Source organism: Alligator mississippiensis, chromosome 3 (genome assembly GCF_030867095.1).
Source record: "Alligator mississippiensis isolate rAllMis1 chromosome 3, rAllMis1, whole genome shotgun sequence".
NCBI classification, from domain to species: domain Eukaryota; kingdom Metazoa; phylum Chordata; order Crocodylia; family Alligatoridae; genus Alligator; species Alligator mississippiensis.
The window spans coordinates 166,650,640-166,722,728 of NC_081826.1; the positions used below are offsets into that span (position 1 = coordinate 166,650,640).

Consider the following 72,089-nt stretch of genomic DNA (forward strand, 5'->3'; position numbering starts at 1 on the left):
GCTGAGCTTTTCCTTGCCTGCATGCATGATCCCAAAATCATTGCCTGTAGCTGGATCAAATATTATCATTAGATCTAATCATCTCACCATATAAAAAATTGGAAGACCCAACTCACAAGTACAAAAGCACACATGTGAAATATATGGAAAGTTAGAAGAAAACTAAAATGGTAATCGTACAATGTGCTGTCTCCGGTTCCTAAAGTTTTCCTAATGTATCTCAAGACAATGGAATCTTCTGCAAATCTATCAGAACTTCTTTGGTCTTTAAACCACCTTCACAATGTTAGAGCCACCATGAAAAACCAAAGGCTGGAGCATTTCAGTGGGTTTTGGAGAAGACACTTAGATAGTAAAAATACAAGGAACGACACAGTAGTGACACTGTCTAATAATCAAATGAGTAAAGATTAACTGTCTGATGCAGCAGGGAGTAGGTTGAGTTGTCTGTCCCCTATGCAGGTAACTTGTTGGGGTAGAGAATGTCAGGGATTATTTTTGCACCCATGTGGTGTGTGAAAGCACACACACCAGGAGCACAGAGAAGTGTGTTATCCTTTCTCCCCTCCTTCATATATATCTATAAGCAACACACAAGCTGACTAAGTATGTTTGGGGCTTTGGTCTTTTTTTCTGTCCAAGTTAAGAGTTTGTCTTAAAGTATAGCAAAAAGTTTCCACTGTGAAAAATCTGTAAATAGAGGAGGATTTGCCCATGTTTGCTTTACAGAGGACAGCGACTGATTTGTGTTGTTCAATGGTGCCTAAGGCATAACCAGCACTAGTACATGTAAACAGACAGGAGAAGTAAACAATGGAATTTACAAAATTGTGTAAATATTTGCAAATAAGTCATTAGGAGGTCCATTTGCTAGAGACTGCAAATGATATGAGGATGTGTGTCATGACAGTGGACATCAACATCGGTTTAAAACCATTTGCGTGATGGGACACCACAACATCTAGCTTTTTCATGTAATGCAAGCATCCAAGAAATAAACACCACATCTCATATAAATAATAGTAGGCCAGATGAATGGAGTAAATATGACCTTTTGAATGTAAAAAAGGTGCAAGTTCTAATTCTCTACAGCAACCTCATGTTTAATTTAATCTTAAATTGTGCTGCCTGAACTGAGATGGCAGAAGACATCAGCTGTGAGATTTCCATTGGTCTCTCATTTTAAACAGTTAGGTCCTGCTTTCCAGCCTATTCTTTTGTCTGAAAGAGACATTGGCACTGGGGGGAAAGTATCCCCTCCTCAGCCCTCCTTTGGGTTCTAATAATATGGTGTGGGTTCCAAGTGCAGCTAGGATTAGTCTGAAATCTTGATCAGGATTTTAAGCCTTTTATGATTCTGGGAGGATTCAGATACAATGTTGTTTGCTTCGTAAAGAGTAGGGCCTGTTAAGTTCAGTTCAGGGTCTGAACTTGCCCAAGATATATTACTGTTTTGATAAGGAGTTTCAGTTCTAATGGTAGGGAATGTGCTGCATTTGCTCTCTTCAAACTAGGCATGCCAACTAAAGCTTCCCACATAACCAGCTAGCATATACAAAACAGCATAGAACAAAATATTCTTGCCAAAAAATCACTACCTGTCTGCTCCTTCACTCTCCCGGTCCACTGCTCCACTACCACCGCTGAACTTGCATCAATATCTAGCCGTTTAAAAGGCTGCAGCAATTTAGTAGTAGGCATCTGTCTCACAAGACAATAGAATTAAGCCAAGTGAGATATCAGATAGTTGAACATAATCCTCGCTTGAAAGATAAACTGCAGTGACCTGTCCAGGGTGCAAAAGCCTTGGCAGTGTATATAGAGACACTGAACTGCCCACACACCAGTGTCCCCTCTCTGCCTTACTGGTTTAATCCAAAAGAAAGGCAGGTGCCAGTATGTTTGGAACTGGCTTGGCTGTAGGAGCTAGTGATCCAGCAATTTAGCATGTGGCAAAGTCATGTGCTTCAGACCCAACTACCTGTGCTTATCCACAGGTGATATGAGTTTGCTACATCTCTACCACACTAGAATCTCTTTCATTCTGTAATCTTTTCTTCTTGTGCCATATGTCCCATAAGTGATGAAGCGCTGCCCTGGTGATCAGTGCATCAAAATCTTTGTGGCTAATTGTTCCAGTCATTTGGGTTGAAAGTAACTGTGCTTTAAAGTGTTCCTTGGTCAAATGCCAGCAACCTGGGCAAGAATGTACTTGTATTCAAGTCAATTATAATTAATTACTAGCACTTGTACAATAATAACAATAGCTTGTGTGGATTTGATTATTTTGTTGAATGAAACCCAAGTAAAACTTCCAAATGTCTATCAAGACAAGAATGCCTTGCAGCGAGCTTGTGCATTATACACTTGAATAAGTTGTTTTTTTACACAAGATATGTTTATGACTTTACTACTAATTCCCTTTCCCAAATTAGCTGAAACTCACTTTCAAGACAAACTTCAAATTAGGACATGATATACACTTGTATGGAAAAAAATAGCTGATTGACTTTTTTTCTGCAAGTAGCTGCAGGTCACATGCAAATCTTTCTCTGGAGCCCAGTTTTAAGACAATGAGCAAATTGCACTTATTTCACCAAAAAAATTAAGTCATTAATGGGACTGAATGAAAATAGTTTAATCTTGAAAAGCAAAATGTAATATTGCTATGCTGTCAGATCAGTCAGTCAAAGAAGAGTCATGTTAATTAATCAACTCGAGCTTATTCTCTATAGGGATGCACTTTCTGTTTTAGTATGTACCGTATGTTAAACCTCTTCTATCACTGTGCAAAGGTGGGATGTTATGCAATATAATGTGATATTTCATGTGCATCCTCATACATGGTTACTGAATATGTTCATCTTTGGGGAGCATTCAGGAGAACTTGGAAATTAAATGGCAAACACGCTTGGTTTGACTACAGTGCTTTTAGGAAATCTCTCACCTATTTGCAAGACCATACAAGTCTTTGTATTTAAGAGGTGTGAAGACAAGCCTGTTTGCCACCTTGGCCTCCTCCTCTGTCCCTTTTCAGTACATATGCTAAATGCAATTAGTTCTATTCTATTCAACAGCTTTTTTCATTATATAGGGGTCATTCTTTTTCCCAGGCAGACAGTGATAAGTTTGCCATTATTTCCAGGGTGGGGGAGAGCTGGCCCTAAGTTGCATTTAGACTTGTGATATTTGTTAAGGCTTATAGGAAGTGGGAGGTAATGTAAAAGTTAAGTATGTACCAAATCTAATCTTTTATAAGCTTTGATTTCACCTCATCCTGAAGAAAGGTGTGTGCGCCGAAAGCTTGCAAAGAAAGGAATTTTTTTCCTACTATTTAGTTGGTCTAATAAAAGATAAAATCGCCTCTGATCCAAGAGCTTCAATTTATGATTATTTCAATTTACTATTATTTCAGTTTCAATTTATTGTTCAGGATTCTGGCTAAAAGCTGTGCTCCTGAAGACAACATGACAGACATACAACCATAATATAAATTTAAACAAAAATAACAGAAATACAAATATAATATATAAGATGACACAAAGCTATGGGGAGAAGTGGACATGCCGGAGGGCAGGGAACAGCTGCAGGCAGACCTGGATAGGCTGGACAAGTGGGCAGAAAACAACAGGATGCAGTTCAACAAGGAGAAATGCAAAGTGCTGCACCTAGGGAGGAAAAATGTCCAGCACACCTACAGCCTAGGGAATGACCTGCTGGGTGGCACAGAGGTGGAAAGGGATCTTGGAGTCCTAGTGGACTCCAAGATGAACATGAGCCGGCAGTGTGACGAAGCCATCAGAAAAGCCAATGGCACTTTATCGTGCATCAGCAGATGCATGACGAATAGGTCCAGGGAGGTGATACTTCCCCTCTATAGGGCGTTGGTCAGACCGCAGTTGGAGTACTGCGTGCAATTCTGGGCGCCACACTTCAAGAAGGATGCGGATAACCTGGAGAGGGTACAGTGAAGGGCAACTCATATGGTCAAGGGCCTGCAGACCAAGCCCTACGAGGAGAGACTAGAGAAACTGGACCTTTTCAGCCTCCGCAAGAGAAGGTTGAGAGGCGACCTTGTAGCTGCCTATAAGTTCATCACGGGGGTACAGAAGGGAATTGGTGAGGATTTATTCACCAAGGCGCCCCCGGGGGTTACAAGAAACAACGGCCACAAGCTAGTAGAGAGCAGATTTAGACTGGACATAAGGAAGAACTTCTTCACAGTTCGAGTGGCCAAGGTCTGGAACGGGCTCCCAAGGGAGGTGGTGCTCTCCCCTACCCTGGGGGTCTTCAAAAGGAGGTTAGACGAGTATCTAGCTGGGGTCATCTAGACCCAGCACTCTTTCCTGCTTATGCAGGGGGTCGGACTTGATGATCTATTGAGGTCCCTTCCAACCCTAACATCTATGAATCTATGAATCTATGAATAATAAAATAGGGCCAACCATTATAAAAGCATTATTCCTACTCCTAGAATTAACATAATCAAGTACAAATATGATGATAATATCATGAATCTATAAAAATGTTGTGCATAGGTCCACAATTAACACAGTAAAAAACAAATATAGTAATACAATGTATCGGTCATATCAACAGTAAAGGATGTTTAGCTTTGATCCCTTCAGCCTTGTAAGCAAAAACTGCAAGATGGTTTTAAATATGGAAGTTTGCTGGAGAAGTCATATTAATTTCTCTGTATTTGAGAAGTATGTCAATCTCTGCAAGAACAGTGATAAATACTCTATAACAACATAAGGAGAAAGAAGACATTCTAAGACGTAATGAACAGTGTCTTCCAAAACTCCTAGATGGGCTGGGCAGCATCTTTTGCCCTTGGAATGGAAAGTCTGCCTCCAGCCAAAACAGCTGTGGGCATCTATTCGGTCCTGAGTCTAGTCAAAGAGGTTTGTCATTTATTGTTGAGATCCAGCTGTAAATACTTTTCTTTCCCCCAATCTAATTTCCAAAGAATATATAGAGGGGCGATGCAAGTAGCCCTGGCCACGGCAAAATCATTCTGCCTGGCAATATCTTGGAACCTCTGGAAAACCCGGACCTTTTCTGTAGGGGAGAAGAGTCTTTCATTGTCTTTGATATAATGCCCCATCCTGCAAAATGCAAAAGTGCATGAAAGAAAAGCTAGCCAGGGAGATTGAAGAGAAGGTGGATTATTGATGTCTTCTATATAGCACAATTTGAGCAAGTGAGACGGAAGAAGAGGCAGGATTTTAAACCAGAATCCCGCTATTCTAATAATAGTATTAATTAATATGGAATCTAATCCTCTCTCTAATCTCAAGAAGGATGCAGGAGTTGAAGGAGGAAGACACAGAAGAGCCCTGAGAAACTTATTCTTAGGTATGCCTGCATCATTACTAGTGGCATAATCCCATACTTCAGTGCCATACAGGATATGAGATGCAACTTTGGCTTTATATGCTAATATGGGAGCTTGGCCTGATCAGCCTGCTGTGGCCTCAAAGTTTCTTTATAGCCACTGACAATTGGACTGCCTTAGTTTTAACTGACTCAATGCGGTGTTTCCATGATTGAAAAGCTGTAAACATCACACTCAAGTACCTATAGTTTTTAACAACTTTGAGTTTGATTCCCCCCATGTTCCATGGGTATTTCATCGAACGGCTTCCCCCAAAACATTATTTTAGATTTATCCTAATTTATCTTGAAGTTATTTTGTCCACAAAGATGCTCAAAAGTTGTAATTGCTCTCTGTAATCCAATGGGGGTTTTTGACAGTATGACGGTGTCATCTGCTTATATTAAAATAGGGATCAGGGTTGCTAGTAATTTTGGGGGATAAAAAATTAGTATCCTGCATGCTTCTGATATGTCATTCATATAAAAGTTAAATAGCCAGGGGGCCAAAATACATCCTTGTATAACCCCTTTTTGCGTCTGAATTTTCTGTGTAAGCTCGCCCCTCAGGCCCCACCTAACTTGAGCTTATGTATCTTTATGATATTCTATTAGCAGATGCAAAAGAGAAGGCTCAGTGCCATAATTTAACAATTTCTCCCTAAGTTTACTTCTATCTATACTGTCAAAAGCTCTTGACAGATCAACCTACAATGCTGATTTGTGCATTTGCGTATATTTATGTCTCAAAAACTGAAGGATGAATATGTTACCAATTAGTAAATTGCCCATCATGAATGATGGGGGGTGGGGTGGGGATGGAGTGCCGCCACCCAGTACCCCACAGTGCTGCCACTCCACCTCTGGCCCCATGCACCCTCCCCACCCCCTGTGTCGTCCCCCCCACCCGCCTCCGGCCCCATGCCTCCGGCCACATGGCCCCCGCCCCCCCATGTCCAGCCGTGCTACCAGAGGCCCATCTCTGCTGCAGCTATGGGTGTCCTGGATGCTCTGGCTTCTGTTATGGCTACTGGTACTGCTGCTGGTGCTCCAGCCCTCATTGCTGCTGTTATGGGTGCTGCCAACTTTCTTCCTATCGACAGCCCCCTGCTGCTTCTGGTGGAGCCAGTGCTTTAGCTGTTCTGGCCCTCGCTGCCATTGCCCATTCTCTCCCTCTTTCCCAGAGGCTGCAGCTGCTCCAGTCCCACTGTGGAGCCCCCCCCACCCCGGGCGCTGGGTGTGGCCAGCAGGAGAGCCTGGGCACGCTGCTCCCACCTCAGGCACTGCTCCTGCTCCTCCCAGCTCTGAGCTGCCCTTCAGTGCCGGCCTCCCTGCTCCGGCTCACCTCTCTGGCACTTCCTGCTGTTCCTAGCAATCCTCTCTCTCTGGTCAGTCATGCATTCAAGGATGTATAAATCTCTGCCTCAACCCTTACCCTTGACTAGAATGGCTGCAGAGAATGCTACTTGAGCCTGAAGTCCTCTTCAGGAAAATTACCTAATCCACAAAATTCATTCACCTCCAAGGATCAGCACCTGGACATTTGTAGCATGTTGCATAGTGGAGCCCTGGTTTCAGCAGGGGTCTTTGCATACACCTCCAAGGTGTTCTGTGAGCAGCAGCTCAGCCAGGTATTGTTGTTATGGCTGCCAGCAGCAGACTGATCCAAGAGCTTTGTGTGTCTCTTTTTTCCCAGACCAACAGAGCTATAAAATTGACCCCTACCGAATCAAATAATTCTTAGAAAAACCAGCAAGGCAGCACCTGTTGGCACTTAATGTATTCTTCATTGTGCCCCATCACAATGCTGCATGTGTAGAAACAAAATGAAAGCAGTGAGCCCCCCCTGCGCGCTCCCTGGTGGACCCAGAAGTGGACTGGAAGTGCTTGTGGTCCACTTCCAGGTCTGGGGCCAAGCATGCCGGGGAGCCCCCCGCACTTCTGTGGGACATTGCATCTGCCCCAGAACCACAGTGTTCAGAGACCCTGATACCTAGAGGTATGTAGAAAATCATTTAAAGCTGTGTCTGTTTGAATCGCCAGATCTGACTGAATCTCTCCAAATTGATTAGAAGAGATTAAAGGGTCCTCTAATTTGATTTGGATTTGGAGATTCGGCCACTGAGTTGGGTTGAATCTCTGCCGAATCAAATCAGGAACCGAAGCTTTGCACAGCTCTAGTATACGGACATGGATTGCTTACAGGTAAGTTACATAAGTCCATGTTACCCACTCAGTGCTTGAAGCTACGTTCAAAGAGAAGAAATAAATATGCAGGTCTCTGATGCTATTGAATCCAGAATTTATCATCTCAAGGTCAGTAGCCGCATCCAGTAGTTTCCATGCGGGAATCCCACAGACCACTTAGAACAATGGGCTTGACACATGGCCTTGAAATAACTAAACAGGCCCCATTTTAATGGGAGTCTGACTGCATCTGATCTTTAGTTATGTCACTTGATAGCTTGAAGTAATGCAAATTGATGTGTTTAAATCAATGCCATTTCTGAATGCATTATATTATTATGACACACAGAAGGCAACCCATTATGCTGCTCCTGTTGATTTTTCATCAGGGCTGCATACTATCATAGTGGCTTGTATTAAGTGAGCTTTTCTGCCTTTGGCATGAGATCTGGTAAATGGTATACAATTTAAGGAGATCAAAAGGATTGCCTGTCAAGGGACTGTCCCAGAGGGCCATTAAGTTTCACTGGAATGCTGACACATTTCAACCTACCCCTCATAGTCCCTTGCACTGCTCACTTGAAACCTTTTCTGAATCTGACACACATTAATTCACGGGAAAAGACATTTATTTCTGTTGGAAGGCCATCTCTTCATAGCATCCAAATTTTCAGACCAGACACAGAAGGGATGATGTAGTCCAGTCACAGGAAATATCTTTTAAAATGTTCCTTCCCCCAGGACAAGATGAAAAATTGCTTCCTTTTTCTTATGCCCTTGTCAACTAGAGGCCAAGGAGAAAGTCCAATAAAATAAGAGGTTTAAACCTATTCATGTTTTACCTGTATTTACCACACTTCTCATGTTCAAGTTTGATTTGGACCACATGATAGATCTTAGTTTCGACAAAAAAAATATACATTTAAAAATTGTTTCCCTCCATCACTGAATTGTAGCTATATCTATATGTCAGTTCCCTACAACTAGAAGTGGTTGAAAATCTCCCAACAAACTCTTTTGCCAGTTGAAAACACTGTTCTGTAAAATCTGAAACTTTCTATGAGAATCGTAAAGTTGTCAGGAATCTCAATGATCATCCAGTCCGATTCCCTATTTAAGTCAGCATAAAAATGATAATAATTTAGGAAATTACAGTGTTCCCCAATGAATCAGAAGGTCCACTTATGCATGGCTCTAACCCATTATTTGTTGTTTAGTGTGCGAGAGATATTCCTGTGTCACACTGCAGCAGATAGAAGTCTGTTTCAGGCTCCACTTTTAGAACTTAGGGCACTGCTTCTCAAAGGTACTGAGGGACTTTGTGGCCTTCGACCATTGTCCTTAGCTCAAGCTGTATAGCCCTGAACTCTTTGTTCAGAAGGTTCTTATTTTTATCCCTGATTAAATATACTCTGGGAAGGCATCAGCAGCTGTCGAAAGGTATGGAAGTGTCTACATGCTCAGTAAAGGTGGATTAATTCTGGCAGTTCTGCTGCTGCAGAGGAGGTTTGGGTGTGGATGGACTCCAAGTTCTGCCTATAAACCTTTTTAGTATAGACTAGGCCTCAGACATCCCTTTAGGCTGGAAGACTCAAGCTCTTCTAAAACATGGCTGGAAGTGGTTGCAGTTTGCCTTTTATGTAGTAGTTCAGTATTAGTTTGAGAATTTGCTTAGAAAACATCTTTTTGGCCCTCTGCAGGCTGAGGGCCCTCATAAACTATGCCCTACTAGTCAGGGGAGTGTCATAGTAATCAAACTGAGCTAAGTTGGGTAGGAGTAATGTTCTCATTGAAGCTGGGCACATCTACACATGCAATTAATGGACATATCCAGACCAGTGTAGTTATGTGGTACGTAGCGCCACAAACACATTTGCAGGGCCACATACTGCACAGTTCAGTGTTCTCCATGCTGCAAGGGCATGTTGCCTGACAGTGCACTGTGCTGGGTTTTTTTCCTGTGGGTTTTTTTGACCATACCCAGGGGTCCAAAAAACAAAAAAAACCCACTGAAAAAAAATAATTGGTGCAGCACACACTTGGGTTTAAATTGCAGTTAGGACTATGGCACCAAAACCGTCCTCAATTCTATCCTGGATCTAGATATAATCAGTCTCAATTGTACAATGTGCAAAGCTCTTAGCTTCATTGCTGTTTGGGTTGCCTAACTCTTCCATTATAAGGCCCTATTTTCAGTTGCTTGTAACTTGGGTAGAAAGGAACTGGGATGAAGTTTTCCATGCACTGGTATGTTTCACACTGGACTTTTCTGAAAGCTTCAGCAAAAATGGTCTAGCCATTTATAAGAGGAGGAACAAGATAAATTACAGGCTCATGGAAGTTCATTCATTTCTGAGAAGTCCCAAAGCCATTGTGCTTTGGAACAAGGCTGTCTAACTAGCAGCCCACATGCCACATCCAGCCCACAAGGGTTTACAATGCAACCCTCCCCTCCCCTTATCATTTCTGTTGCTGCTTCCCTGCAGCAAGGATACTCAGGCTCTCCCTCCCTCTTCCGCTTCTTGCTCCCCACGCTGGATCTGGGACAGAAGTTCAATAAACCAATTTAACTTAAATCAGTAAGTCTGATAGTACATCCACCCAGGTTTATCTTAAATCAGTTTCCACCATTTTGAAAGCGGTGTATGCACACTAAACTTCTGTTCTGTTACAGGATTAAACCAGTTTGCGATCCCAGGCCCTGGAGACAGGGCAGGGTAGGGCAGCATGTGTGGCAGGGTAAGATTTAAGCTGCCTGCACAACAGGGCAGGGGCTGGTTTGCCTATGCTGCATGCATGGCCAGGAGGAAGCCTGTGGTGCTTGTGCAGTGGAGGGGAGGGGAGCTGTGGTGGGGAGAGAGCCCACACAACTGGGGGCCGGGGTTGGAATGCCAGGGGGCCCCTGCACGGTTCTGTGGTCTGGGGGCTTATGGTTTGTGGGATGTGCAACCCCCCATTGTCCAGAAGCTGAACAGACCCACTCTGGAAAAACAAGCTTGAAACTGGATAAAGGGCAGTGCCCTCATGGTAGGAAATGTGCTGTTTGCTATGTTGTGGGAGGTGCCTGTGGAGCAGGATACAAATCTCAGTTTCCACCCAGTTAGCAGAGACTTGGTAGCATGTGGCAGCTGAATTACCTAAGATGCAACTTGTACTGTGTGCGCTATGGCCCAAGGCTGTGAAGTTTTAACAGGACTTTTGCTGCAGTTACTGCTCCTAGTTGCCTTGGCACCAGTACAGGAGCTGAAAATAGGGCAACTCAGTGCTGCTTTTAGTGAGTCCCAGGCAGTGCAGAGAAGCTGTGACGGACTCAAATGCAGAGGCTTCAAACAAATGGACACAGGTCAGCAGTGTAGGAGGGATGGATTTAGATACAGGAGAAGCGAGAGAGAGTTAAGATCAGAGTAGCCCTTATGCTAAGGAGTGCTGACTTCTCTGAGAACTGACCAAATCAGGGGTCAATAACCTACAGCCCATGGGCTGGATCCAGCCCACAAAGATTTTTATCTCTATGGAGATCCACTCCTGGGCTCCAGCCTGTCTGATTGTATTGTCGCGGAAGGAGACAGAAGGTTGCCGAGCTCTGGTTCCAGCTTGTCAGGACCAACAGATGATTCTTAAAAAATTACAAGAGTCTGAGAAGCTGAGTAGGACTGTGGTAGTATCCTGCTTCCCCCCCCCCTTCCCCCCGCAAACTCCTTTTTGCCTGTCTGCACTGGCTGCTTGGCCCCATCACGGCCCCTCTCCCAACTATCTCTCTCCCCCCCTCCTCCCCCACCTTGTCTTCTGTATTCTATTTTCTCTTGCCTTATACCCTGCTTTCTGCATGTCTTCACAGCTACAGCTCAGAAAAGCTTGTGCTCTCTCTCTATTTTGGTTAGACTATAAGGTGCAAAACTCCCCTGCCTTCTTCCTGGGTATATAGCTTTGGCCAGAAGCAGCTGAGCCCCTCAGTCCTTGGCTGCTTTGAGGAAGAGGCAGAGCAGGATGATGGTTTCCCAGAGGTAATAAGGAGCACAGCTAAACTGCTCCCCACAACCAGGAATGCTCCAAGTACTTATGGTCTCAGACAACTGGGTCCTCCTATTTTGACTCAAAATGCTCCTAGAGTGAGATGGTACTTCGACTGTAGCCCTATGTGTTAGGGCTGTATGAAACAGCATCGTTTTGTTTCAACCTCTGTTTCAATGTTTCAATGGGACAGTGTTTCATTTCGAGTTTCAAAGCCCTTTGTTTCGTCAGTTTCGCTGTTTCAAGCTCAAAATGACCCAAAACAGCATTGAAACAAAACAGCCCCCGAAATTTTGCACAGCCCTACTAGCTGTGCTGCTAGTGGATTGGTAATTTTCTATCCCACGTCTGTGTCTTATTTCTATAAAGTCTTGTGTAACAGCTGTATCTGTAAGACAAGACGCTTTCCAATGTGCAGGGTGGCTGTGCATTGTTACCGGCAGAAGAATGCAAAGGGGAGATCCCCCATCTGGGATCTCTTACTTTTCACTATCCTCATCTCTAAGCCAATTGTGGCTTGCTTTGGCAACCTAGCTGCCTAAGCTTGTAAGGAGTGAAGGCATGCTTTCTTCTCAGCTTAACAAGTAGATACAGGGTTTGTAAGGATAGTACTTTAGTCAGCGTCCAATAAATAGAGCTTCTTACAGTGGGGGATAGAGAGACAGAAGATGGGTGAGGAGGATAAAACTAAAACAAGAGATGTACCTATATGGGACCAAGATGTACCCATGTCCATATTCACAGAACTCACTGTAAACAGTTCGTTTTGACTTCCCTTCCCAAGATTTTCACACCTCACTAAACTCATTACCTTGTTTCTGTGAGCAACCTTGAAAGTGACTAGACCTAGTCAGTTCATGGCCCCTTTAGAAGTCTTGGAATTGAAACCTGAGTTACTTATACCAATTCTGCAATTAAGCAGAGCAGAAGCAGCAATAGATCCTGTTTTGGCTACTGGAACAAGGGGAAGTCCACTTCACGTAGAGAGGGGTAGAATCCACGAAGAAGGTAATGAGACAAATGATAATAATGATGCTTCTTTAGACAACTGCATTGTTGTTGATTACATTCAGCCATCAGCTGACAGAACACCAGAACTTGCCAAGAAGTCCTCTGACTTTACATCCTCACTTTTGAGGAGTCAGTCACTGTGGAGGAAGAAACCACAGCCTATCCACTTTCATCACTCAACTGTATGTAAAGATAATAAACGGTATCTGTAAAAGTAGAATATCACCCTTAAATAAGAGAACAGAGACAGAAAACAGCAAGAAGGATAAGACTAAAATAAGAGATGTGTCTACCTGGGACTCATTACAAGGTTCATCTACCAGGAACTCTTTCTTTGTAGCCACAGATCAGCCAGAAAGAGGAGGTTAGGGAATTCTGAGTCATATTCACATAACATTGTCAGAGCAGAGACAGTCAGAGGCATAGACCCAAGTGGAAACATCATAACAAGGACAAACCAGGCTATCAAAGAGCAAAGACGGTAGCAGGAATAGAAACAAAAGAAACAGAAGATCAACAATTTGACACTTAAGTTTATCCAGAAAAAGCCTGACTTCATCTCTAAAAAGTTTCTCATGTATTGAATCAAGCTGATAGACGTCCTCTCTAGACAGGAAGGTTACAAGAGAAGGCTTGACCAATTCTTATGTCAGTTTTTTTTTAATAGCCATTGCTTAATAAATTAAAATAATACCACAGAAAGTAAAATGCATACCAGTAGCACTACTGCTGAAGAGATCAATAATCTTACTTTCTTGCCTTGTTTCTGGCAAGGGGCAGTTCTTCCTCTTCCCATTCTCAAGCTAGGAAAACCCTAGGGATGGCTTCCAAGGTTGGTTTTCACATCCAAACTGAGTTAGCTAAATTAGATGTCACATGATACTTGGCTCTTAATTGGATACAGACTACTACTAATCTCTACCTGCTCTTGTAAAAAGGAACAACAAACAATCTGAGGGTATAATTCAATTTTCTAGAACACCAGAGCTAGGGACTGAAGTTACACATAAACCAGTTTAAGTGATCAGAAACTGGTTTAAACCTGTAAAAGACCAGAAATTCAGTGCACATAAACTGCTTTCAAAGTGACCAAAACTGGTTTAAGATAAACTTGGTTGGATGTAGTATCAGAACTGATTTAGGTCAAACTGGTTTATGGAACTTTCGTCGCAGATCACTTCCCCGTTCAAGTGAACTCACAGTCCCCCAGTATCCCAAGATGCTTTGCAGCCCTGGACAATGATTCCTGCTCCAGTGTAGCAGGGACTGCCTCAACCCTCTGCTCCTTAGCCTGCTTCCTGCCTGCATCTATCAACCCAACGGGCAGACCCTGGCAGCCCTCTCCTCTCCCCCTTCCCAGCTGCTGATTGCTTCAGCGGCTGCCACAAGAGAGGGAGAGAGAGAGAAAAGTCCTGTAGGCTGGGTGCCTACCCATGCAGCTACATGGGTGCACCAAGAAACCCTTGCCTTGGTGGGGGCTTCTTCCCACCCCAGCCTAGGTTCCCCTAGCCCTTCCCCTCTAGAAGGGCAGAGCTGTTTGCCTCAGCCACTGCGAGTCTCAGGCAGCTTTAGGGACCAGAGGAAAATTCTCCTGCTCCTCCACAGCCAGTTTTGTCTTCGGTGCTGCAAGTCTGAGGCAAAACTAATGCAGGGGAGCAGAGGGAAGTCCCTCCCCTCCCTGAGCTATCCCTGACAGCCCAGCAGGTAAGGCAAGGGAGTGAGGTTGGGGAGAATTCCCCTCAGCTCCCTGGGGCTCCCCTGGGGTGGGGTGGGGGGAAGCACCCCAAGGCAGGGGCTCGCCAGTGCCCCCATGCTGGGCTGCACAGGCAGGCACCCACCCCAAAAGACTGCTACTCCTCCCTCCTGTGGCAGCTGCTGAACCAATCAGCAGCTGGGAAAGGGGAAGGAGGGAATTACTCTCAGCTTCCCAGGGCTGCCTGGGCTGGGAAAACCTCCTGAAGGGGAGGTTCCCTCAAGGTGGGCCAGCACCCAGCCAGGGGGCTCCTCAACCCCTTGTGGGTAGACAGTAGGGGTTTGGGGACACTTGGCTGCACTCTGGTACCCCCTGCCTACTGGCCTGGGTCAATGCAGGCTTCCCACTGCCTTTCTCAATTGAAAACTGAATGTCAGTTCATTAGAGGAAGCTGCCTAGATTGGGTCAATTCAATCTCAGGCTTTTTGACTGTCTGTGCTTAACCCATGATTGCTAGGATGTAAAGTTTAGTGTCCTGGAGTAGGTTTCAGAGAGACTACACTAGGGCACAATGGTCTTTCTCTCTTTGCATCTGATGAAGTAAGATGCTGCTTACAAAATCTTATGCATTTCTGATTTAGCTGGTTTATAAGGTGCAAATTTACTTTGCCTTGTGCCTTCCCCCACTAAGCAACTTGCAGATGTAAGGACTACAGGAGGGACTTAAAACAGTTCTATATTTCTGGAATGGTGTGTGTGGAGAAGACGAGAAGAGTATAAGAATGTCTATCCAATTGATCTTTCACTATATCTCAAGTTGAAAAAAAGAAAGCCGCATTTTTTTTTCACAGAAACTTAAGATATAACAGTTTTAAGTGTCCCAAAATAAAAAGTTCACAACAAAACAAGTTAGCCCAAACTAGCGCTAAAACTGAGTAATGTACATATATCTCAGCATGAGTAAATGTTCACAAGCAATTCAAAGTTTACTTTTTCACATCCCCTGAAAAAAACTGGATTAAGTTTTTATTTATGTTACTACTACAGGTTCTTATACATTTCTCCAGTAGTATACCTATGTAGTTTTCTGTACTGAAAACACTTGTAAGCCATGGAGTAAAATGCATTTTTTAGCTCTTAGCTTGTTTTATCTTAAAAATACCATATAGTACAACTCTCTGACAGCCTCCCCGCAACATCCTCCCACAAAAACATTAAATGCAAAGGCTATTTCATAGTTACAATTATGAATATGAATATAAAAGTACCAGTAAATACAAAATTAAGGTTCCAATAAATGCTTCTTTTTCTGATTAGGATTCTGTTGATCTATCTTCAGCTAGAAAGTGTATGATGTGCATGAACGACTGGTGCCTCAAAAGACTGGGGGGGCACCATGGTGGCGAGCAAGGACCGCCCGCAGCCACTGGCATTGGTATCAGAAGTGGTGAGTGGAAACTGACTGCAGCCGGTGTCGGCGGGTTGGGGGGGTGGCAAGCAGCGAGCAGAGACTGCCCACAGATGCTACTGGCCATGTCCGCAGCAAGGGTGGGGGGGAGGACAGGTGCAAGTAGTGGCCGTCCACAGAAGCCAGCAGCAGCTTCAGTGGCAGTCAATCTCAGGGGGGGCACATGCCCCCCTGTGTCCCCCCACGCATCATCTATGATGATGTGGCTAAGTTAATGCTGCTAGTAGTGGCCTCATATTTATATTTCATGTTTTGTTTTCCCATTCAAATTTGCTACCTTAACATTACAATAAGGCAGGTTTTTGTATGTAAGTCAGTAAATGGCATATGAACAAAATGCTATGAGGTTTCTGTTAAATAGTATTGCTTAGTTTATTTGAGTAGATCAAGCTACAAGAAAGTCTCTTCCTTTAGCAGAGGGGCCTCCTTATAGCAGGCAATGCCTGATGTGGCTTAGGCACGGGAAATGTATACAAGCCAAGAACCCTGAAGTCACTGCTGACTTCAAAGCTGTAATTGGAGCTTCCCCAGTGACTTTATAATAAATCAAACAAAGGAAGCCAGCAGAACAAGGCAAGCAGAGCAAGCAAGTGAAAAACAGACAGACAGAGATACCAACTAAGCACAGGGAGAGAGAAGGATTGATACTGAAATGGCCAAAAAGTTTAGCTTTCCCCAGGTGTCTGCTATAACTATATAGCTCCCCTCCCTTCATTTCTCCCCTAACCAGTCTAACAAGATTGACTTGTAAGACAAGAAATGGTATAGCAATGCCTTCTATGACAAGAAGAGCTACGCATCCCTGCAAGTCAATATTGGCGACCAGGGTGGATGCCTGGAAACCCTCTGGGTTAAAATCTGTGGGGAACACAGCACAGGGGACACAATGGTGGGAGTCTACTACAGACCTCCCACCCAAAGTCAAGAGCTTCACCAGGAGTTCACCAGGGAATTGGCTAAGGCCGCATGCTCCCAGTCCATGGTTGTCATGGGAGACTTCAACTACCCAGATATCTTACGGGAAGATCACTCGGCTAAATCCAAGCAGTTGCAAAGCTTCCTCTCGTGTGTGGATGACCTCTATCTGACTCAAGAAGTCTACAGGCCAATGAGAGGTAAAGTGCTGCTCGACTTGGTACTGGCAACCCGGGATGACCTAATCAGTGACCTAACGATTGATGGGAAGCTAGGCAACAGCAACCACAAGCTGATCACTTTCACCATCTGCCTTAAAGCTGGCAAGTCAGTCAGCAATACAGAAGTCCTTGACTTTAGGAAAGCTGACTTTGACAAGCTCAGGAGGCTTGTCGGTGAGGCCCTAAGGGACCACAACCCTAGGGAAAGGGGAGTTCAGGAAGAGTGATTGACCACAAGATGAACATGAGCCTTCAATGTCATGCTGCAGCTAGTAAAACGAGCAAAACACTAGCTTGCATCCATAGATGCTTCTCAAGTAAATCCCAGGACGTCATTCTCCCATTGTACTCAGCCTTGGTGAGGCTGCAGCTGGAGTACTGTGTCCAGTTTTGGGCTCCACAATTCAAAAAGGATGTGGAGAAGCTTGAGAGAGTCCAGAGAAGAGCCACACACATGATGAGAGGTCAGGAAAACAGACCTTATGACAACAGGCTGAGTGCTATGGGGCTCTTCAACCTGGAAAAGCGCAGGCTCAGGTGTGATCTGGTGGCCACCTACAAGTTTATCAGGGTTGTTCACCAGCATCTGGGGGAATGATTGTTCACCAGAGCGCCCCAAGGGATGACAGGGTCGAATGGTTATAAACTCCTGCAAGACAGTTTCAGGATGGACAGGAAGAATTTCTTTACTGTCCGAGCCCCCAAGGTCTGGAATAGCCTGCCATCAGAGGTGGTTCAAGTACCCACATTGAATGCCTTCAAGAGAAATTTGGATGCTTCTCTTGCTGGGATCCTATGACTCCAGCTGCCTTCCTGCCCCTTGGGCAGGGAGACTGGACTTGATGATCTTCCAAGGACCCTTCCAGCCCTAATGTCTATGAAATCTATGAAATCTTATGTAAAGAAGTTTAGTGCTTAAAATGTGTACTACAGGTGACACTTGCACAAACTGGTAACAGTGTTGTCCAGAAAGGTGCATGCACTAAGGTGCATAGGGTAAATCTACATGTGCAATTAACGCACGTACCAGAAAATTCAGGCTCATTAATGTGCTATGGGGTGCACGTCTATCCATGCACCCCTGCTGGGAGGAAATTGCACCTGATAGGAGCAGGCCAGTCCTATAGCTGGCACAGATCCCCCTTGCATTGGGCTTAGGCAGCAGTGGGCTCCCTGCTGCCTGGGCCGACCAGGTGCACATTGCTCCTAGTAAGCATCTATATATGTGCTACTGTGGAGTAGCGAATTCACCATTAATCTAGTACTTGTATTTCCTGATACTAGCAAATGATACATTAGCCTAATGCACAGTAAAGTGTCTTGTGTAGACGTACCTACAGTTGACATCCCAGAGGTTGTAAATATGAGGCCACAGAAGAAGCCCTTATGGTGTGGCCATGTCAGATTCCAACAAAACTGTGAATTCTACTGAGTACCTTGTCGCAAGGATGTGAAAAAAGAAGGGACCTGAACAGGAGTTGCTATCTGTGCGCCAAACTTTGTGGCAGATGTGTTTTAAATATGAGTTGCCCAGATGTTCTCTGAGAACTGCAAAGAAATCATTGAACTCTTTATTGGTGACTTAGACCAGAATGAATATCTAGGTGTCTGGAGATACAAATCTAAAAGTAAATGGATGGAAGAAGTTAAGCAAACATTTGCTGACTTTCGGTTTCCAAAATTTATGGATGTCTTTTATGTAGAGCCAGATTTTGGTAGGTTGGCTGGCATGAAAGAAAACCCCACAGATACTGATGCCAGTGTCTATTTTCATTAGGGATTGCTCACCAGCCCCCTTGTTCCTGTTTCTTCAGAGTATTTTCTCACAAAGAATACGGATAGTTGAATAACTTTTATCAGGTACACCTATATGGCTCAGAGTGTCTGAGAATCTCTCAGTTTTTAACTAAGTTTTTCTCACAGCCTTCCAATGACGTATGAAAGAACTAGTAGCCCCATATTATGGATGTTAGAAAGGCAATGGGACCCTAGATCTGTTGATGCTAAAGTGAGTTTGGCTGGAAGGAAGAATTAGGAGACTTGCTTAAGGTCATACAGAAAGCAGCAGGGACCTAAACCTAGATTTCCCCACACTCATGCTGTTACCTCAGCCACATTGAGCCATCTTTCATTTCTACTACTGGAAAAGCCTGTTGGGGAACATATTTGTGAAGTCCAAATCCAGATTTAATTGTGTCATTTTGTGTCTTTTCTGTTTCTCTACTCTGCATTCTGTCCATAAATGATGGTATGAAAATACAAGCAAACAAGATTTGTATAAGTTACCAATCATATGTGCTAAATAAAACATAATTATAGTGTATAATATTTCTCACACAATCCATCTGAAGCAATTTGTTCTGACAAATGACCTGATGGACAATCGTTAATAACAAACAGATTTTGAAAAAAGTGCTACTCTGGACATGACTAAAAAATAAACAGAAATGGGGCTAAATCTGTCACAAATTGTTACAAAAAGGTTACCTAGCACACACAAGGAAATTGTACTTTGTCAGAATTTTGACACTATTTTCTTTTTTGGAGCTTCAGTCCAAGTTTTGGCATTAAAGTATTTTCTTTTCAGGAAATTATATTAAGAAGTAAGAAGACTCTGGACTCAATCCAACCCAAATTAGTCTCTGTGATCTCTCCAGGGTTCTCAGTCAAAGCAACTATTCCTTGTTCAGAAAAGGAACTAGCAACTCTACAGAGGTCATAGAAAGATAATTTAGCATTCATGCTCTCCTCCCTCAATCATCTCTGTCTTTATCTCTGCACTTTTCTGACATCCCAATTGTAGGTCCATAGACTAGAAAATGGGTCTCAGTATAATTTTACTCAGTTCTGAAAGCAGATCCTAGAGCTCAAGGAATACAGGGGCTAATTCTTCAGAAGAATCAACTGGGAACAGAACCACTCGCACCTGGCATGTCATTTTTGATACAAAAAACCAAGAGGAAAGCTCTAATTTTATCACCTTATAATAAAGTGATGAGTATGCAGAGGAAAGGGAAAAAGGCTGAAGCTCTTAAGCATTGCATTCCCAGACATATGGAACTAGAGGCAGGAGGAAAGGAGAGGGACAGTAGGCCAGGCAGGTAATAACTCAACCAATAAACAACTCTGGAAAGGCAAATGAAGAGAAGAGTAGAATGAAGACTTCTTGACTTTTTTCAGTCAAGAATCCAACTTACAGTTGAAAAAAACCTCTCTTCTTAATTTGTTGATGCAGATAGGGCATAGATTATATGCTTCTCTTAAGATAATTGTTGCTGTGTGTGTTGCTAATCATTTTCTCTTTGGTGTTTTAATAAATACTTTAATTTTTAAAAATACCTTGCATCCCATGGTTCTCCTTGAACTGTCGATTCATCAAGACCTCCTTGGCATATTGCTCCAGTGCTGGTAAACAATGCATTGGTAATCCTAAAGAAGGCTATTGGCAGCTGATGCATGTCCAAGAACCTGCAGTTCTGCAATGGAGCCACTATAGTTCTACAGATGATTGTTTTAGGAATCATGAGGAAGTGTGTCAAATCCGGGGAACTCTAATGCTATGACCTAGGATGAAAGAAAGAGGCTAGCTGATATGTAAGTGTGTGAACCCAGTTATTCAATACACCCTTGGAATATCTGCCACCTGCAGTAGCACCTGCTGGAGAGTATGGGAGTGATCAGCTGCAGACTGTTCAGCTGCTGGTGTCTGCCAGCCAAATGACATTTGTGGCTTCAACAGCTGTGTTGCCTTTTTTAGATTAAAGAGATTTTTGGAACCCTGTTTTATTTCCTGTTAGTAAATTTCAGTGGAAATCCTCTCATTGGCATCACAAGCTGAAGTTTTGGGCTGATCAGAGGAATTATATCTAATCAGCAGTTCCCACTAGAGTAGTTCCTTCATTCTGAATGGCAGAGTAATTGTTCGAAGCAAAGGCTACAGGAGATCAGCTCCCTGAATCATCTCAATGTTTTAGTCATGCCCGGCAGAACAGTGGCTGTCAGTAACATTTTCCATGGAATCCACAATCTGCTTTCATGACCACATCACTACATGCAGAACTATGTCTATTCTTGTGCATGTGTGTTCATGAGCAACACCATAGATCTTGCTAAATCGTCTGCCAGTAGTTTGGGTAACAGTTGGGACATTCAGACTCTCAGAACAGCAGACAGCTCAGAACATGGCACAACACAACTCTTAGTACTCAAACTTTTCATCTTTATGCTTTATTATCATGTGTTCAAACATTTATTTTACAAAACATATAATAAAACAAAATATTCAGTAATATTTTCAAAACTGCCAATCATTTAGAAGCTCAAGTCTCATTTCTAAAAGTGATTTAGAAACTGACTGTCAATGAAAGTTGGGTTCCTAAGAACCTAGGTCAATTTTGGAACTAGAACTTGAGCTTGTAAGTTAGACAAGGAAAGCATACCTAATTAAGAAGTGGGACATGTACTATTCATCAGCTGCTCTGTGGTAACTGTTTCTTGTGTTTGTTCTTATCTGGTATCAAGTGGAAGCTAAACTGGGTCAATTTACCCATTTCATTCAGGGGTAAGTTGCCCCATTTTACCTAGCTCACATCATTGGATAGCAATTGTGGAGCAACTGACACAGAGTGCTCTCTCCCTTTAACTCTGCATAGCTTACTCTTCTGTCCATAGTCTGCAGCATTTTTGAAAATGATACCACCACATAAAATACGCAAAGAAAATAAATTATAGTGTGTAAATGGAATGAAAGAATATCTTATATAAACACTTACGACTATGGAAGTCTAATAAGGAAATAATTATTGGCCGAACTCAGCCGTTCATTTTGTGGTACTGATTTTTGAGTCCCAATTCAAAATTTGAGTGGGTAACCTTTCTACCAGTGGCTTCAGCAAGTACAGTGTGTTCCATTTTGACTCTAGGTCTCTCTGACCATAAAGTAGAAAAATAATTCTTCCAAATCCTAGCACTGAAATAAACTGGAATTCATTACCACCTACTAGAATTTTTATTTCTGATTTGGTTAGGGTGGTACTGCTATACAAAGCAAATTCTTCTGTTCTACTAGTATAATATCAAGAATAACTCCATTTATCTCAATGAAGATACGTCAACTTTGCACTTGTGTATATGAAAGAATTTCTCTTCCTAGGTGTACTGAACTTTATGTAGTAATTAGTGCAAAGTACTTGCTGAGATCAAACCTGCTTCTTCAGAGATAAGTTATTTAAAGATTTGTCAGAGATGCTCAGGTTCCCTCTAAAATATAGAAGAAAACAAACAACAACAGACAGAAATATTCTCATCTGTCCTTCAGAATTTCTTGAAAACGAAGAAATTAGATCTTATCTAAAAAAATATATATTGTTCTAAGCTCAGTTTCAGTCAAGAGTGCTCAATGCATTTTGAGGGGAAATCAATAGGTAGTTCTGACAGCCAGTTTAATCTAATTCATAAGGGACATGGATACAATTTTTTCCAAAAAGTGGTTCAGAAGCCATGTTTCTATTTTCAAAAGTGGCACAAGCACTTAAGAAGTATCTAAACCCAACAGACTTTCAATATGACAAGATACAAATTTCAAAAGTGCTTAAATAAATCCATTGCGTCTGTGACTTCTAGATTGGATGAAATTGTCTATTAACCCTATGTTTTGAGTCTATGGTAAGTTCAAGACAACTGTTTTACTTTCCAAGGATTTGGGCTTTCCATTTTTCTCATATACATATTTATTTCCCAGGCCATCAAAAGACCCAGTAGGATTTTATTTATATAATAAAATAAAAATAAAATAAAGATAAAAACAAAGAAATAGTAGTATACCAGTTAAACCAAGCTTCCCTATCATCTTCATTAAGCTTGGCATCTGTGAACGGCCTGAAAAATCTCTATGATGACAAGCCTCTTGAGTTTGCATTCCAGAGTCTTGATATACCCTTCTCAGAAAAGCCCGGTCTGCAATAATCTGTCTCCTTTTTGCAAAGGATTTAGCCACTTCATGAATTATTTGATCTCCTTGATGTTTGGCGTGACCACTGCACGATCCAAGAGTTGGTGGTGACCACCAGGTCTGTTGAGACAAGGAACTCCTGTTGAGACAAGGGACTCCTGTTGTATTATCTTCTCTCCTTAAAGAGGTATGATAGGGACATTTCCACCAAAGAGGATTAGAAAGAGAGTGAGTTTCTGATGGCATAAACACATATTCCTTGAAATCTTCTTCATCTTCTGCACTGTGAAATATAGATTGGAAAGGCTGCTTACAGAGTGGACACTCTGATTTGGTTTGTGACTGCTCCTGAATACAAGGAAGGCAGAATGTATGTGAGCATGGATTTAAGTGAAACATGCTGTCAAATGTCTCCAAGCAGACAGGGCATTTAGAGTCAGGGGATGCTTGTGATGGCAAAGTCTGGTGCAACTCATCTGCATCAGCTTTGAATGAAGAACCTTCCTCCCCTGTGAACTCCATATCAGGGGAAGACATCATCTAAAAAAGAAGACAGATAGCTACAGGTTACATGTTAAGACATAATGAAGCTGAGACAAGGAGGTATAAAACTGCCTGATTCTGGAGCAGTTAGGACTCTTGTTCCATAAAAGGAACCAATACCATCAAAATGAGCAAACTTGCACTGTAGACTGAGTAGGAGAGAGAGAGAGAGAGAGATTGTTTTTGGTATTCATATTTTAAAATATGTGAGAGGTGCTCAGAGGTCCAGGACTACATCAGTATCAAGACTGTAGAAATGTCTAAGTATCAATACTAGTAGAAGACAATGACAAGTCTCTGTCCCAGTGCTTTCTTTGAGTACCCTTGCACATGGCTAGTTCAGAATGACAGAAGCTCCTCATTTTTATCCTTTCTTTTATGATGTACATTTTCTTTATTTCTTTTAAACATTAGCTTGTTGTTAGTTTCCCTCTAGTTCCATCCTTCTCGTTCCTTTCCTATTACATTAGCTAAAGCGCTTTGCTTTTTTTCCATGTTTCAGGGATGTACTTGGTAGCCGTGTTGGTCTAAGACAAAAAGACACAAAAAACTAGAATTCTTCGTTCCAAAATGATACCTTTTATTAGACCAACTGGAAAATGGCAAGAAAATTGTCCTGATCAACACATCAAAGAACTACTCTACACAGCTCGCAAAGACACTCTCACAGACCCAGAGGGACAGACTTCTATCTTCAGCTCCCTCTGTGCAAAAATGAAGTTTATTTCTGAACTATGGGGACTTTTTACCATCTTGTACCATTTACACTTTTCCCACAGCCTGACGAAGGGACTTTGATTCGCAAAAGCTTGCAGAAAAGGACAATTTGCTTGCCATTTTCCAGTTGGTCTAATAAAAGGTATCATTTTGGAACCAAGAGTTCTAGTTTTTTTGTATTGCTTTTTTTCCTTTATTTATCTCTTTCTGTCTGACAAGTATCTTACTGTTTTAATTTGCTTATCTTTATTTTTAATGTCATACTCTTCTTTTTCACTCTTGTTTCCATTCTTTTTTCCTTCTCTTACACCAATGGCAACAAGAGGCCCATTTTTCTCACATTGTCCCTTTCCATCTGTTCTCCCTTAGATTTTTTCCTTCTTTAAAACTCTGTCCCACTGCCAATTTTCCCTCCATCCTGGACATGCTAAATGCTAATAACTGATGTAAAGTACAATTTATAAAAGTCATTGGAAAGCCTCTTCTTTATGCTAATGATATGTGAGAATGAAAGAACCCAGCACAACCCCTGTACCCAGATTGAGTTGAGGGAGCTAACCATTGGGATGGGAAAGCATTTTTCAGCGTAGGCTGAGCAAATCTGATACAAAATAGCATCTCACTGCCATTTCTATAGGGTTGCTTTTCATATTATGGCCTGATCCTTTTGGCTAAGAATTTGCTAGTATTCAGAACCTCAGAAAAAGGAACTTGGGCCTTTGCAAGGTAAGAGATGATCTCTTGGTTCCATTTCATTTGGCAATAAAACTCCTGTTAACTTACACAGGGCCAGGATTTCACTTCAAGTCTGTAGAAATAAAAGGCTTTGCATCCTATTACCAATTTCCTGAGCTATCCAGACTGCCATCAGTTTCATTAAAAAAAATGGACTCTATTAGTAAATTTTCAAACAAATACAAATCATGTAATCCAAAAGCCATATTTAAATAAAAATGTGCAAATATTTGGAGCAACAGGCTTAATGCCTACATTGGAAAATTCTTGTTTTATTTTTAAATCTTTATATGCGTACAGAACTTTTTCAAGTACACTTGATGGACCTTCAGACCGTAGGAAATTCAATAGCAGTAATAATTGTCGCAGCAGAATTTGTCATGAAAACCATGAAAATATATTCTCTCTTACTGACTTTTTTAAAACTACAGGCTTAAATGTACTTTTGAATGCACGGTTGCCAAAACCCTCTTTATTTAAAATGATGTGTTTAACCACCTGACAAAATTGCTCACATCACTATTTCCCTTCTTCCCCATTTTATAATCCCCTCATAGTCTAACAACTTATTATAAATGTTAATTTTATATGTTTCTAAGATCCTAAATCTCCTCCCCACAGCAAAGAAATTCCCTTTTTTTTGTTGTTTCTGGTTGTACCCAGGGCTGGATTAACCCTTTACTGGGCCCTAAGCAAAAAAAACTCATGGGCCCCTACTTTTTTTCACTCAATAATTATAATATGTAAAATTAGTACAGCTGGGCCCCTGCTTCACTCTAGGGCCCTAGGCATGTGCCTAGTTTGTCTGTGCATTAATCCGTCCCAGGCTGCACTAACTTTAGTGACTAAGTACTTGGATTCCTTTATTATTTTTCCTGAAAAATAATAAATAAAAAATAAGGGCTTCTATTGTGTTCGTATGTCAAAAAGCTTTACTTAATTCTCACGATGCCCTTGTGACCTATTGAAGTGCCTGATAATGGGATTGAGACAATGATGTGAAATGGCTTGGTGATACTTCACAGTGAATAAGGCAAAGCTAGGCCTGCCTGGACCAAATCACTCCCTATTCCCTACCCTCAGCTCATTCATCCAGACCTTGTTACATCTAATTACCAAAACCTACTGGTGGTATACAGAATATAAGACTTTTTCTTCCCCTGGGACCAGCCCTTATCATTGCCTTTGACTGCCTGAGCTTTCTGCCCTGAAGGGTGACCGTTGGGGCTTCCAACTGTCACTGTGGAGCGGGACGGCAAAAGCTCTGCAGCCGCTGAGGAGGGCTCTGCTCTCCCACTTAGGCACCCACTATGCAGGCGTCTCTGGGAAGACAGGTCCCGCATTTGCTGGCAGATCCTGTAGCTCAAGAGGAAAAGAGCTGCCTGCAGAAGGGAGGGTGGTGTTCTTCTCTTTTCAGTGCCTACAGGGAAGAAATACTGCCAGTGTAAAAGACTTAAAAGGCAGACGGAGACCAGTTACAGCCCCACTCGATAGGAATGGAGTTTGTCTTCACAATATCACGATTAAGTTGTGTAGCTACTTCTGACTGTCAGGTTTTGTAATAAATACACGGATCAGAAGGTAAAACTTCAGAGTAATTACAGCATAGTTGCCATACGGCTACTTCACCAGGACTTGGAACAGTAACAACAACCAAGCAGATCCTTCAGAATGGTGTGAGCCTATAGCAAGGGTGTAGTTTTCAATACCATTCAAGGCCATCCTCCTTTCAGAAAAAATGGTCCCCACCATGTTATCTACACACAAATAACTCAGATTTGGAGTCTGCTCTTCATTTTCTGGCAGAAAAATTAGCAATATAATAATAATAAATAAAAATATTGCTATAATTGAACAGGATACAGTGGTGTACAGGATATTGGGTATTTGAGTAAGATTTGAGCACTTCTTATATGTTCCTTCTCCCAGGTCTTCAGTAGCTGCCAGTACCACAGTGGCCTGAGAGCAAGTAAATATTGCAGCAAGGCCTTTAACCAGCTAAGTGCAAGTAGTACTGCAATTTTATTAATCTGCTCCATTAATTGATGCAACTCCACTGTCAGTCTGCATTGAGGACTTTGTCCTTGTAAAAATGTATTGCAAAATAACCTAATCTTAAAATAGTCAATTCATAAAAGGTTATGTGACATAAGCTCATCAGTCACAAACAGTGCTGAGTTGTTTATATCAATGGGTATCAAGAAGTGTAGCAGGACAGGTGCATCTCTGGGGCAGCTGCTGGCACAAGCGACAGTGCCAGCTGGCTCCTGCTGCACTGTCTGCAGCGGTACAATTAGGTGCCACTGTGGCAACATATGCTTTTGTGCCCCTCCACAAAGGTGGCACCCAGGACTGCTGCTCTGGCCACAAGAACACCTTAGGGTATAACTACATGCATAGGCCACGTGTAGACGAAACTAGGAGTGTGTGTGCACAATACTTTAAAGCAGGCTAAATGCTTTTACACAGCTTTAATGGTGTTTGCAAGCCTTGGTGGCATATTGCACATTAATTCCAGCCGCTGTAGGAAATTCAGCGGTGTAATGTGGCTTAAATGACTTGGGGAGCAGCAAACTCCAAGGAGTTTTAGTTTGCTGCCCATACAGCTGCAGAGCAAAGCACCAGGGGGGCTCCATGAAGCTCAGGGGCTCTGCAGCAAGCCCTGCAGGCAGCCTGGCAGCAGCCTGGGAAAGTAGGTTCTGCCCAAGACAAGTAGCGAGCCTGATCTTTTCCCCCTCGCCAGAGCTTGCCTGCCTGCCTCAGCTGTGCAGGGGCTCAGTGCTTCCCTCCATGGCTGCGGTGCCCCCTGGGACCACCCAAGCCAGGTGCCTGTGGGTGGGTGCCACCTGGGGGGGAGCTGCCGCTGCCACGGAGGGAAGCACCAGCCCCCACCCACTGCAGCCCAGGGACCGCTCCGCCCGCTGGCAGCTTGCTCTCCCCTCTCCGCTGGAGAGTCAGGTAAGTCAGTGGAGTGTGTGCACGCCACAGGGGTTTAATTGGCCCTAAATTGAAGCAGTGTTTTTTAAAACTGCTTCAGTTTAGGGCCCCTGTTTTATCTACACACATCCGTAGTTACTAACTTCAGATTTACACATCCTAGTTACAGCATCCCAGTGGCCATTTTAAAATATGGGGGTCTTAATACTTGCCACGATGAGCCATTTTAATTAGTGTGGCTGTTGGGGAACCACTCTAATTAAAACAGCCTCTCCTCACCCCTGAGCACATGTATAGGCACCTGTAGTTTGTCAGACCCAATCACCTTGAAAAAAAATACACAGCCCAGAATTTGGGAGTTAGGTTTCCAATAGTCTTATTGCAAAATTTATTTTCAGGTGGTGGTATGGCAGAGTGTATGCCTACAAATGCAAAGGTAATGTGCAGTAGGAAACTTTGTATCCAAACACGACCCTCTTGACATGCTTCAGCGCTGTATCACTTCATTGCCAGGACTAGTGAAGTCAGAACAATACAGCTCCTAAAATTAAGGAAATAGGAGCCTGCTTCATCAGTATTGTGGAAATTATGCAGCCTTCCACCCATGTGCAACTACTGGGCCTACTTTTTTGACTTGTTATCATTTTACCCCCTCTTGTGTAAATGTCTACGCACAGTACAGAGAAGTGGTAAATCAAGCTTCCTGCAAAAATGGAAGTTCAAATGTGCAGCATCAAGTTTCTACCCTTTGTTGTTCTTATGGAGGGATCAGTACCATTGTAAGGAAAGAGCTGCTTTAATTTAAAGACTTTAGCTGGAACCACTTAAAAAGAACTTTTATAAATTTTAAAATATTTTTAGCAGTTGGATTAAAAATGCTTTCAACAGGGAGAAATGTTAATTCCCCTTTTAAAATAAATCTCCTTATTGAAACAATTCCTACTAAATAAGTTTTAATTTTCTGAAAGACTGCACTCCTAAAAACTAGGTTGTTTTTGCTCACAAAAACGTCCTGCAAAATTACTTTTTAACTTAATCAGTTTAAGGATAAAGTCAAGATGCAGAATAAAGTCAAGATGGTGGCAGGGCAATAAAACCTGGTGCGACATGAAAATATTTGTAACGGACCATGTTAGATTGTTATAGCAACCGGTGTCAAGCAGGAGCTGCAAGAATAGAATTGTCTAACATCAGAATGGTAGTTTAGAATCAGAAATAGCTACTTCTGTTGTGCCTTTAGTTTTAAAAAGAGGCACATGCGTTTAGCTGGCTGGAGCTGCTGTTATCAGTGTTTGTGAGGAGTCTGAAGTTGCTGTATCCCTGAGGAGCAAAAAATTCCTAGCTGCATCCAACCTCTTTGAGCCAAAAATATGATGGTTTTAATTTGTAATCTCTATAGACTTAGCAGACTGGAGGCAGCAAGTTCAACACGGATCTCATAATGCTCAACATTAGTCACAAACAGCTGTACTTAGGAATGAAGCAGAATATTCTAACTCCCAAGGCAGTTCAACTCCAAAATTCAATTTTATTTCTAGAATATGGTAAAAACACACCTGAAATGTCCCCCTAAAAGGATAAGTAAGGCAGCTATTTTTGTGGTACACAGTAAATAACATCACTTGTATATCCCATTCTGATACTGCACATCCCTGGAAATTTAGTTCCATGCTTGTTTTGCTGTAAGTATCCTTACTTATGTGATTAAACTAGAATTCACGTTTCAAATTACAGAAACTGGGTTCATAAAGAAAATTAGCAATGGGATATAATATTACCCAGCCCGCTTCATAACAACACACAGACACACACCAGCATGATGAGACTAAATTTCAGAATACAATTTACTCCATTATTAACCCAGTGAAATTGTGTAGATCCCCTGGGAAAGTGTGTATATGGAGACAAACAAACCCACCCTTTCTCTAATCACACACACGTTACATCCATCAGTCTTTTAACTCTGTTCTTGAGCTATGGCACAGAAAGTTAGCTCACATAAGAATCTCCTCAAATTTTAGGACAGGGATCTCTCTTAAAACAAATAAAGGTGATCTGGCTGCAATTTTTCAGTCTCACTTAAGCTTAAATTGAAAACACTGCTTTGTATATGCTTTCTCCCTCTGCCTGATACATTAGGTCTATGAAATAGTCTCCTTTATCAAGAGCTGAATATTGGGCTCTGTCGCAGGGCACCTTAGTGCCCTGCTCCTAGAGAGGGGAAACTGCTGGGGAAAGAGCCCTGACAGGGAATAAGGAGCCCAGCTGTGGGTTGCCAGGGGCAACCAGGAGGTCAGTTGACCGGAAGGGGCAGGGCCTGGCCCTCACAAGGCCCAGAGGCTGAGGCCAGGCTAGCAGTTCTCTGCCAGCAGCCAGAGAGGCAGGAGCTCCCCAAGCCAGGATGCGGGAAGAAGCCTGATTGCAAGTACAGCTTATGGCAGCTCTGGAGGCTTGAGCAATGATGTTAAGTTATAGCCAGGTGACTTCAATTTGTGTTACAGCCTAGGGGCTTGTGTTTTGCATTGTTGTTATGTATTACACCAGTGGCTTGGGTGAGGCTATAAGGGGTTGGAGGAGGCCTCATGGGGACCCACAGTGGTGTGGGGGCCCCAGCGCCAATGAGGGCACAGTATCCTCATAGGAGACCCACAGTAGCGTGGGGATCCTGGCGCCAGTAAGGGCACAGCTTGCGGGGTGCATAGACCCGAGCCCCAGAGAGGGGGCGCTTGAGAAGCCTCAGTGCGGGCATGGTGAGCCCCAGAGAGGGGGCATTATTGAGAAGCCCCAGTGTGGGCGTGGTGGGCCCCTGAGGAAGGGTGTAGTACTGCGGTAAACCCCGGAGACAGGGGGTAGCAGTGCGGTGGGCCCTGGAGAAAGGGGGTAGCAGTGCGGTGGGCCCGAGAGACAGGTGGCTTGACTGAGAAGTCCCAGAGTGGGCACATAAGGCCCCAGAAGAAGGGTGGCTTCACAGGGAAGGTCCCAGGAGAAGGGTGGCTTCACAGGGAAGGCCCAGGGTGGGCATAGAGAGCCCCAGGAAAGGGGCAGCATTAGAGAGAGAGCCCCAAGAGAGGGGCGGTGTTCTTAAGAAGGCCCAGAGGCGGCACGGAGCACCCCCAGAGAGAGGGCGGCAGCACAGAGAAGGCCCAGAGTGGGCATAGAGAGCCCCAGGAGGGGGCGTCAGTACGGAGAAGGCCCGAGAGCCGGGAGGCAGTATAGAGGAGGCCCGAGAGACGGGCGTGAGAGCAGACCAAGAGACCGAACAACATCCAGTCCAACTGCGAGGCTTGGGGCGTGGTATAAGGGGTGGTTGGAGCCACGCATAGCCCATAAGGCTAGGGTGCCCAGGGCATCCATTTGCAGGACAAGACCCACAAGGGGTCCGGGGGTCCAAGGGGACAGAGGTCACAATGAACCGTGTCCAAGAAGACATAAGGCAGCCTCCCAACCTTATCTAACAGCAAAGACGTGGTGGGCTAGAATCAGAGGGTGCCCTTGGGCTGACTTGGCATGGAGGAAGGGGCCTCAAGGAGATCATGGCCCTCCTGGAGGACCCCTGCCATGACAGGCTCCTTACTCAAAAAGATTCAGATTCCAAACCAGAGACACTGGGTTTCATCTGGGAAATGAATGGTTATAATAGATAGAAAATTCAAGGCGCTTTTTTTTTTTTTTTTTTTTTTTTTTTTTTTTTTTTTACTGACAATCTGCAAACTTTTTACTGACAGGCTATTTTTTTTTTTTTAAACAGACGGATGTTCTTTCTGTCAGTAAAAAAAAAACATTCTGGGATTGGAGCATTGTGTCATTGCAGCAACACAGCTCCCCTATTGGCCCTATACCCTGACACCTCCAATTGCACCCCATACAGTGCTGCCCCTCCAAGCTTACTCCCCAGCTTTACCCTGGCCAATCCTACTCCCCTCATTCTAGCTTGGACTCCCCAAAGAAATCTATCTGCAACTCAGCAGTATTACAGGTTGGGGAATAGCAGATACCAGGTGGTGCTGTTTTGTGTTGTCTGTGCCTCAATGAAGCTCCTGCTGTCCAGCTTCTTTCCAAGAGGTATCTTCAAAAAGCAGCTGGATCTTGATTGTTTTTACAGAGGACTTAAAATTATTTACAGATTTTGGCTGCTTGACAGACATGAAAAAACCCCAAAAACACTGCTTTACCAGGAGAGGAAGCATGTCAGTTTGACCTAGCTCCCCAGTGTCTGTATAAATGAGGTGCTTCAGTGGGGCTTATTTGCAATTTTATTTAACAGCTGATTCAATCAGCTATTAGATAAAAGTACCCAAAAGCCCCGTAGATTGCGTGCGATCTATACAGACATTAGGCGAGCTGGGTCAAACTAACATGATGCCTCTTCCAGGCATGTGCTGCGCTCGGTGTGGGGGTGTGGTGAGCTGGAAGTAAAGCACTGCTTTTGTTTTTTCAATGTCCATAAGCAGGCTTTTATGGATAGGCACTTTTAGCCTGAATTTTTACTGACTGTCCATAAATTTATAAACAGTTGGAAACCCGAATTATAGGATTAATTAGGAAGAAGACAAACTATTTCCCATCCCAATTTAGCTCAAACATTTTTTGAACAAAAATATACAATCCATCAGAAAGCTGGAGTCCCAGCCCAAGCCAGCGGAGAACAGGATTAGTTAAATAGGATAATCCAGCCTAACAGTTCCACACTTAACTTCATTTGCTCAGAGTGCCACAAGGATGTTTTAGGGGAATTATGGTGTAAATGAATTGATCTAAAAGATGCACTGTCACTAGTGTTGCCCCTATCTCTCTCCTTGTGATGTATGCTATCCCTAGAAATTCACCTTCATGATTAGGTTCTGATATGATTTATATGTAGACTACTAAACCAGGGTTCATATTCTAGACGTTAAAATAACAGAACTGGAAATGAGAACAGTTATTTATTTCTGTAGTTTACCTCAAAATAAATCCTGAATATAAATCCCCCGTATACCTAGATTGTTGAATAACAATCCAGAAAACAGTCAATGCCCTTTTGGATCAGAATGTGCTTATAGAAATATAGTCTATGCGTAACAGCCCAGCATGGCCCATCAGGAAGGTAGATGGGGTAACTTGGTGCCTTACCATCAATTACTGCACTTTAAACAACGTAAACCGTGTCATTGTACTGGTGGTAGCACAGTATCCTGAAATCATGGTGGCAGTTACTAATGGCACTACATGCTTTACAGTGATCAATCTGTCAAATACATTCTGTGTGATTTCATTGCGCAATCAATCATGGCATACATTTACCTTTACTTTTTGGAATAGATAATACACATTCACCCGACTGCCAGAAGGGTATCAAAATACCCTTGTGATCTGTAATAAATATGTGAATCAGATGTGTGGTGCACTTTATGATGAAGATCATACTAATGTTATCTTATACATAGGTGATATTTTGATCACAGGCACTATGGAACAAGACTGCCTAGACCAGATGAGAAGATTCCTGGGGATAATCGAGAACACCGGATTCAAAATTAATTGGCAAAAAATGTAGTCAGTCACCCAGAAGGTAAAATACCTTCGTTTGGAGCTGGGACCCACTGGATACAGTCCAGACCAGCAGCACATAGAGTTAATACATAAGTTGCCTGCACCCACTGACATGACCACGTTAAGATCCTTCCTTAGTCTAATTGTTTTTCTACATGAGTTTATCAAAAAATCCATACAAAAGGCAGCACCACTACATGATTTATTAAAAAAGGCACAACATGGTAGTGCAATGATATGCACTTTATAGCAGGGAAAGCACTAGAGATTGCCCTCATGAATGCAACAGCACTTACGTGTCCACAAATTGACAAACCATTTACATTAGAACTGGCCACCACTGTTAAGAGTATTGGTGCAATCTTACATTAAGACTTAAGCACAGGAAGGAAGCCAGTTCCCTGAGCTTCAGCACAGTAGAGCAAGAATTCACTCTGTGTGAATAAAGAGGTGCTTGCTCTGCTATGGGGCCTCCAGCAGTGGAGCTATTTAAACGGGATGGAATCAGTGATACTGAAAATAGTGCATACCCCTGTCAAATACATTTTATCTGACAGAATCAAAGACAGAGGGTTATTATGCCCACGTTTGGCAAAATGAACCATAGCACTTTTAAACAACAATATGCAAGCACAAATCAAGGAGTGCCACCAGTGATACCTGATATGCCAGTGATGCCAGCTATGGCCTGATCATTAATGGACAAGACCACAAATGTCCCTTCCCAATCACTGAATCAAGTCCAGAGCTGAGATTGTTTCAAGGACGGGTGCAATATAATCATGATATTCTGAATGATATGGACAGTGTCTGGTTGTGGATGGCTCCAGTTACCACATTGATGGGACTGAGTTCAGCAGAGGAGATGCAATTAGGAAGAAATGAACTTGACTATATGATGAACAGACAATCTGCTACGCAGATTTGAAAAATTACTTCATTTCTTCCTGAAATCCTGATTGCAATCAGGGCCAGTTCCAGAACCCCAGGCCAGAGGCTCAGACCTGAACAGACCTTCATAGTGGCAGGTCTCTCTGGCTGAAGCTCATACAGGTGAGGGAGGATCTGATTCCTATTTCTGGTCCCAGGGCCACCTCTCTATTATCTGTCCATCCCTCCTGCCCCACAGGTGCCACCTTGGGTTTGTGCCAAGTGGTGCAGTTGAGCCCCTCTCTCTGCCTGGTCCCCAACCCTTTCTCGTGGTTAATGAGTTCAGGGTTGTGACCCTTCTTAGTCACGGCCTGTAATTCAGGCCCAGGTCACAATGCCCAAGCACGCAACAACATGGTGGTAACTTTGGTAGAAATGCCACCTGTGAGCTCTGCCAAATCTCAGCCAGTTCAGGTCCCCTGCAATGATTAGGCTTGGGACAAAATACCCAGTTGTGCCCTTTAGATGTGGGGGAGGGGGAGTTTTGATCCTCTGCAGCTCTGTCTGTCTGTCCAGCTGTCTGTCACTCTGACTCGGGTGCTGCTGCACTGAAAACAAAGGGGCTGCTCCAAGTCTCAGCCACTGGAGGTCAAGCCCAGATTGCTGCAGACCCAACAAGAGCTCCCACCACTCCTCTGACTTCCACAGGGGCCTTTCCTCCCTCTTCTATTTCTCCCTACCCATTTCCTCCTGCCATTTCCCTGTTCCTACACCTGTTTCTGCAGAGCAGCTGAGCTGTGCCTGACAGGATCTGGGGGAGGCAGCAAAGGACTGGGATTCTCCTCGGGTTCCTTCCAGGGAGGGCTCCGGTGGGTGGCAGAGACTCCCAGTCAGGAAGGAGAAGGGTGGGGCAGGAGGAGGAGGGGTTTGAGGAAGTCAAGCGTGGGGCTAGGGGCTCTGTGTCCTGTGCATGACAAAGGGAGTGCAAGTGAGAAGCAAGCAGGGGACATCATTTGGGAGCAATGTTAGTCAAGAGCACAGAAGAAGGGCACTTGGTGCCCATAAACTTCTCTAACTAAGCAAAAAGACTGTGACTGGGAGACAAACATGACAGAAAAAGTAGAAATTGAAATGGGGAATTCTTTCCCAGCTATACAGTTGGTCCAAAAAAAGTGTCCCTAAAATCACCTTAATCTTTGCATGTTGCCCAGACCATCATGGCTACAAAAGTACTCCAACCCTAATGGAAGGAAGCATTTGGATTTTATTCAATGAGACAGACATAGCCAATCATGGGACAGAGCATTTGATGCTAGGAGACAATGGTCAGGTGTTGCTTAGCGCAGGGTGATTGTGATCCAGTTACATTCCATACTGCCAGAGAGAGGAGAGATTAAACCTGTAATTATATGGCCATGGCATCACATTGCATGATCAATGTTTCTAATCATCTAATCCCTCCAAGTTGAAGATAATGAGGAATACAACTGATAGGAGGAAAACATTACAAAAAAATACAAATGGAAGTGGAGAATCCTAGAGGATAGTTCATCTTCTGGCCAAAGTGCCACGACTCCACATTCAAGAAAGAGAAAGCTTTGTCTCTAAGCCCCTCTGCATTCAGAAAGAAAGGGAAGGCAGCAAATAAGGACCAAACAGCAGTACATGGCAAGAAGAAAAGGGGGCAATAAATGGCACTTGGTAGTAATTAAGAGGATAAAGGGCAGAACATGGGCAAGAAAAAAGGAAGGGTATAACATGAGGGATAACTCCATGACTAGTAGGGATAACTCCATGACTAGTAGGGCTAAGGGAAATCAGTAAGGATGATGGGAACAAAGGAGTCCTCCTTGGTTTAGAATACAGTTAAGTTCATCTCTTCCTGAAAGCCTGATTGCATCTCCTCTGCTGAGTTCAGGAAGAAATGAACTTGACTATATGATGAACAGACAATCTGCTACGAATGCATAGTGGTACATGAAGTCAGTGATGATGTACTTTCAATGCTGTGTACTGCTCTGTCCTCTGAAATATCACATTCTAGGTGGCTCCAAATTGGGCATCCAAAATTAGTGGACACCACTGACCCTAATTGGTCTGGGTTTCAGTTCCCCTTGTGTAAAGGGTAGGAATTCCACTTTGGCCCCACTCCCCAGGAAAGCCCACGAAGAGGGATATCCTGTTCTATTTGGAGTAGAGTTTAATCCTGTACAGTCAGTGGGCGTGTCTACATGTGCGCCCGACTGTACAGTTGTTACTGTGCAGTAGGGGTGTGCGAAGTGGGCAGTGTTCAATTCGGATTTGGCCCAATTTGGGGGACAGTGATTCAATTCGCTGATTTGGATCACTGTCTCAATTCGATTCGGCTGAATCTGAATCTGAAGATTTGATTCTGATTTGGGGTACTTCTGGAGATTTGATTCTGATTTGGAGTACTTCTGGTCCACTTCCGGGTGCACCGCCAAGCACGCAAGGGATGCCGCTCCCCCCCGCAATGCTCCCATGGGATGCTCCATTTACCCCACCATTTCAGTGTTCATGAGCCACTCCTGTTACCTTGAGGTATGTAGAAAAAAAAGATATAAAGCTGTGTCTATGGCCGAATTGTCGAATATTTCCGAATCTCTCCAAATTGAATTGGAGGCTTCCAGTTTCATTGAAAGAGATTAAAGGGTCTCCTGGTTTGATTTGGATTCGGAGATTCAGCTGCCAAATTGGGTCAAATCTCCTCTGAATTGAATCAGCAACCGAAGCTTTGCACAGCTCTACTGTGTAGTCATTTAGTATTTGCTTAAGCAAATAACCACCGTTCCTGAGCAGTCCCAACGCTGCACGGGTCATTTCTGATGCTACTGTGCAGTAGCAAACAAGCCTGCCAATGCTTTGTCACCATAGCAATGAGCTATGGCAACATAGCATCTCATGTACACACACCCAGTAAAGCCTAGGCCACACACTGGAGGCATCACAACCAAAGTCTGCATCTTGGGAGGCAGGGACACCAGCAGGGGCTGGGCTGGCTGCAGCAGCTGTGCTGGCAGTGGTGGTGACTGTCAGAGCCCATGCACACACAGGGACCAAACACTAAGGACCACAAGCAACATTCATCCTGGCCTTGCCCAGTTTGGGGCACGTGGCTTTACAAATTTACTACTACTGTAACATCCTTCTGCATACAACCTCCCAGGTTTTTAAAACAGCATTTGGGAAAAACAGTACAAATCGCATGGCACCAAATTGGCATCCAGCTGGATTGTCGGCAGGGTTTAACCTTTAAATACACTGGACTGGGTTTTGCCATCTGAGTTGACTCAGGAACTGACAGCAATCATGGGTTGTCCACCTCTCTGTCCAGCAGCCTAGACAGAGGGCAAATAGAGAGAGAGAGAGAGAGTAGGGGGACACACTTTACTAGTAAGGCTCACAGAAATTTGCTGACAGCAGAAGAGTGGAGAGACACATGGATCTTCAGGTCTACCCCAGGATCTGGACAGGTGTACACTCTAGTGATTCCAGGGCCCTGTGCCGACTCTCTCTCCCCAACAAGCCTGACCTCTGCTTTTGGGTCCCCTCCAACTTGGCCTTGTCCCAGTTCCATTATCCCTCATTCTTGGCTCCTTATCAAGCATCCAAGCACTCAATTGGATATCTAACATCCCACTGCAAAGCCCTACTATAAAATGCGTAGAGAAGGTGATTTAGAACATCTCATAGAAAAGAGATATGGAGCATGGTCCCCTTCCTGGATCATAAGGGAAAGGTGCATCCTTCCACTCTCACTGTGCCATCGAAAAGACAGGATGTGGCCTGTATTAATTCATTAGCAATACTCTCCATTGAAACAGTTTGCAAACTTCCAAGCTGTAGCTCACAAATGGTAGTAGCAACTTCTTGGAATCTGTTTGAACATATTACAAGTGTTTTAGTAAAAAGCAACCCAGGTAAAGGATGGGGTGGAGCAGAAATTGATTGCAGCAGAAGTGATATTAACCAACCATTTACATGTTTCTCAGTAGATTTAGCCAGGGTTTAGATAGACTATGTAAAACTCAAAAAGTTTCTTAGAAGAAAAACATCAGATGATGGATGAACTGAGAAAATGACAGCGCAAAAAGAAACATCTGCTTCATGAAGTAATGAAGATTAGAAACACAGCCACAGTACTATTTATAGATATATGTATATATCATATATATACACCTTAACGAGGTAATTGGTAAATGGCTAGAGTCAGTAGTAGCCAATGGATTTGCTGGCAACTCTTATTTAGAATTTCATAAAGAAGTTGATGACTACAGCCCCAATCTAACAACATGCACATGCTTTATTTCAAGTATGTCTGTGATCCTGGGGAGCTCAATAGGACTGCTCCCATGATTATTTCTTAGCAGGTTGCATCAATGTTTGCAGGATCAGGGTACAACACAGAAGGAAACTGGACCCTGTCAATTTTTAAATTTGTTGAGCAGAGTTCTATAATGCTTCAGGGTCCTGATCACCAGGTACTGTCTCCACTGTTGTATCTGTCTTTTCACTGTCTTTCTATTAAAATGGTTATGTCCCTCAGGCAAAACTGGGTACACCAAAGTCAATGTCAAAACGCCCTTTTAATTCAGTAGGGGTTTTCCCCTTACCCTTACTCACCCGCACAGTTGGGTTTTAATAGTAGAGTCTGGGACACAGACTCCTAGACCAGCAAGAAGTTTACACTCAACATTTAGGACTACCCTAGAATTGATTGTTTTTCATGTCAGATAATCAGAAGCCTAGATGCGTGCCAATTGCTAATAAAGGCACAAACAAGAAAAGATCATCCTCTTAGGTAAGTCAGGGCACGAGGAGATGTCAGAACTGGAAGATGATGTTGTCAAAACTGGAAGATAAAGTTCACCCTGCCATGACATGTATTGTTGTGCAAGAGTCACCAAATGGCATTATTCCACACAATCTGACACTTTCTTTTCAGAAGCAAGTGTGCAGGATATAATGCTGGAAGTTGTGCTGTATTGTGATTGGTTGTGTGCCTGATACACTTTTTTTAACATCAAGGGAAACGAAAGAGTGACAAAACTATAGAAGGCACTACATCCCAGTAGCCACAGATGGGTAGGTAGTAGCTTTGACCCAGTTCTGCTATGTGTAAAATGGGGGCAAAACTCTTTACCTCCTGCGCTAGGGGCAAGGGTGTTAATTAGCAAAACCCTGTGCAGTCCTTGAAAAGCATAAAAGCTCCACAGTAGACAGTGTTTAGATGCCTAAACAAAGAAGAGCAGGGAGCAGCACTGGCCAGGGAGAACACAGCTTTTGAGATTTGTATGAGATGGAGAAAATGTCTCCAAATTCATTCATTCTTTTACCTAAGGGGAAGTGAGCTAGATGAGACGTGTTTTCTCTGGGGTGGGCAAGGGCTGGGGGCTTTAGAGACAGTCCCAATGTCAGGTCTCAGCACTTCTTCAAATATGAAGCATGAAAGTGAGATTCGCTATCATTTCTCACTCTGCATGTGGCAGAGACTCTGGATACAGGGTCCATTGCACAGAGCGTGTCCAGAGCTGTATGCAACTCCTAGTCCCCCTGACACTTGTAATAGGGTAAACCTGGAAAATCAGGTCATGTCTAGGCTCATGTGGGGGAATCTTGGCCCTGCTGAAATCGGTGACAAACCTCCCCTGGGCTTCAAGATGGTCAAAATTGTCTTCCATGGCCTTCAGACTGCATGTCAGCCCTTCAGAAACAAACTCAGAGAGAAACAATGCCGATCCTAATTTTTACCTTCTCTGACCTTTTTGCAACCAGCTATTTCTTGATTTCCTATATTTATTCTGTTTGATTAATATCCCACCGTATCCAAAAGGCGCTGGTGATACATGCCATTTTTCATAGGCGGCTGTTAGTGTTTATCCTAAAAGTTTGAGTCTCACCCAATAGAAGCTGTTGCCATGTAAAGAAGGGAGAATGAAGGAATTAACACATTTATTGTCCTTTCTCATTTGTTTCTGTTACAGAAAAACAAGACCCAAGAAATGACTGATGAAATTACAAATACAGTGATGGGGTGTGTGGTATCCAGCAATGACGGGGTATTGTATATCGAACAATAATATAATGTGAAGAGAGAAAAATAGCTGAGAGGGCCATGAGAGATGAGGAGGCCAATGTCATAAGGTTTGTCTCCACAGACACAAAGGAAATGGCCAGCAGATCACCAGGATGTGTGCAGGGAGGGAGAAGAGGAGAACCAGCCCCACTGTTTCCCCGACAGTCACCTGGCCTGTCTCCACCAAGAAGTAGGTCACTGCCTCTAGGTAGAGAGTTTGGGAAAGAAAATCTTCCAGAGGCCGAACCAGCAGTGGTACCTCCTCATCAGGCTGACAACATTTCTAGTTTGAGCAGGGAAAGCATGTGCATGGGAGATCTGCTTGAGCATCCCATGCAGAATATCAACACTGAGAATTTTTTTCATAGCCAAAACTACTTTAAATATGAATCACCAAGAAAAGGTGTCAAATTACAAAACTGTCTCATTAGGGAAGATCTCTCTTCTTCCTTCAAACAAGATCACCCTAAAACAGGCATGTCTAGAAAACCCTTTTCACTGAGCAATGTCCAGGGAAGGGTGCTGGGTTCTGAGGAACAAGTACAAAGGGGAAGGCAAATGACAAGGCAGCTCCAAGTCTCTGAACTTGTACAACTCAGATCAGAGGGCATCAGGAAGCTGAGTTATGACACAGGAGCTCTGGGGCTCAAACCTTTTTCATCCCTCCTGGACACATGAACCAAGCCAGGGGCAGTCCACTCCAGAGTAACTCTCCCGCAGATTGGCAGACAGCTTGCAAGAAACCTCTTCTTTGCATCACGCAATAAGAGGAAGTAGCGCATAAGGCAGTGCAGAGAGCTTGCAGCAAGCCCTTGCCAAGTTATGCAATTGAGCCTCAGCCCTTGCAGTCACCAACTAGCATTAATGCTGATGCTTTTGTGAAAGAAATATGTGATGAACCAATGAGCAAATTGGTCCCTTCACAAAACCTACATGCCTCAGGACAGCACAATCCCTGGAAATGATCCTTCACATATCAGCACAGTCATAGTTGATTCAATGTTAAATAAGCTTGAGAAGGAGAAGGAGCAACAGTGGGAGGTAGAAGAGGAGCTGCAACCGATGGAGGCCATTCAACTTGAATCCTCTTTGTATTTGAGGAGCCCATAGACTTCATCCATGGCCAGTGAAGAATTAAAGTAACTTTTCTGGCGGTACAGCAAGATTGGGAGCTGTGGTGGAATGGGAATGGGTGACGGTACGCAGGGCTCTGTCTAACTCTGCTTGATTTTTAACCAGACCTTTTCACTGTTGCAACACAGTGAGACCAGATTGTGTCAGTGACTGAGCTTCCATACAAGGGTAATTTACTCTGGCACCATGATACATACTTCTGCCCATCCCCAGATCAATCTACACAACCACAGCTGATGGGAGGACATGTTCAGCAGAGGGGCATTAGAGCAAGGGCATCTCTCTCAGCTACACCTGCTGCACATCCAGAATCCACTAGGATAATATCCTCAAACTGGGCGCCACAGCACTGTGGGGTGTCTTGAGATCCTTTCAGGGGTGCCGCAGGGTGCCAGACAATGTTAGCACTTGTAGGAGTGCAAACATGATTCACAAGAGAAATCCAGAGATTTCCAATAGAAATCCAGAGTGTTTAAAACCACGCTGGCCTATTGTGGTCTTTCAAAGTTCTTTGCAACAGAAGACCTGCTCTAATAGTTTTCTGTACTCAAACAAGTGAAGACTAAGAGCTTGCATTTTCCGACGGGTGCCTTGAGCCTAACAAGGTTGAGAACCACTGCACTAGGAAAACAGTCCATACAGGCTGCCCTGAGCTGGAGAACCAGGCCCCACATATGCAATCCTGCCTTGCTGCTGGGCTGCAGACACTCAATCTCGATGTTTTCTCCCTCCATAATGCTTTTGAGGGCCTGAGGGCAGGCTTTGCCCAAAAGTATGACTTCTAAAAACCTGTGAGGCTGGCGGCTGTTCATGGCCCTCCAATATTTTCACTGGCTTCCAACTGTTTAGTTGGAAGCAATGAATGTTTCCAGCTGTCAGAAGGGGAGACTTCCTGGGTGCATCGGTCCCAGCACACAAGGGCATCACTAGTAGCACCATCATTGGAGCAGTACTGGGCCTGACATGCAGACCACAGCAGGTCACACCTTTGTTTTCTCAGCTTCTGACTGTGATACAGCTATGACAGAGAGCAAGCCTGAGGACTGTCTGTCTCTGCTTACCAGCAGGGCATTAATTGGTGCGCCCACTTGCCCAGGAAGCAGCAGACATGGGTCCTAGGTCTTGCTTACCCAGAAACAGTTTGAACCTGCACCATCTTTTCCCAACACATTTCTCTAACTATTAGGTTATAAGCTAGGCCTTGCCAAGAGTTTTCTCCATCCCTCCTCTCCAAGCTTGCCCCCTTGGCAGCCAAAACAGGGAGGTAAATAGGGATATGAGGTAGTCCAAGGTTTTATCCTGCTTCCAAATGCAAAGAAGCAACCTCTGTGTTATGTAGCCATTTCACCCACCAAATGTTAAATTAAGGGTGCCATGGCTGGTTCAAAGGGCAGTCCTATTCCACCACTGAGAAGTAGAATCCTTTCAAATTGCATAAGGGTAAAGCAATGCAGTTACACATGTGAACAGTACATAGGACTGGGCCTAAGAGTTCACTGCAGAGACAGAACTGAGAGATGAAATGTGCCACCCAAGGCCATCCAACAGATTAGTGACAGAGTCACAGGCAGATTTCTAGACTCTAGATTCCCAGCCATGTAGTATTTCAGCAGGACAATGCACTCACCTCTGAGCAGCTGGATGTGGTCAAGAATCGGTAAAGTGCTATCAGTGATTTTTCATTGCTTTTAAAGCACTGACAACGTGCTTGGCACAAAACAGTATGCAGAACATTGAAATGCTAATGTTATGACCCTTTACTCTGGTTTGTCTCTAAATCCAAATGACTGCTTCCTTTTGTTTTTAGCAAGAATGTGGAAGAACCAGCACTGGCATTGGAAGCACAGACAGCAGGTGAATGTATAAGATTTGCACATTTTTTAGGGTTTTATTTTCCTTAATGTCTTCATAATTGCCTATAATTTCTTTAATTCTTTCATTCCCTTAATATCAGTGATCATTTGGATGGTGAAAGGCTGTCTCAAAAATACAGTATTCTAGAGAATACTTATGCTACCAGTGTGGGGGGACTTTTTCTGGCAAAGGAAGTCAAGTTTTAAAGGAAAGCTCTTAACCTGCCACATGGTTTTCATTCTGTCTGGCAATTCCCTACACCAACTTCCATAAGGAAACACTCCACTAACAGCCTGCAAAATGAATCCAAAGCTGTACCTAATCTGTAGGTTTTGAAGAACCAGCTCTTTCATATGGATTACTGTGCAGTTTGCTGTTAGGATAGCACAATGGGGCCCTTGCTTCCACACACCCAGCACTATACAAACATGCCCCAGAGGTAGCACCAAAACACATCAAAATATAGACAAACCTGTTCCAGAAAAAGAGAGCATGCACTGGTTCTTCCTATGCATTGAGCATGCCTATGTGCTTCGGTACTGCACCAGGGAACACCACAATAAGGAAGGCAACATGTGCTCTGCATAAATTGTCCCTCCCCTGAAATGCAAGTCAGGTGGTATGTGTATGCATAGTGAGCTCACCCAAGAGCTAGAGCTGACTGGATCCAGCCAGCACCACACCAATGGGTGGTTACATTGTATTAGCTTGGGAAGGCAGTGCACAGAAGCAGGCACTGGTGTCCCTCACTGCAGCACTCCCTGCTGGGGTACAATGTAGCCGAGACAGGCCCATTGGAACAACAGCTTGTAGGACGCTACTTTGCAGTGATGCTAAAACAACATCTAAAAACATCAGCCATGAAAGTGGAAATGAGTCCCAGGTGAGCTGACTGTGCATGTGTTTTTGTTTACAGGGATTTATACTGACACGGTACAAGCCTGGGATACAGAAGACTCTTTGTACACATGTGAGGTAAATATCTTGTAAAACCTTTGGTAACAGAACCCCAGGAAGTGGTCCACAAAAGGTCTCTTGGCTCCCCCAGCTGACCCCTTGCATTTTGCAGGCTCTTCATTATTTCATTCGGTTCTAATTTCTGCTCTGTAATCTCTACACAGAGGTTGCCTGCAGTGGAATCTGTTCCCCAGCCCAGCTGCTCTACCGCTTAAGAGCTTTGGCTCCAATCTTGCTATCCCTGAAGTTAAGGGGTATTTTTCCCTTGGTTTCAATGGGAGTAGGACTGAGTGCTTTTTCCTAATCTCTATCCTAACTATTGTTACTTTTACTCCAGCCCATCATGTGTATTATGTCTGTAAAAACTAGTTGTTGCCTGTGATGCATGTGATCTTCATAGGCCCAAATCTTGCAAACTTAAGCATGTGCATAAAATCATGGACTTCGCGTAAAGTAACACATTACCTTAGGAATCATCATTTCAGAAAGGTATTGAAATCTTTGGCTTTGTTGGAATGTAGATCACAAATACGAAAGCATTATTACTGCTGTCTGTGGCATTAGCAAACTCATTACGGGATACTGTATCCAGTTCTCAAGTTCACACTAAATGCAATGCTGATAAACTAAAAAAGGTTCATAAAAGAAATGTGAGATTGAATTTAAGTCTAGAAACCCTCTCAGTGAGAGACTAAAGAAGCTCTATCTATTCAACTTAGAAAGAGAGAAGGTTTAGCAGCAATTTGATCATGGGCTAAAAGCTTCTCTATGTAGGGAAAGTTTCTAAGTGGAAAAGGCTCTTAATCTTCCAGAGACAGCAGTGCCAGAGACAGAAGAGAATGCAGTAGCTGGAAGATGCAACTGGACAGATTCATTCTAGGAATAAGGTGCACACTATTTTCTTGTTACACAACTGGTTATTCACTACAGAAACAATTTATCCAGGAGTAGGATTAATTGTCCCTCACCTCAAGTCCTGAAATGAAGGCTGGGTCTTTGTACAAGACAGGCTGAAGTATCACCTGAAATAATTTGGGTTGATGCTGATAGCACTTGCTGAAGTTCTACAGGCAGGTTCAGTGGGGATCAGACTAGGTGATCACTCTGGTCTCTCTCTGCGCTTCAAATCTATGAAGACTTTGTACATTCGAGGCCTTAGTGCCTCCTCTCTCCTTTCCATCCTTTGGATTGCCCTTCTCTGTGCTTTCTCTAGCTCTTCTGTCATCTCTTTACATGCTGAGGACTAGAACTGCTTTCCCCTCCCTCATTCTAGATGAGAAATTTTCCCTGTATCCACTCCTCTTTGCAACAGTGCCCACACTGTGAGCCCCTAGCTACCTTGCTCATTCCTAGAGATCCTTGGGCTCATTGCTTTCTGGATACCCAGTAGTGTAGAGGAAGGATACCCATTCTCTGTCTTTCCTCTGCTCAGGTTGGCTGGTTCTGCAGGATTAGCATGAAATGTCTTCCCTTCCATGCAATCTACTGCTCTAATCTTTCCAATATAATGGGTAGCTTGGGTCTGTTCCATTACTACTGCTCAGTGATGCCAAATGGCACATTTAATTGGTCCAGGCATCATGTCCAAGAATTGTGTGGGTGGAGCAATACTTCCTGACCCAGGCTTTGCAAGCCCTGCCACCCTGGACACCCACAGAAAGGAGCTAGCAGAACTCCTTTGGTAGGGAATGGAGAGTGAACAGCAAAGGCAGTGGTAAACCTACAAACTATTTTCAGGAGGGGCTAGCAAGTGCAGCAGGAGTAGGCAGGAAAGATATTCACATTGCACAAGGGAGGGGGAAGCACACAGAAACTGCAAAGATGTTATGAGGAGGAGGAAAAACAGTGGAGGCAGGGAAGGGGCTGAGCTGGGGCTCCTGTATGGAAGGTTGTTCCACCCTTGACTTCAGAAGGTAGGAGAGAAGGGGCCCTCGTTCCACCCACTGACTCGGGCTTCACCTGGTCATTAACGGCACCACCGGGAACCGTGGCTGGGAGGACAGCCCCACCACCACTGTCTGCCCCTCATCCTGTGGCTGTGTAATCCTGAGGAGCACAGATCAAACAGCCCTGCCTGACTCTTTGTTTTTACTCTTTCCATGGAACAGTTGGAAACAATGTCTGAAGACACTGGAAAGAAAGATCCTCCCATACCAGAAGAAATGGGGGTTCATACAGGTATGTATGGGGAAGTGACACTGGCTAAGTAAGGTGATGTACTTTCAGGGTCATGCAGGAAGTCTGTAGCTAAGCCAGGAAGTGACTCCAGGCCTCCTGAGTCCTCATTCATTGACTTACCCAGAGACCATCACTGCTGCCTGACCCGCCATCTCCCATAAAGCACTGCAGGAAAGAGATAGTTAGTTCCTGACCTTCAAGCGTGAAATTTGCAGAGATTGGTCACAGCAGAGGAGCCAGTCAAGCTGATTATCTGTGCCCCACCCCAGCACACCTTCACGCACACATGGCTTATTCCCTCTGCTCGTAGACCCCATTTTCGCTATGTGCAATGGCTGAGTGATTGCAAGACTGGACTGGAAATCTAAAGGTGTTTCCGTGTACAAAATCCAATCCTGCCCACAGGAGAGAGTTGTTTCTCAAGGAAGGACATTGGACTAAAATGACCTTTGGAGACCCTTGCTTTATTCTTCTATATTAAGTGACTGCTCTCTTTCTCTTTTCTCCACAGCAGGTATTTCTAAAAAAACAGTCCTCCTTTTTTAAGATCCCAAATGCTCTGTCCAGAGTGCACACTCTCCTCTCAAGCTGCCTACCACGATGCCACAGGAAATGTCAGAAAGTCGCGCCAGAGATTATACCTCCTCATTAAATTGTTTTAGGAAAAATATAAATAGAGTTAGAAAAAAAATGACTGCCACTTGTACTTTGTGCTCATTTGCAACTTCATTCTCACGTAGTTAAACTCAACACAGAGGGCAGACAGAGAAGGGAGACAGGAGACCTACTCCGCCTTTTAGGATGCGTTATTTAGGAGTTAAGGTGCACTCCCAAGCAGTTGGCTGTGCCACTGGAAGGCAGATGGAGAGAGAGGTCAGGAGCCAGCCCAACCAGCAGGTAGTGCCACAAAGGGCCAGAGAGCTCCTTGAGATAATTTGGAGATGCCACCTAGTAAGGGTGGGGAGGTAAAGCCAGTAGATAATGTCATTTGGAGATGGCAGCAATCTCCACTGCACTCACGGGGTAACCGGAAGGCCGCTGGAATGGCAGGTGCTGACACGTTATTCTCAGCGCCAGGAGAGGGAACAAATTTCTGAGTCTTCAGCCACAGCGACTGGGGTTTAACCCCAGCTCTCTACGCAGAAGAGCAGCATGGCACAGCTGCCTGAGGGGAATAAACACCCAGGACTGAGGCCCAGTCTGTCTTGGCCTGGCAGCAGGCAGAGGTGAAGGGTATATAGGTGCCCCAGACCCCTGCTCCCCCTTGGGAGCTCAGGGCCACCAGGGGAGCCTGCAGACTCACTCCTAGGAGGGCCTGAATCATCTCTGACCCATCTCTAATTTGTGTCACTTTTGCCTCAAGGGCTGAAATGACTGGTACTGGGGGAGGGGGTACTGCCCGGGTCACTGCTGCCCACCCCCAAAATTCAAAGCTTTGGCAGAAAAGCCCACCAGTTAGGGCTGGACCCCAAATTAATGAAGATTTCTTTGATATGGGCTGCCTGTACACGTTTGTTGGCATTTTAATTAGGGTGCATTGGCGCAGACACTGTTAATCGAGTCTGCTCCACGTTCTAATTAGAAGGCAGCAGCATCGTCACAGTGTCACATGTATTAATCCTCTGCACATTTTTAAAATGGCTGCAAGGCACTTTAAGTAAACCTTGTCGAATCAAGTTTAGATGAAGCGTCCTGCAGCCATTTTTAAACCTGCAGGTGTTTAATATAATACACGTGATGGTGAGGCATTTTAATTAGAGTGGCTGCCTGGGAACTGCTCTAATTAAAACATGTATAGGCAGCCATGATTTCTTTAAGCTCTTGCTTTTTGAACTCTCCCCTCCAGAAGTGGGGACAGTTTCCAGGCTGCTGTCTGCTGTATGGGCAGAACAGGAAACTCCGATGCCCGCTCCTGCCAGGAGCTTGCACTGCCTGCCTGAGGGCACAGCTTCTCCACAACGATGGGCTAGTGTAAGCCCCAGGCTGTGGGCTGCTGAGGCCTGTTCCAGCGAGTCCAGTTTCTGCCCAGGAGGGGGCTCCACTGAACCCCCCATACTCATTCCCAGGCCTCTTAGCAAGCATGGGGCTGCCTGACCTAGGGGTCACAGGATGGGAGAAGATGGGGAGTGGTAGTGTCTGCACTGGCATTCTCCTTCATCCTTCCACGTGAGGCATGTTGGGTTACCAGAGCGAGGAGGGAGAGCGGCTGCCTCCCGAGGAGCCCCGACTGCCCGTGTATCTCAGAAGGCTGGCAAGCGGGACAGTCAGTCAGTCACAGGAGGTTTCTCTGGTGAAGGCTGAAGTTCATTTTATTATAGCAAAGCCAGCCTCACGAAAGGCCAGAGACTGTCAGCAGCAGTGATATCCTGAAAGGCTGACAATACTGCAAGATCACGCTGTGGTAATAAAACACTTTGCAGAGGATGCAATCATGTAATGGGGAAGAGATGTGGGGGATGAGCTAGACACCAGCCCTGGAGAGGTGTCTAGCTCCAAACGGCAGCCCCCTAGGAACCTGTACCACTGGCCCAGCAGCAGCCTGTGCTCAGGGAGCTTGTGCTTAGGCAGTAGCAGCAGCCTGCACCACCACTGCAGGAGCCCCTGCACAAGAAGTTAAGCACTTGCTTCCCCAAGCACCCCCACACTCAGGGCACGAACACTAAGTTATGTCTCTGGCTTAGGGCTACTGCTTAACTTCAATTGCTGCACCAAAAGGGACATACAAATCTCATGGCTCCCTCCAATTCTTTAGCCTGTAAGCAGGAAATAGTCAACTCCTGAAATGCCACAGAAGCTAAACCCCACTCCAAGACGCTGCTCCTATTATCACCCAGCAGAGCCAGCAAGAGATGAGGGAACTAGGAGAGTTTGTGATTTCCTCACAGCAAAGAAATACCAGATGCTCTCTCTCCCCAAGGCCACGGCTGGGTGACTTATAGGGTCTGTAGGAGGGAAAGACAGGGAGTTCTCAGGATAGTGCCCTGCAGCGCCATTCAGCAGTGGAGCATGACTTTCCATGGGAGACTACTAGCTCATTCCTCCCTGGGAGGAGTGAGCTTCCCAGCTGTCCTCTTTCCCATCTCCTTCATTGCTGCTTGCATCACTGTCCTAAGGGAAGAATTTCAGAAGGATTCTGCTGTGTAATGAAAACATCATAAACCATAATTTCTCTCTGGGATCCCCTTCCCAGATTTCCAGAACCCTGCAAGGGAAAAGATGTAGGACTCTGTCACAGCGGGGTCCTTTAGGAGGGCCGTGATCTCCTCGAGGTCCCTCACTCCGTGTCAAGGCCGGCCCAAGGCACCCTCTTATTCTTGCCCGTCACATCTTTGATGTTTGTAGGCAGCCTCCCAACTGTATACAACTCCCTGGGCACGGCTACTTGGGACCTCCATCCCCGCGGTTCTTCCAGATTCCTGTGGTCTCCTGGTATGATGGGTGCTCCCCAAGCACCCTAGCCTTATGGGCTACGTGTGGCTCCTACCACCCCTAATACCATGCCCCAAGCCTCGCTGATGGGATAGACGTTGTCCGGTCACAATACACGCCTGCTTCCTCAGGTCCTCTCCTGTGATCTAGCCCACTCTTGGGCCTTCTCTGTATGTCTCTCTACTAGTGCCCCTTCCTGGGCTCTCCCTAATACAGTGCCCCTCACCAGGACTCTTGAGACCCACTCTGAGCCTTCTCTAAAAGTGTGGTCCCACCCAGGGACCCTCTAGTGGGTCTCCAGTCCTTTAGGCCAACCACACGGCTACCCTCTCTGATCCCGGCTCGCTGCACTGCTATCCCCTTTCTCCGGGGACAACCGCAGCACCCTGCCTCTGCTTGAGGGCTGTTGCCGCACTAGCCTACGGCCGTGCTCGCTACGCCCGTCTTGGGCTTCTCAATATGGCGCTCCCCCTCTTCGGGGCTCGCCGTGCCCACCTTGGGCTTCTCAATATGGCGCTCCCCCTCTTCGGGGCTCGCCGTGCCCACCTTGGGCTTCTCAATATGGCGCTCCCCCTCTTCGGGGCTCGCCGTGCCCACCTTGGGCTTCTCAATATGGCGCTCCCCCTTTCTCAGGGACTCGTTGGGCCCACGCTGGGCTCCTCTAAAGTGCGCTCCCCCTTCCTGGGGCTCGCCACATTTACGCTAGGGCTTCCTAGCAGTGCCCCCTTCTGGGGCTCGTCATGCCCACACTGGGGCCTCACAAAGCCACCCCTCTCTGGGGCTGGGGTCTACGTACCCCACACACAACCCAGGGTCTCTGTTCCCCGCCCGCAACCCACTGGTTGCGCTCCTCGCCGCCAGTTACGTCTTCACTGGCGCACAAGCTGCGCCTTCACTGGCGCTGGGGTCCCCATACCACTGAGGTTCCCCCTTAGAGTACTGTGCCCTCGCTCAGGCGCTGGGGCCCCACACTCTCTGGGGTCCCTATGAGGACACTGCACCCTCTTGGCGCTAGGGCACCCCACACTCTCTGGGGTCCCTATGAGGCCTCCTCCAACCCCTACAGCCTCACCCAAACCTCCGATATAATAACAGAGCCAAACATAACCACAAGCCTCCTGGCTATAACTTAAACACATGCCCTATGGCTATAACAACATTGCTCCATATGACAATGGTACTTGCTACTAGGCTCCTCTCTGCATCCTCACTTCCAGAGCTCCTGCCTCTCCAGCTGCTGGCAGGAAACTGCCAGCCTGGCCTCAGCCCTGGGCTTTATGAGGGCCAGGCCCTGTCCCCTTCTGGCCAGCTGATTCTTATTAGTTGCCCCAGCAACTCGCAGCTGTGCTCATTAGGCTCTGCCAGGGCTTTCTCTCCCTGGCAGTTTCTCCTCTCTAGGAGCAGGCACTGAGGTGTCCTGCGACAGACTCCAATGTGGAAACCCCTTAGGATATTGTGTATACCCACATACTGTGGGAGAAGTGCCAGGAAATACAGGGATACTACTGGCTTATTGGGTATCCACACAGAAGAAACCCTGTAGGTGCCCCACCTGTGGGGAAAGCTATGGACAAGGTCAGACACTCCTTAACACACCCATGGGTGTTGAGCTGACATGGCTGCAGAGGGTAGCTTCTGCCCCTGCACTTTGTGAGCTATCAGAAATACATTGAAACTGGAGGCATCACAACAGTAATTGGACTCAACTTCCTAAAACACTGTCCAGCCCACAGTTTCCCTTCCATCCAATCCATGTTTCTGCCTTTTCTTCTGCTTCTGCCTCCTTTGTCCAACTCTTTCAGCTGCTGCTCCTCTAAAAGGAGCCAGTGCACAATGCCCAATCCTTTTGCAGTCTAGCACTCAGGAGTCCCCTCATTCCTGCTGAGGGTACTCAGTTTTCATGTCGCAACCTTCCCCCCACCCCCCTAGACCTCCCTCTTCAGCCCAGGACCCAGCAGTGCAATTGTTGAAGGGATGGCAGTAGGGGAAACACTGTTTTGAAGTGCTAGTGGCATCAAGAGGAGATAGCTGTGTATTTCATGCCAGTAGTGGGTTTTTTTGGATAACCAGCAGGGCACTCTATAGGGACATCACCTGGGGCTGAAGCACAGCAGCTCACTTGATAAGGATCTCTCTTCCTTGCATATTAGAAGCAATGAGGTTTCTCAAATGCCTTTGTCAGGCTGAGCTCGAGGCCAAGCAATATTTCCAGAGATCTATCACTAGTGCTTAGACCTCTTCAAAAGGGGCTTTCTCACCTCAGAGTATCAACATAGGAAGGTAGGGCAGAAAGGGATTTTGCAAGTCCCTTCACAAGTAAGAGAAGTTCAGTAAGAAAAGGCCATCGGGCTATGGTGTATGGATCAGGGCCACTGCAAAGAGACTAACTTCAGCTTGGCATTTGCAACCCACCCCAAGCAATTCCTCAAACAGTTAAACTGTCATGACGTTACATCTTCCCACTGCTCCCATAGATCCAGTTCCTCCGACAGAGGTGACAAGCCAACTGCCATTTTATCTAGCGCTAGTCCTTCAGATGTAATCTCCAGTGATTTAACTACCCTCTACTTATTATTTCCCTTGCCTTTCATGGCCAGAGAACCAGAAATACCATGCCTCCATGAACGCTCTTCGCAGGCCTACCATAACCATGGAAATATTGAATTACTGAGCTGTAAAGAAACCAGACAAAAAAGGGCAAAGCATTCCCTCTTGGTCCAGTTGATAAAATTAGGTAGAAACAAAAAAATCCACTGAGTATCCAGATTCAAGTTACAAGCAATTAAGCTGAAAGCTCTTCAACAATCAGTGTCACAAGAGACACTATGCAATGCTAATGAAAAAAACCTGAAAATGTTTTACAAAAGTATTACGTAAGTTTAAAACCAGCTTCATCTACTTTTGGTGCTGCAGCTCATCAGGTGGTAGGAACACCCCTCCTCATGGAGCGAGATCAGCCTGGCAACACTTTCATGGGGCTGATTTAACTACGCTGATAAACAGGAGAAGAAACTCCTAATGAAACCATTTGTCATTTTTCACAAAATACATGGGATACATTTAGAGAAACCAACCACCGAAGAGGTGACAGGAGTAAAAGGTAAGCAGGGAAGGAAGACAAGAGTGGTAAAAAGGACCTCCACCCTCAACACCTCATAAATGTGTATGAGTTCAATGCTGACATGAGCCATGAAGTGCTAGTGGCATCAAGAGATCATGAGTCATGTGAACGCCCATGAGAAAAGTGTGATGCCGTAGTTTCACAGCAAATAGGGAAACCAGGCTTGATGTTCCTTGTGTAACACCCACACACACTTGAAGCTGTGTGTGTTCTGGTTTTATTTTGCTGTGTATCCTGTTTGGCTGTGACATATGATCACGTTTTCTGTGTCACTGTTGTATATTGTGCCTCCTCTAGGAGTGGAGAGGACCGCCTCCTGTCCATCCTCAGACCATTGCCTTACAATTCGTCAGCAGACCTGCATGACCAGTTGAGTGACTGGCCAACTCCTGGAGTGGCGACCGACCGACCGACCCCTTGGGATTTCACTGGGCTGCACTGGCAGTCTTCCAAAGAGGCTGCTTTTTGGTTGGGGCCCTAGATGAGGCCAGAAAAGTTATTTAAGGTTGAGGCCACCTGGTTTGGCTCTCTTTTTCTTGCTCCTGGGGTTGCTGAAGCCTGAACATTGATTTGAGAGCCAGATGGGCCTGCTTGCTATGGGGAGGGCGGGGGTCACCCCCTGCTCTTCACTGATGAGACAGACTGAAGCTATGTGAAGGGAAAGCCTCAGGTACAGGGAGAGAGAGGCTGTCTCAGGGCTTGAGGCCTCTGCTCTCTCCCACTCCTTTCCCCTTTTGTTTTCTGGGTTTTTGAGTGGGAGGCTGCCGTGTGGAGGACATCAATCCCTGCAGCCAACTGGCCAAGGTTGAACGGTCATAAACTACTACAAGACCGTTTCAGGCTGGACATAAGGATGAATTTCTTTACTGTCTGAGTCCCCAAGGTCTGGAACAGCCTGCCACTGGAGGTGGTTCAAGCGCCTACGCTGAACACCTTCAAGAGCAAACTGGATGCTCATCTTGCTGGGATCCTATGACCCCAGCTGACTTCCTGCCCTTTGGGCAGGGGGCTGGACTCGATGATCTTCTGAGGTCCCTTCCAGCCCTAATGTCTATGAAATCTATGAAACTTTCTTATTTGTGAGTAAATTTGATACCTGCAAATGCAAGTAGCAAATTTACTTACGAGTACTTACTGCACAGTAAGGCACGTGTAGATGCTAACTAGGAGTGATTTGCTCCCGGTCAGCCCTGCCACCAGGGGCTCATGCTGAGCTCAGCCCAAGGGCCCTGGGGCTGGGAGCCTCTCTTGCCCCAGGTCTGGGCTGCCTCTATGGCAGCCCCAGCCTCAGGCCCTTTAAAAGCCTGCAGGAATGTTGGAGCACAACAGCAGGGAGCATGGGGGAACGGATGGCCCCTGCTATCCCTGCACAAGCCGCAGGCTACCTGTGCCAGCCTGCCTGCACCCTGGTGCTGCTGCCTGGCACCTCAGAGCTGTGCAGCTGCCAGGCTTGTGCTATTCAGCCCTTCAGGCTGCTGCCAGGCCTGCCAGTACTGGGGCCCAACTACAGCCAGTTCCTAATGGGGCCAGTGCCAGCTGCCCAACAGCCTGCCCAGACCCTGCAGGTACTACAGGGCATTGCCTCACCGTATGGCTCCTAGTTCCATACTGTGCCCCTACACTGGGTGCTGCAGGCAGCTGTCCAAGCCCAGCTGCACAGGGATCAGCTGTGTGGAGGCTTGGAGAGCTGGTGCAGGGGCCCCAATGAGCTCATCACTGACACCATACACAGCTATGCAGGGCCCCAACTGGTCACAAAAGGAGACAAAGTTTCTGGCGCTGTGGGGCAAGTTTCTGGCACTGTGGAGGTGCAGTGGCAGTTTGTGTGGGGCAGGTGCTCCAACACCCATGTCTATGAGGGGCTGCCAGGCTGGATGCTGGAACATGGGCATGACCGGTCGGTGCGGCAGTGCCACATAAAGGTCAAGGCTTTGTGGGCACAGTGGGTTACCATCACTGACCACAATTGTTGGTCTGGCAGTGGCCACAAATCCATGCCTTTTATGCAGCAACTGGACGCCTTCCTTGCAACCCAGGACCCAGGCCACAGCTGTGCTATGTCCAGCAGTATGGGCGGCCTGCCAAAGCCCCTGCTATGGCTTCGCACCCTCAATGATGTATCACCAAGGGAGGACCCCTCAGGGTGCTAGCAGCCTGTCCTGCCCAGCTCCCCACCCCCAGCCTCTACCAGCAGTTTGGGGAGCCCAAGCCAGTACCTGCCCCGACAGGTCTGCAACCTCAGCCCCAGACATGGGGCGTGGCCAGCCATGTCACTGCCAGCCATCAGCAATGCTAGCTCCTCGCTCTTCCACCCAGAGTCCCTCAGGAGCCACATACCATTGCTGCAAGCTGGGACTGACTAGAGCTTCCAGGCACGGCAGCCCTGCCCACAGGGTGAGCTTGGCACTGCGGGGAGGGCCTTCCCCACCCCAGCCCCTGCCTCTGCCCCTCCCTCGCTACCTGACCTGGTGTGCTCCCCTGCCCTCTGGGTTTCACCCCCACAGCATGCAGGGAGGAGAGATATGGTGCAAAATTTTATTGAGCACCCCGTGCCCCCACAGCTAGGTGGGCATGGGCCTCTCACACACCAAGAAGCACGTCAATGCCGGTGGCAATGTCCTCCTCAACTGTGGGGGACAGGGACATGTAGCGCAGCCACAGGTAGCCCTCCAGGTAGCAGCAGAAGTTGCAGAGCACTCCAACCCTGCCCCCTGCACTGTTGAAGCTCAGGGTCCCATGTCAAGTGCACAGGTGTGGCCAGGGCACCATGGCCATCAGCAGCAGCTTGGCATAGTGGATTGGGCACCCCTAAGTCCACACAAACAGCTCCTCATGCAGTACCTTGGACACAGGGACCAGGGGCATGCTTGGGGCACAGTGCCAGTGCAGGTGGGGCTGGTCCTGGGGCCCAGACGCCCTCTGTGGGGAGGGTGGGGGCACGGGTAGTTCCTCATCCCTGTCATCCAGGAGCCCCAAGGTCCCTGAGCCCAGGTGCTCTAGGCTTGGTGGCTGCACAGGAGACCAGCTGCCCTGCAGGAGGAGAAGTGGGGGCAGTGGGGTCTGGAGCTGCAGCAGCAGGTACTGTCAGAAGCCTAGCTTGTCCTGCCCTGGAAACGGAGTGGGAGGGCTAGCACCCAGCAGCCTGCCAGCCCCTGGGGAGTGGGCAGGGATGGGGGGCTCAGCCTGTGACCACCTGGACCCAAGCCTGCCCGGGCAACTTACCATGGCCTATGGGCACTCGTGCATGCCTGACTCCCAATCTGAGGCTGGGCAGTGCACAGCTCCTGGTACAGAGCATGTTATCTCAGAAATGTTGGAAACTCTCACAAACAGCTTCTTTCTCATAACTCTGCAGGCCCTGCAGCTGCACGTGGGGGAAAGGCCACAATTGGCAGCTGAAATGTGGCCTCAGGGTCACCAAGGCCCACAGCCAGGGCCCTGCAGATGTGCCAGCTCCACAGGAAGACCCAGGATAGGATCCTCCTCCTGGACTGGCTGGTGATGGCCATGGAAGACCAGCAGGCAAATGTGTGGATATGGCAGGTAGAGGATGTTGCCTGGCAAGATAGGTGGTGGGTAGAGCATATGGCCAACAAAGTAAGGTCGGGAGGTCCATGGGCAGCTGTCCAGGCAGGCTACAGTGGGGAGTGCAGGAGGAGGCGGTCAGCCAGTGCCCTGGCCCCCACTGGTTGGTGTGCAGCTCAGCTGCAACGATGACTTGGAGTGGATATTGTCCTCAGAGAACTCAAGGTGGGAGGTGAGGGTGTGCCAGTGACTCTTGAGGTGGCCAAAGGTGCATTTCACCAGGGCACAGGTCCAGCCCAGGCACCTGTTGAAGTGGGTCTGGCAGGGGTTCAGCTGCCTGGTGTAGGGCTACATGAGCCAGGGAGGAGTGGGAAGGTAGCCCTGCCCAGTGAGAAGGGGCGGGACTGCCACTGTGCCCAGCTGGAGATCTGGCACCCCCAGAACAAAGCATCTGTTCTGCACCAGGGCTGGCAGGGCAGAGTTCTGGAAGATGCGGACATTGTAGGCACTTCCCACCAAGCCAGCACTCACATTGGTGAAGGTGCCGTGGTGGTTGATGATGGCCTGAAGCACAATGGATTGAAAGCTCCTCCAGCTGCAGTAGAGGTGGTTGCCGATGGGTCTGCAGGTGATGGGGAGGGGCAGGGCCCCAATGCACTGGGAGAATCCCAGGGCATGGAACCCCACCACCACCTGCAGGGGGTCATGAAAGTGGAGTGTGGTGTGTCCCAGCACATCCTGGAGGGTGCTGCACACCTCCAGGATGGCCACCCCAGTGGTGGCCATGCCCACGCCAAAGAGGTGGCCCACATACCAGAGGCTGGAGGGCATGGCCAGCTTCAGCAGGGCGATGGCCACCTGGGTGTGTGTGGGGTGCTGCATGATGGTGTTCTGCTGCTCCAGGTGTGAGTGGAGCTGCTCTAGGACGTCCAGGAAGGTGGTCCAGGTTATACAGAATGCCTCCAGCCACTGCTTGTCATCCCAGGTGGCCTGGACAATGTACAGCCACAAGTCTTGGTTGGCCAGGTGGGCCCAGTTGGCAGGGCTGGAGGCCCCAGAGTGCATGGATAGCCCTGGTGGTGGTATCTAGGAGACCATGATCAGCAGCCCTGCCAGGGTCCTGCCAGGAGGTGCACAGCGGTGGTGGCCCTGGGATGGTGCGGTGGGGCCGGGCAAGTGGTTGCGGTGCATGGGGAAGCTGGGAGGCCCAGATGGCCATGGGCCTGCTGGTGGTTAGCACAGTGGACCAGCAGGGCCATCACGGGGGCCATCAGGAGTCCAGGGCACTGGGCATCGCTGCTGGGGCTGGGGCTGGAACAACCATGGCACAGGGAGGCAGAAGCTGTGGTGAGACAGCTACCATGTTCTACCCCCATGCTGTGCACACTGCTTCTGGCCAGAAACACAACTGACCAGGGAGCAGGAAGTGGAGCTTCCTTTTCAAGATGGTCTCTGACCACAGGCAGCTGCAGCTGGAGCCTCCAGCTGCCCCTGGTCGCGGCAGGGGCCCATTGCAGGGCCCCAGGAAGCGGGAGCAGTTTGCTGCCATTAGCAGCAAATCTTCTCCCATGTCCCTGCAAGTGTAGATGCCTGTCCAGAAGCATTTACTTGTGTGTAGTTTACTCGCAAGTAAACTGGTCCCACATCAAATGTACATATAGACACACCCAGTATACACATAATTTAAAATGCCAGAATAACTTTATCCTATAGGATATTATGAAACAGTACAGCATACTAGTAAAAAATGGGGGACAGTACTGTAGATGATGTGGTCTTGTTGCCTATCTCCCTGATAATCCAGGAATGATGATTATTCCTATCACTACAAAGATCTCTTCTCTAGGAGAGGACAGGACAAACTACATACATCAGATCCAATCCATCTATAAAAGTCCTCAGACAGGCTTCCTCAATATCAGTCCCTGACACACTATCTGAAGAGGAACTGCAGCAATTCATTAATTCCAGGAGACAGAGTTGGCACATTAATATCAAAAGCCATAGAGTTTTACATCACTGGAAAATCAAAGGTAGACCTATCACATCCCACTGAGTAAAGGTAGTACCATGTGGCAGTAATGCCTGTTAAGGAAGAAGTCTGGGTCTTAAGAACCTTCATCGTTATCAGAAATGTTTGAAATTTTGTGAGTTTGGTTTTGATGACATGGAAAAAAATCTCCTGGAAAGTGAAATGTAGATGTAGGAGGTTTCAAATACAGACCATTCATTTTCAGGGACACAGCAAAGATTTCCAGAAGTTCAATATTTCAAAACAAAACGAAGAATTTTAGAACCATGTGCATTCCCTAGGGTCCTTTGGAACATTACAGCAGTAATTTCTTAATGTCTGTGAATTTCTATTTTCTTTAAACTCAGCAAAGTAAATTCAGAACAGAGATAGTAAAACAACATTCCCGTCAAAGTTCAAGATTAATGTACACATTGAGTTAGTCTCAGAAATGTATAATGTTTAATATGCATATGATATAAAGCTATGACTTCAATAAATGGCCACGTGGTGCGGAATGAATTTAGTAATATTCAAAGATATTTAGAGTCTAGCCTGCGCAATGCCTGCCTTCTCTTGAGAGTAAGCCATGCTAGACAAAAAGTGAAATTTCTGTTTGGAGGGGAGCAAACTAACAGTAAGTGGGTGCATCTATACATGCACTTTACTGTGGAGTTGATTAAGTAGCTCGGCAGTAAAGTGTCACAGGCTATACGTGTATCCGTATTAGGGTGCAATAAGCTAATTAGCTCTGCTGTGAGATAGTACTGTCCAGGACAAGTATGATCCTAGAGCATAGAAATTACATGCACTCTAACACATGTGTAGACTGTGACCAGGGTTGGCTGGGGCACAAGGGTGCTAAAGTGCAGGGGCTGCCTGACACACAGCCCTGCACTGTAGCACCATTGTGCCCCAGACAGCCCCTCATCTGCCTGATGCTGCCATCCAGAACCCAAGGCTGACTCTCCAGACCCCCTGCCAGCACAGAGCTGCTCTGCCTCAACTGGAGTTGTTGTGATCCTGGGTGCACATGAAGACGCTGCACCCAGGAAGCAGCTCCCTCTGGAGAGAACTGTAATAAAGCTTATTCAGGCACATTGATATCACATAGAGGTATGCCCAATATGTAAGTAGGAAACTGTAGGGTGAATGCTAGAAAAACATTTCTAGGAGTGAGCTCTATTAGACTGATGAAGAGTCCACTAAGGCAAATCCAAGTGAGTAAAATAATAGAACTGAATAATGTGGCCCAATCCTGCCATATGGGATATAGAAACTAACTTTATAACAGTCATAATGTTAAACTCATGAAGAAAATCTACTTTTAGCCTGACTGTTATCTTAATTAAACTGCTGAGTCTGTGCATAGCTGAAAGTATTTCTCTTGTATCACCCCATCTATGCGTATTCTGTATAAGGATGAAAGCAGTTGGATTGTCTTACCTAATACAGCACTTTTCAGCCCAATGAAGCCCAAAACACTTGACATGTTTACAGAGAAGACACTCTTAACTCACCCGCCTCTGGAGTGACAGGGTGGTAAGCAGGAATAACCAGCACGCAGCAAGCTCTGCAACAGTTGAAAGGGGAAATATTAAATGATGACAAACCTCACCCTTACACAGTGTAATCCTGAGATCTGCAACAGATCTCATTTTTAAAGATTTTGTCCAAAACTGACCAACTGAGCTATTGCCAACTGCAGGCATTGACACGTCATGAGGCTGGCTTTCAGATGACTGTGAAAAAAGTTAAGTAATCATGAGATTTCCATTTTCAAAGAATATTTTTAATTTTGTTTCTTTAACTTCTGAATTTTGAATATTTACAATACCCTCAAGTCATATTTCATGTATTCATAATATGAACACTAGAAAACTACCTTTTATTTTAAGCAAAAATTGAGATTTGTATGACTCCATGAGGTGGGGCACTGAAGGAACAAATAAATTACTAAATATTGTAAGACTCACAAAATCATGCAAATTGGCAAAAACTAAGCTATACTGTTTTGGAAATCCCTACTTAAAGCCCATAGCGGATCCATGTAAAATGTAGGTAAGGTCTAAGCCTGGGGCCCTAAAATACTGTGTTGGAAGTGATCTTTGTTTGAAATAATCAAGGAAAAGAATATTTAGGAATTACCTCCCAGTGGGTGTGTCTACACATGCATTGGATCCGGGAGCATTTTACTCACAAGTAAATGTTCCTGGGCAGGCATCTGCATGTGCAGGGAAGTGGGAGCAGATTTGCTGCTAATAGCAGCAAACTGCTCTGGTTTCCTGAGTCCCTGCAATGGAACCCCTTATGCCACCATGGGGAGCACTAGGCTCCCCCTGGGTGCTAGCAGGGAGCATGGGATCAGGAGATAGCTGTTTTCTGGCTGGCTGCTGCTGGTGTGGGGGAAATGTCCCTCTGCTCTGGCAGTAGGGAGTTCCTTGCCCCAGCTTCACAATCAGGAGCACGGGACTTGAAAATAGCTGCAAGGGAGCGGCAGGTCTTAACCCCCTGCCCCAATCTGCCACTGGGGTAGCTAGCAGCTAGCTCATTGTTGGCTGTCCCACCAGCAGATCAGAGCAGGGGGCTTGCATTTACCCCACCCCTGCAACTCTTTCCAAGCCCTGTGTCTGGATCAGCCAATCATGGCACAGGGCTGGGACCTGTCCCTGACCTGGCAAGTTCCCAGTCCCTGCTCCGCAATCATGGGGCAGAGGCTGGGGAGCCTGTTCTCCACTCAGCTCCCATGAGTGCAGAGCTGGGTGGGGAACAGGCTCCCCAGCCCCCACAAGCAGAGAACTCCCAGCATCAGCTACGTGGTTGTGGGGACAGCGCTGGGAGATCCTTGTCTCCCAGCTTGAGCTCTGCAGTCACAGGGCCGGCACTGGGAGATAAGGATCTCCCAGCCTGAGCCCCACAACAGCGGAGCTGGTGCTGGGAGATGAGGATCTCTCAGCCCCCCCTCCCTGATCATGATCTTGGAGTGGGGGACTTGGAGATCCCTGCTGCTGGAAAGGGGGACATAGTTCCTACCTGGACTCTGGTGGCAGAGCCCACCCCACCAGCGGCAGCTCCCAAGGGAGGGAGCTATCTCCTGCCCCCTGATGGCCCCAGTCTATTCCTGGTCAGCCATCTACAAAAGTGCTACTATGCATTTAGTAATCACAAGTAAATTTTCTATTTGCATTTGCTGGTAGCAAATTTACTCGTGATTAGCAAGGTTTACTGTGCAGCAAGCATGTGTATGGGTAGATGCACATGCTTACTGTGCTCTAAACTATGCTACTGTGCGGTGACACGTCTCGTGTAGACATACCCAATATGACTAGTCCCAAGTAATATTAAAATAGCATACATAACTCCTCAGCTTCCTACAACCCATTTGATCAGCTTTAAAATATAAGCTTTAAAAGAACAAAAAATTAATGAAATGTCCATTTTTTAAAGATTATGCTTTTATGGAAAGAACTCAGCTTCTATTTACATATTGTTATTTTAAGTTCACCACTCAGTTTACAGGCTTTGATTCTCATTTTCATGAATGCCATTCTACACTTCTTGGCAATAAAAACAGACTATAAAGTGAACACAAATTTAATTCATACCTTCTTTAAGGCCCCATTACACAGCTGGAGTTGTTTAGGGTGGCCTTACTATATGGTTTAATCAGCTTACCAAGAATGAAGGCCTATGTTCATTTGAAGATATTTTTTAATTTAAAAATTCTTCTGTTGAAAGTAATGAGAATTTTACCCATGATTTCAAAAGAACCAAAATTAAGTCCTAACAGAGATAAGCCCTTAGCTATGGATTTCAGTTTTACACCTGGATTCCAAATCCCACCTCCCTCACCCCTCCTCCGATTTACAAAGGATTGTCGAGTCCTGTACTCTGGTCCAAGCCCATCTCTACTCTTTGTTAGTAATTTTTTAAAAACAAATAACACACATACATATACAATACTGTACTTCAAATGATAAAACAAATTTGCAAAGCTTTTTTCAGTCATGATATAATGCTATACTTTTACATCAATTACAATGAAGTAAAACAGTGGGATTACACCTAAGGTTAGGTCCAGACATTACACTTATCCCGTGTTAAGCTAGCAGAAAGCACTCTACATCCATAACCAAACAGACATTCACAGCCCAAGGAGTGCTTTAAAAATGGCAGATCCTGCTCTAAGTTAACCCTAGATGGACATGGTATCAGACTAAAGCACTTTAGGTTAGAGTGCTTTATCGAACATCTGTACCATGTCTCATCACAAGTCAAGGTAGGTTCCCCCAGCATCTCAGGCCCCTTGCAGCGGGGTATGGTCACCTTGGCTGGTGCTTATCTGCTCCAGGTGAGCATGGGCTCAACCTTGCCCCCAGGCTGTCACAGAGAGGAGACAGAAAAGGCTCTGTCTCCTCCCTCTGTAGCCAGGTATGAGGAAGAATGGAGCCCCCCTGCCATGTGGGCCCAACCCACTCCCCCAAGACCTGAGGTAGTAAGCTCAGGAAGGGCCTGTGCAGCAGGTAGGCTTTGTTCCCACCCCCAACTCTATTTCCCAGTACAACAAAAAGCTGTGCTGTAGCTGTCAGGAAGCTATGGCAGGAGAGTTGGGGGAACAAAGTCCTCCTGCTGTGCAACTCCCCCCATCTTGGTGGCTCAGGTCTTAAGGGAGGAGGCAGGCCTGGTCGGCACAGCAGGGTGGCTCTGTTCCTTCCTTCTCACCCCCCATCCTAGCCTCCTGACATCTGCAGAGGAGCTTTTTGCTGGACAGGTGATGAGGGGACAGTATCCCCCTGCTGCACTTATTCAGCCCAGCGCTGCGCATATGCCCCCAATCCCCGCCAGGACCCAAGCCAGCAAGCTTGGGGAGGCCGCATTGCAGGATAGGCTCCATCCTCCCCACCCCCCAGCCACCAGTGCTGACAGCAGCCAGCTGGCAGAGGCATGGGGCTGGGTAGAGGGGCCATGCTGACCAAGCATGAGTGGCTAGCTACTCAGCTGCTTGGCTGGGCTCAGCATTCTCTGACAACCTCCTGGGAGGTGTGTAGGAGCACCAGCCATAGGGTATAATGGGGAAACAATAAAATATCTATAACTTTGTTGTTTTTTGTCTGATTTGGATGAAAATTTCAGGAGTGGTAGATTCTGTGGAGTGCACGAAGCCTGCCAAGTTTCAAGAAGATCAGGGCAGGGGTTTGTGGAGAACTGCCCCTCAAGCTGTGGACAAGCAAAACTTGTGCCATGGGTGACACTGTGTGTCTTAAGGCGCAGTGGGGTGACAGCTGCAGGGATGGTAGCCCCTGCTGCAGCCACAAAGCCTGCCAGCTGTCGAGGAGATCGGTGCAGGGGGGGTTTGGGGCCCTGCACCCCTAGCTGCTCACAGGCAAAATTCATGACATGGCTACTTGTGGGACTGACTGCCTCTGTCTTGGGGCCTGGGAGACACTACTTCAGGCCTGGCTGCTAAGCTGCTGTGTTACCAGTTACCAATCAATCATGATTCACTCAGGGACCAGCTCAATACACAGGACCTAGCTAATGTAGCTGGTTAATTGCCATCAATTAGCACCTACAAAACCAGGCTAAGGAGAGGAAAGAATCAATACAGACAATCAACTGCCCCAAGACAGACACAGTCAGTCCCACAAGCACCTATGGCATGAGTTTTGTTTGTCAGCAGCTAGGGGTGCAGGACCCCAGAACTCCCCTGCACCGATCTCCTCAACAGCTGGCAGGCTTTGTGGCCTCAGCAGGGGCCACCATCCCTGCAGCTGTCACCCCGCTGCACCTTAACACACACAGTGTCACCCATGGCACGAGTTTTGCTTGTCCGCGGCTTGAGGTGCAGTTCCCCCCAAACCCCTACACCGATCTTCTTGAAACTTGGCAGGCTTTGTGGCCTCAGTAAGAGCTACCACTACTGCAGTTTTTACCCCCGTGTAGTGTAACACATAGACGTGACAGGAGTTTTGCTTTCAAGAAATTGGGTATAGTTTACCCCAAACCCCTGCACTGATCTTCTTGAAACTTGGCAAGTTTCATGCTCTCAGCAGAGGCTACCATCTCTGCACGTTCCATCCACATTGGACAAAAAACAGCAAAGTTATAGATATTTCATTGACTCCCCCATTATACCCTATGGCGGGATCTCCGAGGCAGCTCCGAAGCTTTGGAGCCACTTTGGCCGGATCAAGGCAGAAACCCAGTCTGGAGCTCTGGATCGGATTGCTGCCATCTGAAGGGGCCGGATCCAAAGCCAGATCAGATCGCTGCCGACTCGCACAGGCCTACTTGCCATGGCACTGAATAGACTAACTAAAACTTCTTTCCTCTTCCAAACTGTAAACGTTTTCCTCTCCCAAGCTCTTGTGATACCATAAACTCATGAGTTGTCTGGTTTGCATAAGAACCTTTGAGGTGAGGTAGAACCTGGATTTTTAAATTGAAAAGCAGATTTTCATACAAAACAAAGCAGCAAAAAAGAGTACAAGAAAAGATCTTTTGTTGGTCACCTTGCAATGCAAACACCATTTAATTATGTTTTGATCTGGCCACATTCATAGGAAACCAAACCTGGAAGGAGACTTATGGGGTCATCTAGCCCAGCCCCCTGCTCAAGACAGAATCACTGCAACTAAACCATCCCAGAGATGGAGAGTCCAAAACCTCTATCCTAAGATTCTTACAACTACCCTTACAGTGAGGAGGCTCATCCTAAACTATAAACAGACTTCCCTCTATTGCAGTTTGCCTGCGTTACTCCTAATCCTACGCTTTACGGCCACAGAGAACAGCCTGTCTCCATTCTCTTTGTAACTGCCATTCAGGTATCTGAAGACTTATCAAATCCCCTTTAGTCTTCCCTACTCCTATTCAGGAAACAGAAACACTTGCATCATCAGAGTTTTAAGAAATACGACTGTTTTTGTGACTGTAACCAATTAAAAGTGGTCCTGAGTGCATTGCCTAGGCTTTGCACCCAGGCCTTTGTCAGGAAGGAGTGTTGCACAGCTCAGTCTCATGACTCCACTGGCTAATACTCACAGCAGGGCTGATTAACTCCAGACCGATCCACAGCATGACCTCCTCAGCCTGAGGGAAGGCTGCTGCAATGAAGGGCTTTTGAGGGTCAAAGTAGAGTTAAGGGGAGAGGGAGGAGAAGTGAGAGATGCCAGGCTGCCTTCAAATGAAAACATATATGCATAACTTCTTGCCTCTAACAACTGCAGCTTACATCTATGTGGCTTGTAAAAAACAGCTGTGTGATTTTTAGTGCCCTTCTGGCATATGAAGGGCATTTTTGGACAACATCAAAGGTCTTAAACTCAGCTGGTATAAACTCAGTTGAATTAACTGAAGCTGGTATAACCTAGTAGAAATTAAAATACAGATATGGATCCAAGTTACAAAATCTGAACCCCTGGGGAGTTCAGGGTTTTCCCTCTGTAATGAAAGTAAATGTTTGTGCAGCAATTTATAATACTATATATACCTTAGCTCATGAAAATCCCAGAGCAACAAGCTTGCAGCTGCTCACTGAAAAGAGTCTATGCTTGCAGATCCAGTAGTTAAGAACAAAGATTTGGCTTGCTGTCAAACCTGACACAGCCAGACCCAAAAGCTTGACTCCTCTTGAACACCAACGAGAGAGGAAAGGGAAATGCAGAAATGAGAGTCTGCAGCTCTTTCTGTTTTCATACAGCCCTTGAAAAATGTGCTTTGTCAATTGCTATCAATTATGTGCCCCAGAATCATAAAGCTTTCTTCTTCTAGTAGAAACAAGGCACAAGCCTCTCAAAAAGAAAGTGCCCCTTGTCTTGTGTGTTAACCCCACTAACTCCTGCAGGCTCTCCCTCCCCTTCCTCCTCCCTTTTTTGTTGAGTGCAGGATTTATAAACTCTTTGAAACATGTTGTTTCCAGATGTAGGCCCCAAGTGGCCTGTCAATAGCTTCCTGTCCTGTTCCAAGTCCTATGCAGATGGAATTACACAAGACTACTGAATGAATCTACCCCTCCATCTCCTTAATTAAACTCTGGGATTGTACTGAGACTGCCCTACTTCTGGCAAGGATCCTTCAGAGGGTTACAACAAACTCTCTCCGCTTTGCCAACATCATAAATTACCAGCTCATTAAAGCCACTATATTCCCACTGATTAGGTGTCTGGAACCAGCATTTTTCCTTAAATAATTGTGTCACTAGACTTCCTAATGAGTGGTGTTCATTTAGGACTGTGTAGCTATGGATATACACAGCTGTTTTATATTAAGACTACATAAACATATGCAATTGTTTAGCTCTGAACATTTGCTTGTATGGACCTAATATCCATTCCACTGGCCCAGGTACAGTTTGAACAACAGAATGGTAACACTCTCTCTCAGGTGCAAGTCTTTGAAAATGTCCCTGCTTTTTTACTGGAGTCAGGCCAGTATAGAAATAGCTGTTTGTCCAAAGGTAAAGTAGGAACAATATCAGAAAGGCCTATTAGCCACCAATTAAACTATCCAACATACAAGGAAAAAAAGGGGGGCACTTTAATTAGAGTGGCTCTTAGAGCTCTTAGAGCCACTCTAATTAAAGTGCCTGCAGCATCTCGTGTCAAACGAGCTTGTTGAATGAGCTTTAGTTGAAGTGCCTCCACTGCCATTTTGAAGCATGGGGACACTGACACACAAGATCTGGAGGCTGCTGGAGCGCACTAATTATCACACTCCAGTAGACTTGATTAAACGAGTCTGCTTCAACACACTGTAATTAGAGCGCATTGGAGAAGCTTCTCTGCACATTTACAGGCACCCTTTGAAACACTGTGATTTTTGTTTAGGAAATTAAAAACATAATGCCGTTTGCATTTGAGAGAGAGGTTATTTGACCAAAAAAAAAAAAAAAAAAAATCAGTCTTGTAAGGAGAAGTCTCTTTAATGAATGAGCATCAACCAACTAGGTTTTCTAACCTGTCAGACATTGGTTTTAAGCAAAAAGCTAATGACTAGTGGATGGAAGGTCTCAGTGCTAATACTCTTCTCAGCTAAATTCCCTTTGAATAATTGATTATTTCTCTGAGTTTCCTTACAGCTACTTGTTATTAGTCATGCACTGGGGCAAAATCTTGGCCTCTGTTTTAGATTTACTGAACTGCTCAAGCAATGCCAAATGGCTATACTAGGTCCCCAATCCTTTAAAATGGGGGGATGGGGCAGGAGTCAATGTTCTAGTAATAAAACCAGTTCTACACCACACATTTTTCTTTTGCAGAACAATCATGTCAAGTCAGCAGGTCAAACTGGGTTGGGTGAACCACACAATGCTACAGCTGATCTTCAATAGCAGGCAGGATGTTAAAAGATGACCATTTCAGACTCTGGTTGGGAATGCAGGGTACGTCTGAGTCACAGCAAAAGAGAGTTCAGTCACACCATCAAAGGAATAAGCCCTACCCACCCACTCCACTCTGCATATACGAACCCTTGAAATGAGGCTGTGAAGATACTTTGGGGCACCCTCAGTATTGCATTCAGTTTCTGGTGTGCTCAGGAGTGGTTATTTGGGATACACCTGAATCATCTTCACTGCCTTGTCTGTGACAGTATTTACTTCCAATTGTTATTTAACAGGCCCTACAGGATTTAGCACATGAAGGTGGATTTAACAGTCACATTGGCTGCTACTTCTAACTTCTTAATCATGCTTCTTAGATACCAGAATATCCAAAACGCACACTGGATAGAAGCCTTCACAGAGCCAAAAGTACCATGTCGCAAGAGACTCCTTAATCCAGTGCATACCAGGAGAAAACAATGTCTAGAAGTCAAACTCAGGTACATCCAAATTAAAAATAACGCACAAGTTTTTGACAATGGGGACAACTGGCCATTGGAACCAGCTACCAAAGGAAGTGGTGGAGTCCATTTCTTTTAATACCTCCAAATCAATAGTGAGTGTCTTGATAGAAGTTATGTTGGTCTAAGGACATAAGCAGACAAGGTTCCTTGGGTGAATTTGATATCTTTTATTAGACCAACCCAAATAGTTGGAGAATATTTAACCCTGACAAAGGGTTTTTGAACCCAAAAGCTTGCTTAATAAATATTCTCCAACTATTTGGGTTGGTTTAATAAAAGATATCAAATTCACCCAAGGAACCTTGTCTTGATAGAAGTCATGGGTTAGTCTAACCTGTGTTATTGGGCTAAATACAGGGTAATTGGGCAAAATTCTGTGGAATGTGCTGTCAAACTAGATGGCCTAATATTTCATTGTGGCTTTAAAGACTATGAAATGACTGAACATCTGTCAGAGTATTTCTGGAGTTTTATGGGCAACACTCCTTACTTCTAGATATTGGGCATTCTGACTCCAGAGTCCATCCCAGAGAGCAAAGGATAGCTTCATAAACCTTGCACATGCTGATTTCTGTAAATGCCATATTTACTTGAATTTAACACAACCCTGATCCCCAAATACTAAGATTCTATACATGGAAAATGTATACATTTGTTATAATTTTCAGTGTATAGAATCTAATTACTGGAGAGTCATCTTCAATTCATCGCCCCATCACTTCAGGAGGCAAGAAATGCAAAGCAGGGAGGGGGAGGTTATGTGAGAAGGTAGACCAGCTTGCCCTCTGCTTGTGCCTGCCCCCCTGCATTGTTCCCCCTGCCTGCCCACACCACAGCATGAACTTCCCCACTTCCCGCTCTGGTCCTGCCCCCCTCCAGCCTCCGCTCCCCTCTTCCCCCTGCCTCTGCTTCTCCTCTCTCCCATCTTCCCCTCCTCCCACTTCTTCCATGCCAGCATGCTCTGTACCTGTTCTAGCCGGAGGCACCGAGCACATCCCCCACCCAGGCAGTGCCTCAGGTTGCAGCATGTGTCCCAGATGGAAACAGCTGGCACAGAACAAGAGTAGAGAAAGGGAGAGAGGCAGCCAGGAGATCAGAGGCTGCATGTTGTGGGAGAGGGAGGGGAAATGGCAGAAGGGGAGGGACAGTTAGCAGCTACAGCTATGGTTGGAGCCTAAGCCACAACAGCTACCTGCCCCCACCCACTTCCTACTCAATTTTAAGGTGAGAAGTTTTACCCCCACCATGCTAAATGGGGGAAGAAACCTTGTCTCAGAATCAAGTAAATATGGTACCTTCAATAATTTCTCTCTCTTACTGCCTGACCCATCACCCGCTAAAGTCAGGGCAAGGTTGGAATGAATAACTGAAGATATTTTGGTCTTAGGGGGACTTCAATCCTTCTCAGATCAGAAGAAAAGGTACATGCAACACCTGTTCTAGACAGCATTATCATCCTGCATTTCTTTATGTTAACTTGGATAACCATCAGAAAAGATAGTTTATGGAATGGAAAGCATGGCATATAAGATCTTGAAAAATCCTGGCAGCAGATTGCCCAGTAGAAGTAAATGTGTAGAGTAAGAAGTAAATGTGTAGAGACTTTTTCTCTAGAGGGAGAAAAAGTCCTATCAGATGAAAAAGGTTGCTAAAATGAAAGCCAGAACTGAGATAACAATTCAGATCTAGGTTTCTGGGTAGAGTTTATATAAAAATCATAGGGAAAAAAATTATAGGGATGACATTCACTCCTTGGGCTCAGCAGAGCCCATGCTGACCAGGTGGTGCATTTAGAGAGCTCACTATATATGCATCGTGTGGTTGAAGGAGGTGTGACTACATTCCTGTTACTGCCCTCCCTCCCACACTCCTCGAATGAGAAGACTTCTACAACAAAATAAAGTAGCGATGTAAACCAATAGAGGGCCATTTCAAGGCATGATATGTGTATGCCATAGGACCCCACTAACATAGCCAAGTGAGTTCATGACACATTCTCCCTATCAGTAGGCATGTCTATACAAGACATTTTTTGCAGAGTAGACTAATTAACTCCACGGGAAACATCTTGCATCTACACGTGCAGTGCTATTAGGCTAATTAACCTCACAGCAGGATAGTACTTGTATTTTCTAGTTTTTTACTTCACAGCACTGCACATCTAGACACTGATGCGGCTGGCTGGGGCAATAGGGTACTTCAGGGCAGGGGCTGCCTGATGGCTAGCCCTATACTGGAGCACTCATGTCCCAGCCAGCCACTCCGCAGCACATTGAGCCAGGCAGAAACATGATCTAAATGGGAAATTCTTATTGGGCTCATCTACATGTGCGATTAAATCAAAGCAATAAACTCTAGCACTTATCACTCTTGAGTTTATTGCTTTCTGAGCACCAAGTTTACATGTGTGCCTGGGACCACAGCATGTTGAGCCGGGTCACAGCAACCCCAGCCAGAGCCCTGAGCCCCCTGTCGGCTGGGGCTACTATGACCCAGCTCAATATGTTGTGGTCCCAGGCACACGTGTAAACATGGTGCTCAGAGAGCAATAAACTCAAGAGTGATAAATGCTAGAGTTTATTGCTTTGATTTAATTGCACGTGTAGATGAGCCCAATAAGAATTTCCCATTTAGATCATGGTTCTTCAAAGGACTGAATATTTAAACCCAATCTCTCACAAGTGTAACTTTAAGCAAGTGTATAGTTTTCTTGAAATACTAGCAATGAATATAGCTTGTCATGTTTAACATTAAATTTGGAGAATGAACTGTAAGTAAATGCTTTTATGCCTCTGACAGTTGGGGCAAGGATATCATCCTCTCTTTCTATAAAGTTCCATCAGTTCTGTTTGACCCCGCAGTCAGAATAGGCACCAATGAACTTCTACTCCTGCCTTTAAGAAGGGCTCTGTTTCATACACTACCTGGAAAGGCAGGATGCTAAGTAATTGCACAAAAAGTATTTCAAATCAGCTAAAAGTCCTATATCCTTATAAGTGGGTCTTTTATACTGCTGCTCTTTGTAGGCCAGTTACCTCTGTTATTAGTTCTTCAGGAAATTCAATTCCCAAGAAGCAAATTTCAGTCTCTTAAGACAAACAGAACCAACCAAAATTGTCCATCCTGTCCAGACATTAGGAGAAGAGCCACTTCCCACTCAGGCTTTTTCCCAGCACAGTGCTGGCTTTTCCTCCATGCATACTGCTCCCTCACAGCTTGCCTTACTCTCTGCCCTCTCCTCTGGGTTTTAAAGCTCCCAGTGAGACACTCCATCATTAGCAGAATGCCCCACAGTTGAACAATCTTAACAGGGCTGGATGCTCCTTCTTAAGGGGGCAGACCAACCTGTCACAATTCTCAAATGAGGATGGACAGCAATCCCTTTCATAGATATTTTTTTGAAGTGGAGCACCCTTTTTCCCCTTGCAATTCTTTTTTTTTGCACAGTACTGTCATTTTCAGTGATGCATGTGGAATGCTACTTTCTAATAATATGAATCAGCTACAGAATTCATTCACCACTGTTAAACTCTGATTCTTCTTGGACTCACACTATAAGGTCTTTTTCTGGTGTCCTTTGTACAATCCAGCCAGAATCTGGGGAAAGAAAGTTCAAAGTAACCCAAACCTTATCTTGGCATTTCTAGGGTGGCTCACTAGCTGCAAATTTTGCAAGATTTCAGGACAATGAAATATATGTTCAGGTTCCTTTTCTTTGTTATTTTTGTTAATGTTTTCCCTCCTACAATTTCTTTTCAATATATTTCT

At 45.6% G+C, this 72,089-nt stretch overlaps 1 long non-coding RNA gene across 1 annotated transcript; it reads right to left on the reverse strand.

Moving 5' to 3' along the window:
* Positions 1-21,904: 21,904 nt before the first annotated feature.
* Positions 21,905-51,057, reverse strand: LOC109283923 (uncharacterized). Its single transcript, XR_009460932.1, has 2 exons — positions 51,000-51,057; positions 21,905-23,375 (listed from the first exon to the last, which is right to left on the reverse strand). It is a non-coding gene; the product is annotated as an uncharacterized LOC109283923 (long non-coding RNA).
* Positions 51,058-72,089: the final 21,032 nt, after the last annotated feature.